This window comes from Talpa europaea (genome assembly GCF_964194135.1).
Source record: "Talpa europaea genome assembly, chromosome: 12".
In the NCBI taxonomy this organism is placed as follows: domain Eukaryota; kingdom Metazoa; phylum Chordata; class Mammalia; order Eulipotyphla; family Talpidae; genus Talpa; species Talpa europaea.
The window spans coordinates 44,397,335-44,469,423 of NC_140079.1; the positions used below are offsets into that span (position 1 = coordinate 44,397,335).

General features: G+C 41.0%; 1 pseudogene across 1 annotated transcript; it reads left to right on the plus strand.

The window, feature by feature from the left end:
* Positions 1-2,896: 2,896 nt before the first annotated feature.
* Positions 2,897-41,891, plus strand: LOC311181544 (general transcription and DNA repair factor IIH helicase/translocase subunit XPB-like; annotated as a pseudogene). The gene is made up of 14 exons: positions 2,897-2,926; positions 15,313-15,549; positions 17,912-17,961; positions 18,361-18,496; positions 18,696-18,858; positions 20,102-20,306; positions 21,468-21,782; positions 22,331-22,515; positions 26,791-26,995; positions 32,251-32,347; positions 33,584-33,701; positions 36,140-36,254; positions 39,897-40,049; positions 41,760-41,891. The product of its transcript is annotated as a general transcription and DNA repair factor IIH helicase/translocase subunit XPB-like (transcript).
* Positions 41,892-72,089: the final 30,198 nt, after the last annotated feature.

The window sequence follows — 72,089 nt, forward strand, 5'->3', positions numbered from 1 at the left end:
GGCGCAGTGGTTGAGCCCTGGGTTGCGAAGCTGCCTGCAGCCTCTGCAGCGCCGGTTCAATCCCAGGCTGCTCCCTGGCCACCGGAGGAGGGTCCCACATGGCGCGCAGACCTCTCCTGCCGCCCACTGCTCCCCTCAGCAGTGTACTTCGGTCCTTCTGCCTGCTCTGCTCCCCGCTCTGGCTCTGGTGAATTCTCTCACCCTCCCGCGCTTCTGACTGTACCCAATGCTTGTATAAGTAAATAAAAATAAATCTTTAAAAAAAAAACTTGTTATTGAATTGTACCATACTTGCAAAAGACCACACAAGTTTTTAAGAAAGAAAGAAAAAAAAATTAAAAAATTAAAAACAATAGCCCTGGACAAGACGGCTTCATAAATGAATTTTACCAAACATTCAGAAATGAACTAGTGCCTATCCTACACAAATTGTTTCAAAGAATTGAGAAGGAAGGCATTCTACCAAGTACATTTTAGAAGCCAGTATTACGTTAATACCAACACTGAATAAGGACAACACCAAAACAGAAAACTACAGGCCAATCTTTCTAATGAACACTGATGCAAAAATCCTAGCCAACAGTTCCATCAATGCATCAAAAAGATGATTGACCATGACCAGCTGGGAGTTATTGCAGGGGCACAAGGATGGTTCAACATTGGAAATTCAATTAATGCAATCCAGCACATCAACAAAAAGAACAATAAAAAACATATGATCATATCAATAGATACTGAGAAAACATTCGACAAAGTTTAACACCCATTTATGATGAAGACCCTCGAAATTCTTGGGATTCAAGGAACATACCTTAACATGATAAAAATCATATATTGTGGCAGCTCCTGCCTCCATGGTTGGCAATGCCACTGTTGCCACCATTGCTCGCCAGTAATTGGATGAAATAAAGAGTGGCTGTACTGTGGATGCTCACAAATAGAGTACGTAAGACCCTCTTCCCCTGTGCGCTGGACTGGACAGTCAATGATGGGTAAGATCGGGGGCAGACTAAAGAAGGCACTGGCCAGCCTCATGTCTGTGACTCCTGATGACCTAAGACAGGCGCAGTCCCCAAGGGGCTTCATCATAATAAACTTTGGTGTTCAGATCAAACAAGGCCTACAAGCCTGTAAGCCCAATCTAGGCAATAATCCTGCAGTAAAAAACCCCTTCTTTGCTTGAAAACAAGGCTGCTAAGAGCATTGCCTACAAACAAGCCTGATGGAATTACCTACAAAGCAGTTTAACCATTAACCAGTTAATCATTGTTTCTGAATAAGCAGTAACTTAGCAACTTGTCCATAATTAATTTTTTTTAATTTATTTATTTGTTTATTTGTTTGTTTTGTTTACACATGCACTGGGTACAGTCAGAAGCGCGGGAGGGTGAGAGAATTCACCAGAGCCAGAGCGGGGAGCAGAGCAGGCAGAAGGACCGAAGTACACTGCTGAGGGGAGCAGCGGGCCGCAGGAGAGGTCTGCGCGCCATGTGGGACCCTCCTCCGGTGGCCGGGGAGCAGCCGGGGATCCAGCCGGGGATCGAACCGTCACCGCAGAGGCCGCGGGCAGCTTCGCAACCCAGCGCTCAACCGCTGCGCCACCGGGGAGGCCCCATAATTAATTTTCTTACCTGACTTTTTCTATATATGTAAAAATCAGTTTCAGGAAATGTAACCACATATGCTTAGCAACTTGTAAACTATTAGCTAGAAAATTGTATTCTATGCCTAGGTAACAAGAAACATTGTTATGCTGGGAAAATAGATTTTGTGTGACCTAATGCCTTTTGAAAATGTATAAATATGCGTAATGATTTGAGCAAATTACACTCAGATTTTCACTCTCCCTTGAGTGTGTCTGTGTGTCATTCTTTCTTGTCCCCTGCCCTAATTCCTTCGATTACCTTTTGCTTGTTCTCACTCAACCATGAGACTGTCTCGATCTCCCGCCGCCGCTGAGCTGGTCTGCGGCAGGTGGCACCCGAACGTGGGGCTCGAGTCCCAAACAGTGGGGCTCAGTGAAGCTGGAAGAATCGACTTTCTCTGCTTTGTGAGACTGTGTGTAAGTTTGTGTGAGTAATTGTGTTTGAGTTCCAAGGCTCCCTTGAGCCGCGGAGCCTGTGTGGGCTCGTAGCTGCAGTTCTGCGAAAGGCGTAAGGTTTAGTGGGGTCTCCTTGTGGAGTCCAAGACCGGAGCTTGTACGGTCACCCCTATACCAAGGCTTTCTGATACTCCGCGAGGAGTATGGTCAGCCGAGCATCGCTGAGTGTTTTTAGTTTCGCCTTTTAGGCGAAAAACTCTCTAGGCATTTCCTTAAGAAGAAGACGTGTTTGGAAGAACGAGCATGAGGTAAGCTATCTCTCCACCTTTTTTTTCTAAAAATTTAGTCGAAGGATAGGGAATCTCGTCGGGGCGCTGCGGGCCCACTGGTAAAGGATGACCAGTTAAAGAGGACGAGCAATCTATAAAAATGGGACATTCTCACTCTAGAGATAGATGACTTTTCCTTTCTGTTTTAAGTCACATGTTAAAAAGCCGAGGGATGACAATAAGTAACAGGTCCCTCAGTGAATTTTATGAGTTTATTTTAAGAATCTGCCCCTGGTTTCCTGAAGAGGGCAGTTTGTCTTTGACAAATTGGATACATGTAGGAAAAGAAATTCAAAAATTTTATATTCAAAACGGCCCTACACAGGTGCCCGTTCAGGCTTTTCCTCTATGGGTACAAATTAGAAATTTATTAGTTGATACTACGGAAGCAGATCTATGGAAAGGAGAAATCTCAGAAAAAAGTAGTGATCAGGAAGCTTTCCTTTTGCCAATAAATCTAAAACATATCCGGGTGCTGTGTTCCCTACTGCACCTATTGCAGAAGGAGAACTTGTAGATTGTCACCATGGAGATCCTGAACATGCAGAAGTTATGGGTGATGAGGATGATAGTGACTTTGAAGAAGCATTTGCTGATCTTTGTAGGCCAACAGAACCAAAACAAAACCCAGTGCCACAAAATACTCTTATGGCTCCAAATTATTTTAGCAAGAAAAAACAATGTAAATGCTCTAAACCAAAGAGGCTGCACGCCCCTCCTCCAGGAACAGTAAGTGGCATAAGGATGGACATAAATTAAAACAAATAGAAGAGAATCAAAAAAAAAAAAAACAAAAAACAACTCTCAGAGGGGCGAGCCCTCAGCCCCATCAATAAAGGAGGGTATACTCCGGCGCAAATAAGCTCTGAGGAAACACCTGCGCCTGCTACGAATGTAGCTGTACATGATTTGCCAAGAGCCTCTCCTGGAAGTGCAGGATTAGATCTTGCAGCCATGGCTGATGTTTTCATGTCAGCCACGGATGGAGTTCATTTAGTTGACACTTACTTAAAGGGACCGCTTCCACAAGGAACGGTTGGACTTATAATTGGCCGTAGTTCAAATTATAAAAAAAAAAAAAAAAAAAATTTTGAAGTTCTAAATAATTGACTCAGATTTTGAATAATTGACTCAGATTTTGAATAATTGACTCAGATTTTGAAGGGAAAGTTAAAGTCATGGTTCGACCTTTAAAAGAAACAATACAAATTCACAAAGATCAATGTATTGCACAAATTCTTGTGCTATCTTATGTTAAATTGCCTAATCCAATTTTAAAAGAAAAAAGAGGTGATGAAGACTTTGGATCCACAGATGTAAATTGCATGGACCCAGAGCATTACAAAAGAATGGCCATTGAAAAAATTGTTTGTTAATGGACATCCAATCATGGGGTTGCTAGACACAGGAGCAAATAGATCATGTATAGCAGGGAAGGACTGGCCTGCTGCGCGGCCAGTTTCAAATTCCTCCTCCACGTTGATTGGATTGGGTATGGCAAATAATGTGGCTCAAAGTTCACAAATATTATCCTGGCAATTAGGGACTCAGAAAGGTTTGTTTCAGCCTTATGTAATTCCTGCATTGCCGTTCTCCTTATGGGGACATGACATCATGGAATCTCTGCAATTGTCTCTAGTTACTCCAGATGTGATTGATGAACAGGCTTTTTTATAGGGGCCATTGAAAATCAAAAATATGCTGATAAGATCAGTTGGAAATACGAAACTCCTGTCTGGATCGATCAATGGCCCCTGACAGCAGAAAAGATCCAGGCTATCCAAACTATAGTTCAGGAACAATTACTTAAGGGGCATTTAAAACCTTCTATAAGTCCATGGAATACTCCTGTTTTTTGTATTAAGAAAAAATATGGCAAGTGGCGACTTTTGCAAGATTTGAGAGCAGTAAATGCCACTATGCAGGATATGGGTGCCCTACAGCCAGGATTGCCTTCTCCTGTAGCAGTTCCAAAAGACAATTATGTTATTATTATTGATTTACAAGACTGCTTTTTTACAATAAAATTACATCCAGATGATTGTCAAAAATTTGCTTTTAGTATTCCATCTAACAATTTTCAACAACCATGGCAAAGATATCAGTAGAAAGTTTTGCCCCAAGGAATGAAAAATTCTCCTACTTTGTGTCAAAAATTTGTTGATCAGTCCTTGCAGGTTACTAGAATTAAATTCCCAGAGGCATATATTATTCATTATATGGATGATATTCTTTTAAGTCATCCTTTAAAGGGTGTTGCAGACTCAATTTTAACCCATTTGATAGAACAATTGACAGCTTATGGTCTGGTAGTAACACCAAATACAATTCAAAAGGATCGGCCTTTAAATTATTTAGAAAAAATCATTTATGATGATCACATTATGACTCAAAATTTACAAATTCGTATTGATAAATTGCAAACTCTAAATAACTTTCAAAAGTTACTAGGTAATATCAATTGGGTCAGGCCTTATTTGAAAATTACTACAGGAGATTTACATCCACTTTTTGCAATTCTACAAGGCGATTCAAATCCTAGATCTCCTCGTGCCTTGACTCCGGAGGCATTACAAAGCCTTCGTTTAGTTGAACAGAAAATTTCAGAAGCAAGAGTTACTCAAATTGATTATTCTAAAACATGGGATTTGTTGATCATGCAAACTGCCTATACTCCTACAGCCTGCTTATGGCAGGAGGGCATTTTGGAATGGTTGCATCTCTCCCATGTATAAACACGTGTGGTGATGGCATATCCATCCATGTGTGCATTTTTAATAATGAAAGGCATCATCAGATCTCGTGAACTTTTTGGACGGAATCCTGCAAATATTACAATTCCTTATAATAAACTCCAATTTGAATTTTTATTGCAAAATGATAATAATTGGGGAGTTGCCATGCAAAATTTTTCAGGACAAGTTAAATTTAATTTGCCTCAACATCCATTATTGAAATTTGCAAAAAAAAACTAAACTTATTTTTCCAAAAATTATTAATTCTGAACCTGTACCCAATACAAAGGTCATTTTCACTGATGGCTCTTTGTCTGGAGTCTCTTCAGTTTATAGTCTTGGAGATGGACCTTTACAAAAAGTCTCTAAAAATGTCTCTGCTTAGCAGGCTGAAATAATTACAGTCATTATGACACTTGAGCATTTTGCTCAGCCTTTAACTTTGTTTTCTGATTCTAAGTATGTGGTTAGGCCATTTATTCTTTTAAAATAAATAAATAAAAAATTTCTAAATAATAGTATTTAAAGTTCATTTACTATTGCTAAGGTAATAAAAAATGGTTAAATATAACTATATAATATAACTAAAGGTTTTTATAATAATATTATAAACCCACTGCAACGAATGGGTGGGGGCTGCCCCTGGTCTCAACAAGCAGCTGCCTGGACTTTTTCTCCAGTGTTAGGATCACTGGCAAGTCTCTACTGCCTTCCTGCTGTAGGGGACTAAACTGTTTTGGTTCATTCTAGGAAAAAAGTTTTATTTCCCTATGTTTTTTTCTGAATTTTAAAGTCCAAATTGTCTAAGGAAAAAACTGCTGAGTTATTTTGAATTTGCTAACAAGCTATACAAAATGCTTATTTGTTGAATAAAAGTTTTTAGATTTACTTATTGAACCTGTAAAAGGTTAAATTTCTTGTTAAAATTAATTAACCTAAAAAATTAAATAATAATACAAACATATTTGAGCTAAATTCAAACCTCAAATTTTAATAAAAGCCTAAAAACAAACAAACTGTAAAAATTTCCCTCTTCTTCTGTTATCAAAATAACAATATTCTTTTTTGTTTTAATATATACTTGCTCTCAGTATAATAAAGCATTGAAAACCTAAAGCCAAAAAATCACTTTTTAAAAATATAAACTCAAAAAATATTCTCTTATCTAAAAAAGTTAATAAAACTGCCTGATTGTTGTGGTCTCGAGCCCAAAGCCTTTGGTAATAATTAAAATTAGATACTTATTTTCTGCACAGTTTTAGCTTTTAACTCATTAAAAAACCTCAGTGACGTCACAAAAATCAATAAAATAACTATTTCTTAAAATATATACATATGGCCAAAATTTTAAATATATATCAAGAGATCTCTGTATCTGTTTGTCTGTCTTTGTGTTTTGTTTTGTGTTGTTTTATTTTGTTTTGTTTTTTCTCTCTGGAGGATTAATTATAAATGGCGCCTATATAAATTCTCATAAAAACAAATCTTACAATCACCATCAAATTTTTTTTTTATTTTTGGTAAACAAAAACTAGTTCAAATTTTATAATATAATTCAAGGCATATATGCCTTAAAATTATGTTAAATATTAATAATTTACTTTGTTTAAATGTGTTTATTTAAAAAAATAAAAAGTCTGGTATAAAAGGTATTTTTGTCTTTCCTATTGAGTCACCTCTATGTAAAAAATGTACAAAGTATCTATCTGGTACTCTAATTTTTTTGTTCCTTTTTATTAATTTATCTAATATTTGTTTAATGATGCTAATGCACCCATCTGGTCCCTGCTAAATTAAACCAACACCTTGGTTCCTCCTCTTCACTGACTGAAACCTGAAAAGTCACAGATCACCTACTTCTTCACCACTTCCAATGGGACTCGTGCTTACTTAAACTTTTTTGTCTTTTTGCTGCTGTGAATACTATCAAACTTTTTAGTGCCAGACAAGATATCTATGCCGTATGGAATTTCAATCTTCATGCCTGCATTGGATACCCCTATACATTGCTTTTTGGATCTTCCAACACAATGAACATTTCCCGCCACGGGAATTCCTATTCTGTCACCTGTTCTAAATGTGTGTTGTCTAATTGCCTAACTCCTAATATTGTTCATATTTTTTCTACTATGGTTATGTTAAATAGACCTTCTTATGTTATATTACCTGTTGATTTACAAGATACCCCATGGTTTGACAATACTGCTTTACAAATTATTCAGGAAGTCAATGCTTTAATTCATTCTAAACATTTTGTTGCTACGCTTATTTTACATATTGCTGCCTTAATTGCTATTGTGACTTCTCTTACAGTTTCATCTGTTGCCCTGGTTCAGGAAATGCATACTGCTCATTTTGTTAATGATCTCACAAAAAAATGTTACTTTGCCTTTAGCTCTGCAACATGACATTGATCAAAAGCTAGAACAGAAACTGAATGCTTTGGAGAAGACAGTGTTGGCACTTGGTGAAGAAGTTCGACAAATTAAATGGCTTCTCTCTACCCGGTGCCATGCTCAATTCAGATTTATTTGTGTTATGCCCAAACCTTATAATTCTTCCTATGATTGGGATTTCATTAAAAATCATTTACTTGGCATATGGCGCAAAAGTGATACTAGCCACGATCTGACTTCTCTCTAGGCTGAGATTTCAGCCATGAGTCAAGCCCACCTGTCTGAACCTGCCTTGTCTGATTTTGCCTCTACGTTTTCAGAGTCTTTACATTCCTTAGCACCATCCAATTGGCTACATTTTCTCATTTCCTTTGGAGTAATTATGCTTGTTCTCTTGGTGTGTTGCCTCCCGATGCCGGTGTTTCTGAAACTCCTCAGTAAGTCCATTACATCACTGCGTTGTGATGTATATTTACTGCAGCTTAAATTTAAAAATAAAGGGGGAACTGTGGCAGCTCCTGCCTCCATGGTTGGCAATGCCACTGTTGCCACCATTTCTCGCCAGTAATTGGATGAAATAAAGAGTGGCTGTACTGTGGATGCTCACAAGTAGAGTACGTAAGACCCTCTTCCCCTGTGCGCTGGACTGGACAGTCAATGATGGGTAAGATCGGGGGCAGACTAAAGAAGGCACTGGCCAGCCTCATGTCTGTGACTCCTGATGACCTAAGACAGGCGCAGTCCCCAAGGGGCTTCATCATAATAAACTTTGGTGTTCAGATCAAACAAGGCCTACAAGCCTGTAAGCCCAATCTAGGCAATAATCCTGCAGTAAAAAACCCCTTCTTTGCTTGAAAACAAGGCTGCTAAGAGCATTGCCTACAAACAAGCCTGATGGAATTACCTACAAAGCAGTTTAACCATTAACCAGTTAATCATTGTTTCTGAATAAGCAGTAACTTAGCAACTTGTCCATAATTAATTTTCTTACCTGACTTTTTCTATATATGTAAAAATCAGTTTCAGGAAATGTAACCACATATGCTTAGCAACTTGTAAACTATTAGCTAGAAAATTGTATTCTATGCCTAGGTAACAAGAAACATTGTTATGCTGGGAAAATAGATTTTGTGTGACCTAATGCCTTTTGAAAATGTATAAATATGCGTAATGATTTGAGCAAATTACACTCAGATTTTCACTCTCCCTTGAGTGTGTCTGTGTGTCATTCTTTCTTGTCCCCTGCCCTAATTCCTTCGACCACCTTTTGCTCGTTCTCACTCAACCATGAGACTGTCTCGATCTCCCGCCACCGCTGAGCTGGTCTGCGGCAATATATGACAAACCCATAGCTGATATCATTCTCAATGGTGAAGAGCTGAAATTTTTCCCTTAAGATCTGGACTAATACAAGGATGTCCACTCTCACCACTGCTTTTCAGTATAATACTAGAAGTCCTAGCCAGAGCAATAAAACAAGCAAAAGACATACAAGGAATCAAAATAGGGAAAGAAGAGGTTTTTAAAACTATCACTATTTGCAGATGATATGATAATATACTTGTAGAATGCTAAAATAATGCCACAGAAAATGAATCAAAATAATCAACCATTTTAGTAAAGTAGCAACATGCAAAATTAACACACAAAAATCAGTAGCCTTCCTATATCCTACAATCAATCTGAAGAAGAAATCAAGAAAACCATCCCTTTTGTAATTGAAACAAAAAAAAAGCAAATACTTGGGAATAAACCTAACAAAAGAGGTGAAAGACTTATGTAAAGTAAATATAAAACATTGTTAAAGGAAATGGAAGAAGACAGAAAGAAATGGAAAGACATTCTCTGCTCATGGATTGGAAGAATTAACATTATATAAATGTCCATCCTACCAAAAGCAATATACAGATTCAATGCTTTTCCAATAAAAATGTCAACAACATTCTTCAAAGAAATAGAACAAATATTGATGAAATTCACATGGAATCACAAAAAAACTCGAATAGCCAAAGCATTCCTGACTAAAAAAAAAAAAAAAAGGAGAATGGAGGTAACATATGTCCAGACTTCAAACTGTACTACCAAACCATAATAATTAAAACAGTATGGTACTGGAACAAAAACATACAAACTGACACACAGCCAATGGAATTGAATAGAAAACCTAGGAATAAGCCCACATATTTATGGACAACTAATCTTTAATGAAGGATCAAATAATATGCAATGGAAAAAAGGCAGTTTTTTCAATAAATGGTGCTGGGAAAACTGGACTACTACAGGCAAAATAACAAAGCTAGATTACTACCTCACACTATGCACAAAAAACAACTCAAACTGGATAAAAGAATTGGACATAAGATCTGAAACTATAAAATATATAGAGCAAAATACAGGTAAAACACTACATGGCATACATCTCAGTAACATTTTTATTTTTTTAATTAAAATCTTTTTTTATATATTTTTTTCATTTTTCATTTTTCCACAATGTATGCATTTTCATCTTGGTGATAGTCCCCATACAGTTCCCACCCCCTTTATTTTGACCGTAATCCTCCTATCCCTTCCCCCATAGTGTGTCTCTGGTTTATAGTTGCTTGTTGATTTTGATTTTTACTTTATTGTAATTAGTCTTTTTCCTGGTCCCTTATTTAGGTTTTCTAAATTCCTGCTATGAGTGAGACCATCTGGTATTTTTCTTTTTCTTTCTGGCTTATTTTGCTGAACATGATCCCTTCCAGCTCCATCCATGTTGCTGCAAATGGCATGAATTTATCTTTTTTGATTGTTGAGTAATATTCCACTGTGTATATGCACCACATCTTCTTGATCCAGTCATCTATTTTTGGGCATTTGGGTTGTTTCCATAGCTTGGCTATTATAAATAGTGCTGCTATAAACATAGGGGTGCAGGTGCCCTTTTGAATTAATGTTTCTGTGTCCATTGGGTAAATTACCAAGGAGTGGAATTGCCAGGTCCTATGGTAGCTCCATTTTTAATAGACTGAGGAACCTCCAGACAGCTTTCCATAGTGGTTGGACCAGTTTGCACTCCCACCAACAGTGCAGGAGAGTTCCTTTCTCTCCACATCCTTGCCAACATTTGTTGTTGCAAGTTTTTTTTTTTATATGTGCCATTCTCAGTGGTGTAAGATGATATCTCACTGTAGTTATGAGAGAACACCGGAGAGCCCAGAAAGAGTGAAGAATTCTGGGGGGCTGCTCTCTGTCACTCTCTTGTGGCCTCTACTTCTCTTTGGTTCTCTTTCTGGCACCTTGCCTGTCATATTCCTGGTAAATCCCAATAAGAGCCTGCAAAAGGCACTGAGGGCTCCAGGACTCTTCTTTTACCCCGTCTGCTCGAGTCATAGAAAACCTGCCCTATGGCCTCCTGCCCGTATATGCTGTCTTTGTTACAGGGCAGGGAGAGTGGCACCCCAGACCCCGCAAACCTGCCTGCTGTAAATGGGTTCTGCCATCCACCACGTCAACACAAAACATATGAGACTTTAATAGGAAGGAACTTTAATACAACTAGGAAACAATACAGGAAAAACAAAGAATCTAGGTTCTAAACCAGGCACCCAAAGTTACCTGTCCCCTCGTGGATAAAAGTCCATCCAAACAGGACTGGCCCAGAGCAAAGCCCCAAAGCCTGCCCCAAGTCCAAAGCACCTTCCAGTGGGGACCCACAGAAAAGGGTCAGAAACAACCAGACAAGTCCGGAAGGAAAAGAGCAAAATCAAAATCAAGATAAAAGCTGCCATTGTCCCCTCCCCACACGTCTCTCACCCACATCTGTGTCACCCCGTCCATGAACAAAAGCCAAGCACAGTTTCTCCATGTGCCTCCTCCAGGTCTCTGGCTCCATCCTGCTCCTTCCTTCTCAGTCTCCTCTGCAGCTTCTTCTTGCCCTGCTCAGCTCCACCCACCCTTGGATGGGGCAGGAAACTTGGAAGCTCCCCCTTTCCAGGAGCCCACCCTGTTGCATATTCATGAGTTGGATCCTGGCCTATAGTCTGGCTGCCATGTGCTCTGTCTCCTGTGGCGGGTCAATGCAATGTTGGAAGCATTTGTATTTAGGACTTTAAAACTCTCGACACTGCTTCAGGTGAGGTAAGCGACCATTTTTGGCCTCAATAACTCTATTTTTTCCTGGTTTGTTAAATCAGTCTTGGAATTGTGCATGTGAGGGTGGAGAACTCAAGACGGTGACCGGTGAGCTATTTGGGCACCATCCTTGGCCAATTTCAGTGCCCCCTGCTGCCCTGTATCTGTAACACCTACAAAACTGTATCTTCTCCATAGTACATCATTTTGGCAGTTGCTCTAGAAAATATTGGAGTTAGCCTTCATAATTCTTTTTCACTTTCCATATCCAGTCAGCCAGTAAACCCTGCTCTTCCAAACTATATTCAGTGTGGAAATACTCTTCATTGCTTTACCCCTACCAGTTATTTCTTTCAATGAGTGCTGCATAGTTGCTTTGCCTTTGCAAAATCTGTCTTCAACTTGGTGTAGAACTTGGCTGGTTCTTTAATATGAAGTCAGCTGTCATTTCTCTGCTATAATGCAAGCATGCACAGGGCAGCATCACTGTCAATTCGGACAGATGGAAAGGAGAACCCTGGAGCCCTCGATAGACTTTTCAGGCCTTTAATGTGCTCAGGTACACAGGCACACCAGGCAGGGAGTCTGGCATGGAAGGAGGCAAGCACAGGCTGGGCAGGGGGCTGGGAGGCAGGAAACTGAGTTTCCCCACTCCCCCAGCTCTTTCTCTGGCCCTCTGTGGTGTTCTTAGTTTGAGCTGCCTCATGGTTTCGCCTCAGAGTGGTCCTCCTGCTGGGCTGCTGCTGTTACTTTATCCCCTTCCTGTAGACACAGACATTTAAACATGCATTTACACATGTGCACTTGCTCTTTGGGTCCAGGTGTCCATAATTACAGGTGTGTGCATCCCATCCTCACTCTCCCAAGCACTTTTTGCATAGGCTGCAGCTGGTGGCTGTAGCCGTTAGCCATGGGAAGTGAAAAATAGCCTGACGCTTCCATTTACCCTACATCTGCTCAAAACTCTCCAGTAGTTTTTCATTTTGTAATAAAATCCAAAGTTCCTTATAAATCCAAAGTTCCTTACATCATTGGTTCTCAAACTTAGGCATCCTCTAGAGGGCAAGATTACTGGGCCCATGTCGAGTTTTATGATTCAGTAGGTCTGAGGTGGGGCTGGATACTTTGTATCTGTGCCTTTCTAATCAGTTTTAACCAGTTTCCATATGATGTGGATGCACAGGGAACCCCATTTGGAGAATCACACCTCTCCATGTAACAGGAACAGTGAGTAGCAAACTCTGAGCTAGTGGGTGGAGTTAGCAATTTCTTGACTTGAAGGAAGGTAGAGCATTCTGGACCACACTCCCTATGTGGGGGCTGATGGGAAACCGGGGTGGAGCTGAGTTAAGGTAGTTAAGGCTACTTGGGCTTTTGCAGTTGAGCTGCTGGTCTTCTGACAGTTGAACCACAGGTGAGGGGGGCTATCTGTGGAGAAACTTCCAGCTTGCCGCATACAGCTTCAGTTTGGACCTTAGTCTCTGTGAAACTGCAAAGCTGGGGAGGTATTATGTCATGGTTGGTGGGTCCTCACCTGTGTGCTTACAATGGCAATTGCAGGCTATGACTCATGCTTAGGGTACAACAACAGGGTATACTTACAAAGGGAAAAAAAAAGAAATTTGGAAAAAGGAGGGCCTCCCTGGTGGCACAAGGGGTTAAGATGTAACCTATGAAACTATCCACAGCCACTGCAGCACGAGTTTGATCCCTGGCCAGGGAGCTACCCACATGGCACAGCAGAACTCTCCTGACTCGCCCGCTGCACCCCTCAGCAGTGTATTTCAGTTGATATGCCTGTTCTGCTCCCCACTCTGTCTCTGGTGAATCCTGTCACCCCCCACACCTCTGGCCTGTACCCCAGTTCTTATATGCATAAATAAATCTTTTTTTTTTTACTATTTCTTTTTTTTTCTATTTATTTATTTATACAAGCAATGGGTACAGTCAGAAGCACGGGAGGGTAAGAGAATTCACCAGAGCCAGAGCAGGGAGCAGAGCAGGCAGAATGACTGAAGTACACTGCTGAGGGGAGCAGCGGGTGGCTGGAGAGGTCTCCACGCCATGTGGGACCCTCCTCCAGTGGCTGGGGAGCAGCCGGGGATCGAACCAGCGCTGCAGAGGCTGCGGGCAGCTTTGCAACCCAGCGCTCAACGGCTGCGCCACTGGGGAGGTCCCTGCATAAAATAAATCTTCAAAAAATATTTGGAGAAAGAGTTAGAGGCAGCGGCAATAGTCAGACAGCAATTTGAAGCAGAGATCAGACACAAAAGTCTTAAAGATCAAAGTTCTGTAAAGGTCTCTGAGAAGGTCTACAGTGGTCTACAATAGGTGGTACCACAGCAGTCAGTAGCAGGAATCCAAAGCCAGGCTGGGCAGCACTGGATGCTGGACTGGTCAGTGCCAGAGGCAACAGTACCAAATGGGTGGTGCCAGACATTTCAGAGACAGGGACCAATGTTTCAGCTCTTAGAGAGGCTGGGCATAAGCCAATAGTAAACAGTTCTTTAGAGTCACCAAACACATGGCTAATGGTGTCATTCAGCAGGCTATGTTGGAGGCAGAGTAGGAGGTCATATCTTCAAAGGAATGCTGCTAGGGACAGGGGCCAGTATTATAGCTCTAGGAAGGTCTTTCCAAGAGAGAGGCCAGATGAATCTGAATGACTGTTGAAGCTGGCTGGAGACTGACTTATACACCCCATCAGGGTTCACAACTTTCCAACCTGATTGGTCCATATTGATTAGCACCCTCGGGAACTCCATTGGATTGGTCTTTTTACGATCCCAGTTTTTTGATGTCGTTCATTTTCAATCCCATGCTGGTTCCGTAATTGCCTGAAACTGCACCAGTGTCAAATCTGTCTATACTGAGGTTGGGCTTCAAAATTAAACAGGAGGAGTAGTGAAGGCAATGAGCTTGAGATAAGAAAATTGATGTTCAGATGTGATATTGGGGTACAGAGAGTGGGGTCCTTGAATTACCTCCTTGATAATTTTCCACAGATTCCCTTTCAGTGGCACATAGTGAGTTTACTAAGGAAAAGACATTTGCAGAGACTCAAGCAAAATACATGTTTATTAGAAAAAAGGACAAACAAGCCTTGCATAGGCACAGGTGGGCAGAGAGCTGCTGTTGCTGCTGCGGTTTTTGAACGGAACAAATTTGTTAAAAGAGACATCCATGTAGACACAGGTGGGCAGTCTTAGGAAAAGAACAGTAATTTGCCAGGGCACACAGATTTTGTATAGTGTTCTTTTGGGGAGCTCATTCCTTTGTGGACTGACCTAATTTCTATAGCCGTCTGCACCTGGTATTGGTAGCTTAAAGATCACTTTTGCGACAACTTGTCCTTTTTTTGTTTTAATTTTTTCATAGAAGATGTGGGATATAGGCCAGAGGTGTGGGGTGAGAGGGTTCACCAAAGACAAGAGTGGGGAGCAAGAAGGCAGATTGCTGACATACACTGCCAAGGGGGAGCAGCATGCCAAACAGGAGAGGTCTGCTGTGCTTTATGTGGGATAGCTCCCTGGCGGGGCATTGAACTCAGGCTATAGTGTTGATAGCACTGAGACTTAAACCCTAGACCACCAGAGAGGCCCAGTTTGCCTTTCTTAATAATGATATGGCACACAACCCAATCATTTGTGCAGCTCAGTAGTTTCCTTGTCTGTTGTGTCTACTTGATGTTTTTGCAGGCTCTTGATGGCCACATTTTCTTAGAAGCCTTCTATCCAGTTTATAAATATGCTCAAGACTTCCTCGTGGCTATTGCTGAGCCAGTGTGCTGACCAACCCATGTGCATGAATACAAACTAAATGCCTACTCCCTGTAGGCAGCTGTGAGCGTTGGGCTGCAAACTAGTGGCATCACTGAGTACCTCAGGAAACTCAGCAAGACAGGAGTCCCTGATGGAATTATGCAGTTTATTAAGGTAAGAGGGATTAAACCCAGGTCTTTTACCCTCCTTGTTAATGTGGTAATAGAGGGGAACAGGTGTTATGTGTTGTTAACCTGTGGCAGTCCTAAAAGTGCCATTTAGATCTAGTATAGGGAGCATAACTGATTACTCCAACTGCAGCTCCTCTGTATTCCAGCATTGTGTTCTTGCTGAGCACATACCTCTGTCACCTTCTGTTAACCAGTGGTTGCTAACACAGTGGGGGTTCCTAATTCAGGCCTTCTCTGGTCAGGGTTATTTGGGAATGTAGCCCAAAGTGAATGGTGCTGTGAACTGAATTGTGTTCCTTTAAAAATCCAGGTGTTGTAGCTCTTGCCCCTTTTGTGATTGTATTTGGCATAAGGAAGTTATTAGGGCAGTTGAGAGTGGGACCCTGATCATGTGGGATTGGTTTTCTTATAAGAAGACATACCAGAAAGTGCATGCATGCACTCTTTCTTAGCACATGCACAAGGAAGAGGTCCTGTGATGATACAACAAGAAGGTAGCTTATAAAACTACCTTTATGGGACACCCCCTGGTGGTGCAGTGGTTGAGCACTGGGCTGTGAAGCTGCCCGCAGCCTCTGCAGCGCCGGTTCGATCTCTGGCCACCGGTGAGGGTCCCACATGGCGCGCTGACCTCTCCTGTTGCGCCCACTGCTCCCCTCAGCAGTGCATTATTTCATCAGTCTGCCTGTTCTGTTCCCCACTCTGGCTCTGGTGAATCCTCTCACCCTCCCGTGCTTCTGACTGTACCCAGTGCTTGTATAAATAAATAAATAAATAAATCTTTAAAAACAAAAAAACAAAAAAAAACTACCTTTATGGACTTCTAGAAATGTTTCTAGTAAACCACCCAGTTTCTGGGCCTCCCTGGTGGCGCAGCGGTTGAGCGCTGGGTTGCGAAGCTGCCTGCGGCCTCTGCGGTGCCAGTTCGATCCCCGGCTGCTCCCCAGCCACCGGAGGAGGGTCCCACATGGCGCGCAGACCTCTCCTGCTGCCCGCTGCTCCCCTCAGCAGTGTACTTCGGTCCTTCTGCCTGCTCTGCTCCCAACTCTAGCTCTGGTGAATTCTCTCACCCTCCCGCGCTTCTGACTGTACCCAGTGCATGTATAAACAAAACAAACAAACAAACAAACAAACAAATAAAACATGCCTCTATTAAAAATAATTAAAAAAAAAAAAAAACCACCCAGTTTCTGATGTGTTTTATGGCTGCTTCAGCAGATTAATGTAGACTAAGTATACTTAACTGAGACCATTAGTCAACAATTTGCATTAGGAACAATCAAAAAGAACTTCAAGTGTTGAAGTGGATGGGGTTCCATATGAAGAGCAGTTGGATATGCTTGTGGTTGTTCTGAGGTAGGTGGATGCCATCCCAAAGAGATGGCAGTTGCTTTCATTGGCCTTAGGTGATGGAAAGGGAGTTAGATTCAAACCCCCAAATTTGGAGTGGCAGAAGATGAGTGTCACAGGGATCTAATACAGTAATGCATCCGGTCTCAGAGGAGCTGGTAAGAGCTCTGGGGAGAGTTTTCTTGTGATCTGGAAGGTGGCCTATAGAGAAAAACCTGGCCCTCACTGGAATGAACCTGCATCATACCTGCAGCTCCTTCTTGTCCAGGAGCTGCCTGCAGGGATGAAGGCAGTTTTGCATAGTACAGTGATGGATCTGAAGGGCAGCACTGGGAGTAGACAACAACCAAGAGTTGAGTAGCACATTTTTGTGGCCAGCATACAACCTGTGTTGCCTTCTACTCCCAAGATTCTTGGGAACCTGACAGGATTTAAACTGTACTTCTGAGCTCAGAGCCTTGCTTTTGTGACTTAAAAGTGGGGCTTTGTCAACAATCCTCACGTTACGTCATATGCCCAACATTCAGGTCAAGAAGCTTATATCAAAGGGGAGTAAGGAACATTGGTGAGGATGCTAGGAAGCTGTGCATTTTAATATGCAGCAAACAATTACTGAAAACTCTGCCATCTTTGTGCTGGGATCTTTAGTAATGCTGATGTGGCAGGATGAACCTCTGGATCAGGAAGGGGCCTGTGGGAATGGCAGAGAAAGAGAGAGAAAAAATTACAAAGTTTTTAAAGCAACATTTTAGAAATTAAGTGGTAATACATCAGAATTAACCCGGCAGGAGGTAGGTTTTGCCCTCAAAGGATAGAAGCTAATAGCGACAACTCAATTTAGGCAGATCTAACCCTTTTAGGATTGCACACTGGGTTTTCCTAAAGTAAAATGAACACCTAGCTGGGTGGGTAAGTAGTCAGTGTCCCTGCTAACAGATGTGTCCTGAGTGAGCTGTGTATTGCTGATTTTGCCTTTTTGTTGTCACTTCTTGCAGTTGTGTACTGTCAGCTATGGAAAAGTCAAGCTGGTCTTGAAGCATAACAGGTAAGGGATTCTGTGACAGGTCCATCCAAGGTACTTTGCCTCCTCTGCACACCAGGTTAGCAAGGATTATGCTCTGCAATAACACCTCCTGAGGGGATGAAAGAAGAAGTGAAGGGAGATAACTAAAACTGGAAATTCCTTCACTGGCCAGTGTTCTGCTGGTGGTGGAGCTGGGGTTCAGTGGCCTGCTTATGTGACTTAAAAGTGGGACTTTGCCCATAATCCTCATGTGTTATGTCATGGCCAGTAGCTCAACACTCAGGTTTTGCAAAGGGTTATGAAGAGAGAATGAGGATAGGCATGCAGCCACAATTTCCAGACCTCTAACTGAATGAGTGATGGAACCTTTTGGAAATGATGTACTGCTCTGTATGCACCTCCTTCCTCCCCTGCTTGTAGGTACTTCGCTGAAAGCTCCCATCCTGATGTCATCTAGCACCTTCTCCAGGATCCTGTGATCCGGGAGTGCTGCCTGAGGAACTCTGAAGGGAAGGCAACTGAGCTTATCACAGAGACTTTCACGAGCAGGTCTGCTGTATGTGGGCTCCTGGTCATTCTGGGGGTAGGATAATTTAGACTTTCAGTTCTCTCAGGTACTGTTAGTCCAGCATTTGCAACCTAGTGGCCCTGCACCTATCTTACAACACTAAATTCCCCCTTGCACTTTGGAGACTGCTTGGTAATAGTAGGGTAATATGTTGCCTGCAGGTCCAGACCCTGCCTTTCTCTTATAGATTGCTAAGACTGCTGAAGGCAGTGGTGGCCCCTCCACTTCCCAGGTAGCAGACACACAGGGTAAATCTGACATCCCCACCCACCTTTTTGACATTTATGAGCAAATGGACAAGGATGAGGAAAAAGAGGAAGAGACACAGAGTATCTTTTGAAGTCAAGCAGGTTAGTGAATGTACCCCCTCCTGGTTTCTTCTCTGAGTTGGTATCAAAACTATTCCAGCCTTTCATCAGTTAACTATCAACAGTGTGAAAAGATGGAATCCTTCTTTTTCTGGTTGGGGGGTGGGGAAGTGGGAACATCAGTTCTCTTAATGGAGTTAACCTGAGTGTCCTATTCCCCAGATTCACAAGTCCCTGGGAAAACAGAGGAAATGGGACCTGAAGGGCATTTTTGGTGGCTGACTGAATTTAATTTTGTCTCCGCCTCTTGGGTTACTTTTCTAACCGTTAACCTAGCTGTTAACAAGCAAGATCTGAAATTGCAAACATCTAGATAAATGGCTATATTTTTGGGGGGGGGCATCATGCCCTGTGGTGGCTCCTGAGAGCAATGTGACTATTGCCACAATTTCTCATTAAAACAGAGTGGCTGTGCTGTTATGGTACATAAGTCCCTCTTCCCCTGTGTGCTGGACTGGACAGTCAATGACGGGTAAGATCAGAAAGGAGTTTCTGACAACCTAAGACAGACGCAGTCCCCAAGGGGATTTTAATGGTTCCCACCTTTCACTTATGGAAAATAACTAGGAAAACAGGCCTGGAAGATGTTGAGGCACAACCAAGTCATGTTGCTAATCATTACTAGGCAGTAGTTTCACAATAAAGGAATGCAATCATGGCCAAGGAAACTGGTTCTATTGTTTTCAGTAAACGTGTAACCAAGTAGAATTATAGGAATAATAAGTAGAAATGGGAGCTATAAAAGTAAGATTATGATAGGTATATATAATCATAACAGTGAATCGCAAGACCTAGAACAGACCTCCACTGAGGGGGGTAATATATGAAATGTTCTTGATTTGTTCCTGATTTCTTGGTAAATAATAAACAAGATGTTATGTTGTTCATGTTTCACTGCATTTACGAACAATCTGATAAATGATTAACCACATACTGTGAAAAACATAATGAAGTAATCACTGTGAAAATGTATAAATGGAGATGGCTGATCCTAATAAATTGCACTCAGATTTTCACTCTCCCTTGAGTGTGTCTGTGTGTCATTCTTGTCCCTCGCCCTAATTCCTTCGACCACCCTTTGCTCATTCTCGCTCAAACCCTGAGATTGTCTCAATCTCCCGCCGCTGGGCTGGTCCGCGGCAATGCCCCTTAGAATATATACTGTTTTTTTTTTAGCACATTATGGAGGTAATGAGATTCTGAAATCCTCATGCTCATTTCTCAGGAAATGATTGAGGAACTCCAGAAATGTTGCATCCACCTGGAGTACCCTCTGTTGGCAGAATATGACTTCTGGAATGATTCTGTTAACCCTAATATCAACAGTGACCTGAAACCCACAGCTGTGCTTAGACCTTATCAGGAGAAGAGCTTGTGAAAGATGTTTGGGAATGGGCGTGCACGCTCTGGAGTCATTGTTCTTCCTTGTGGTAAGTACCGCTTGATGGAGATAGCCAGGCTCTTCTGTCTGGGTCTGCCAGCTGCTTGCCACTTGTCCTGTGCACCCTTCTCTAACTCACACCTTGCTGAGGGACTGCCAGTCAGATGACTCCTGATTCATAATTTGACAAATATTTGTGTGCTTGCTGTTGGCAGGGCCCTGGCGTAGGCACTGGGGATCTACTGTGAACTGAGCAACATCATGGGCATGTTTTGGTGGGGTAGGTAGAGACAGTAAACAAATCAATAACATTGGGCAATGAAGAAAAATAGGATGGGAAGTTAGGCAGTGATGTAGGGAGGGGTCTGTTTTATATGCTAAGGTTAGGTTCTTGTTCTTTGCAGTCTTGTGAGTTAGGTATTTTGGGAGGTTCCCCAGTGCAGAAACAGCTTGTTTCTGGAAGGCTTATTATAGAGAGCATGTCCCAAGAATGCCCCATTGATGCATGTCTGATAGATTTGTCTCTATATCATGTCAGGTTTTGGTCTAGGACAGACCAGAGGTCACAGAAGACTCACCGAGACCCTGCTCCATACTTCAGGAGGCAGTCTCCAGGGGAATGGCCTGTAACCTTGGGTTCTTGTTATTACGTTGAGGCACATCTCTTGTTGAGGAAGAATTGCTCTTGAAAGGAATGGCTTGATTTTTAATTTTGATCTTCAGATAGCAGATGGTAGTAAAGAGATGCTCTGGGAGTTTCACTTCTGTCTTTGCCAGTGGTACACGCGCATGTGTGCCCAGGTTCTCAGGCTGCTTTGTGGGTGTGATAATAACAGGCATCTTGTACCGAGCCCCTCTCTGCAGGCTGTGCCACCAGTCCTCTGCCCCAGCAACTCCACTTTCCTCTGGTCTTTGGCAAATTACGTGTGGGCTTTGGTTTTCCCATCTTTAAAATAGTGCTGAAAGGAGTGTCTCTGGTCTCTGGTTTGTTTTGCAGTCTCAGCATGGATAGGAGAGGCTGGCATGTGAAGTGGGCATGTCTCCTTTTTATAAGTAAAAGAGCCTCAGAGCAACGAGTGCCTCAAATGTCATTTGGGAGAATTAGTAAAATTAATCTGCCTAGACTCATGTGCTAATGAGTCATTTCTGTTAATCCTTGTCCTTTATTTCAACCTGGCCTTGGATAATATCTCCTTTTAGTTTCTTGTAGGCACTGAGAAGTCCCTGGTTGGCGTGACGGCAACATGCAAAGTCAGAAAACGCTGTCTGATACGGGGCAACTCAGCAGTGTCTGTGGAGCAGTGGAAAGCCCAGTTCAAGATGTGGTCTACCATAGATGACAGCCAGATCTGCTGCTTTACCTCTGATACCAAGGACAAGACCATTGGCTGCTCCATTCCCTTTAGCACCTATTCCATGTTGGGCCATACCACCAGAAGGTCCTGGAAGGCTGAACGAGTCATGGAGTGGCTCAAAACTCAGGAATGTGGCCTCATGATTCTAGATGAAGTTCACACCATCCCAGGTAAACAGACTGAGAGCTGAGCTGCTCACTCATTGTACACACAGGATTGTCTTCCAGCTGTTGTGCTGAGGGAGGAATTACTGTGTGGTCTATCCATCTTGCTAGAAAGGCATGTTGGGTGGACCTTTTAGATCATTAGTACCTGTGGGGTGAGGGTGACTAGTAGAAGGGTGTCCATATTCACAGCCTCCTTAGCCACTGACTGATAGTCATTTAGGAAATGATATTTAATTCCTTTCTCCAGCTTGCTTCTTATTACAGGTCAAACTAACCCTCAGTCCATTTTTTGATGACCCTGTGAAAACTGGGCTAGGAGCACTGAAAAGTCTTTGAAATACAAATCATTTCTACCTCTTGTTCTTTTCATCCTTCTGTATGGGTCTAAAGCAGTAGTTAAGCATTGTAATCTAGTCAGCCTTATCTAGAGCCAGGTTTCTGTGGGCCAGAAACTTGGGGCTTAGTCCATGTGCTGTGAAGCGAGAGTGAAGTTCCAAGACTATATGTGTTACTCGAGCATTTAAAATGTAATAGTGTGATTATTTGCCCAGCCAAGATGTTCCGGCAAGTGCTCACCATTGTTCAGGCCCACTGCAAGCTGGGTTTGACTGCAACCCTCGTCCGGGAAGATGACAAAATTGTGGATTTAAATTTTCTGATTGGGCCCAAGCTCTATGAGGCCAACTGGATGGAACTACAAAACAACTGCTACGTCGCCAAAGTCCTTTGTGCTGAGGTAACTGTCCCCTTCCAAGCACAGTCTCTAAGGGTTAAGGGGAAATGGACCAGGTCACTTCCTCTGGGACAGGTACACTGCTCAGGGCCAGAGCAGACTGCTGCCCCTTCAAGCAATTCCCAGGGGCCTCCCCACCTCACAGACTTGTGAGCCAGAGTTGCTTGTCCAGGGGCACCAGTCAGTGAGTGCAAGTCAGTATGCTAATCCAGGCTGGCCCAACTGCAAAGTGCATTTGTCTCCTCATCCTCTTCTCCTGGAGTGAGTGCCTCAGAGTATTCTCGCCCACCCTCTCTGCTGTGAGGTTCTTGGTTGGTCTTGTGTGGGTGACCATCCAAGCTATCTCTAGTGTCAAAGCCTGTTGGTTTTGATGCCCCTCAGTGATTACTTGCGGGTGTCAAGAATAGGTTACTTCTAAGAATACATTTTCCCAATTTTGTTCTGTAATGATTGCCTGTACAGGTATATGTTAAAAATATATGTTCAAAGGTAAGTCTTCTCAGAAGGAACAATTAAAACCATTTCTAGGGCCTCCCCGGTGGCGCAGTGGTTGAGCGCTGGGTTGCGAAGCTGCCCGCAGCCTCTGCAGCGCCGGTTCGATTCCCGGCTGCTCCCCGGCCACCAGAGGAGGGTCCCACATGGTGCGCAGACCTCTCCTGCCACCCGCTGCTCCCCTCAGCAGTGTACTTCGGTCCTTCTGCCTGCTCTGCTCCCTGCTCTGGCTCTGGTGAATTCTCTCACCCTCCCGCGCTTCTGACTGTACCCAGTGCATGTATAAACGAAACAAACGAACAAACAAACAAATAAATAAAACATGCCTCTATAAAAGAAAAAAAAAATTTAAAAAAATAAAAAATAAAAATAAAACCATTTCTAGAGGCTGAAGTAGGTTGGCCTCTGTTTTGAATGGATGGAAAGGAGCCTGTTGGTGAAATATAAACTTTCTTTGTTGAAAAAAATTCCTTAGCCTTCAGTTCCGGCTTTGTAAACAGCGTGCATCTTATGAAACAGCCTGTCAGAATCATTGAGGCTCCTTTTCCATCTAGAACACCTTCCCTCCCACCCCTCCAACCACTGTCTTAGAACTTAGTTTGTCATTCTATTGCCTTTTTGCTATTTTGCCTCCTTTGTGTATTTCCTGACCTAACATTGTTTCACGTTAGCTGTTTTTTTAGAATCTTTACATATATGTAAATAGAATCAGATTTTATACGTTCTTGTATGACTTCTGTCTTTTGTGCAATATTTTTATTTTTTGCATAGTATATTGTTTTTTTACTGATGCATGTAGCTGCAGTCTATTCCTTTGATTTGCTCTGCATTGTCCCATTGTACAAATACACCAGTTTAAATTACAATGGAATATTATACAACAGTTAAAAACACCATTTCTAATGGTAGACATTTGGGTTGCAGTGTTGTTCTGTTAACACTTTTATCAACATTTAGTTTAAATTTCATAATATTCCCCTGTTGTAAGTGAATTTTCTGCTTTCAGTTAATAGAAACAGTCGTGCAGCTGCCCTGCAATCAAGTTTTAGAGCATTCCCACCCCTTTTCCTTATGTTCATTTACAATGAATCAAATTTCTGACTCCCAGCCGTTGGCAGTCACTAATTCTGTCCCTGAACTTAGATCTTGTTTTGCTTTTACTATCATGATAATGTTGCTACAAATATTTTTGTATCTGTTTTTTTGTGTCAGAGTTTTTGTAAAGTCCTGTTGTTCACTGTGAACTGTGACCCCATAGTAGTGTGTCATGAACAGGACAGAGAATCTGCCAGCATGCATATATATTATTAAGGGAATAGTGTTTCAGAAAAATTGGTAAGTGTCATATTGTATTCCTTTTGTCTTAATTGGTATCTTTTTGTTTACTAATGTTAAGTATTTTTCCTATATTTGGGCCATTTATGTTTTGGATCTATGAGATACAAGATTTTAAATATTGTGAAAAAATTGCTTTTGTTATGAAGAATTAAAAACTATAGTCATATGATATACAGGAAACTAGAAAATATAACAACAGCAAAACCTGTGGATTTCAGCTCAGCATAGGTTATGTGTAGGGTCAGGAATGGCCACGGAGCAGGTTTTCTGATCCAGCAGATCGGGTAAAGGAGGAGTCAGAGTCCTCTGTGGCTTTTGCAGGTCTTTTATTTACATTTATCAGGCACATGGCAGGCAGGTGTGCTGGGGGGCTTGGAGGCGTGCCAGCAAGTCTTCACTCCATCTGGGCTCTCAGGCGTTCTCTGCTTCTCTCTCAGCTTCCATTCATTCTTGGTTTCTCAGCTTCTGCTGGCCTCCCCATGACGCCACCTTATAAGCCCAGTCTTAGCCCAGGTGAATCCCATTTACCTGTGCCCGCACCCTATTCCTGGTGCCCACCATCAGGCATACATTCAGGACTGCAAGGATCCATCATCTATCCTGATGGTGGGAGGGCAGAAAAGCCTGACTTTTTCCTTAACTTACATTATGGTATTAGGTGTCACTAATAACTTAAGCTAATTCCACATTGAAGAAATGGTCTGGGATGATGTAAGGAGCAGGAATGACCACTGAGCAGGTTTTCTAGGATCCCATGCAGACCGGTTAAAGAGAAGTCAGAGTCCTCAGTGGTTTTTGCAGGTATTTTATTGGGATTTACCTGGTACACAGCAGGCAAGTGTGCTGGGGGGGCGGGAGGCTGGCAGTCCTCCCAGCCCCCAGCAAATCTTTACTCTATCTGGGCTCTCTGTTGATCTCTACTTCTGCTTCTTTGCTTCTCTCTCGGCTTCTCTTTTGGCTTCTACTGCTTCTCGGCTTCTACTGGCGTCCCCGTGACACTGCCCTTGAAAGCACAGTATTAACCCAGGTGAATTATCCACCCATGCCCACATCCCATTCCAGGTGCCCGCCATCAGGCATGCATTCAGGACTGCAAGGATCCATCATCTATCCCAATGGCGGGAGGGCAGAAAAGCCTGACACTTTTCCTCACCCTACAGATGATCACACAGAAATTGCACTGGTCACAATCAAAACCCAGAGCCTGTCAGGGTAGATTTTTATGGCCTGTTTTAGTCCTTTCTGGATCCTTTTTGTTTGTCCACAGCAATGAGACTTTTATAACTCATGGCACTTTTATATATTTACCCAAAAATTCTTCAACTTCTCAGCAACCCTGGCACAGAGAAAGTCCTATGGAGTGTTACTGTCACTCTTTTATGTATGCTCAGATAGTCTCAGATGTGACCAGTGGGATCACCTCAAGCTGGCTTCTCTGTTCATTGGGCATTTCCCCATCATTTCTTGAGTACTTCCTTGCTTTCTGGCACAGCAATATATTTCTGGCTCACCTGGTACTTTTTCTGGCCCTGGAATTAGCCATTTCTCCACAGAGCTCTTTTAATTGAGAATGGAATTTAAAAACCAACACCTGGGTATTATGTGAGTTCATCACAACTAAGATGGCATTGCAAGACTGACTCAACAGGCAGTTGGGCAGTGTGTGCACGTGCATGTGCACAGAAGTTCTCTGCAGCAGTGCTGTGTATGTACTTAGGTGTGCAGATGTGATCTACACACATGGGATTGCTTGCATGACTGGTTGAGAATGTGATATTCTTCACTTGGAACTTATGTGAAAATAATTCCCTGAACATTAGTGAATTAAATCTTTATTAAGTGAATAATATGTAAGAGTGTCTGTAGGGTAAAGAAAATGTCAGGCTTTTCTGCCCTCCCGCCATCAGGATAGATGATGGATCCTTGAGGTCCTGAATGCATGCCTGATGGCGGGCACCTGGAGTAGGGTGTGGGCATAGGTAGATGAGATTCACCTGGGCTGAGACTGTGCTTTTAAGGGCGGCGTCACGGGAACACCAGGAGCAGCAGAAGCCAAGAAGCAGAAGCAGAGTATGCCAGAGCCCAGAGAGAGTGCGGATTTGCTGGGGGCTGGGAGAACTGCCAGCCTCCCGGCCCCCCAGTACCCCTGCCTGCCACGTACCCGCTGAACCCCAATAAAAACCTGCAAAACCACTGAGGACTCTGACTCCTCCTTTACCCGGTCTGCATGGGATCAGAAAACCTGCACTGTGTCCGTTCCTGACCCTACAGTGTCTGAGTTCAACATTAGGGTTGTGGTGTTTGTGTCTACAGTTTTATTGAGATATAGTTCACATGCATTTGTTTGGATTTTTTTAAGGCTAATTCTGTTAAATAATAGTCTTCAGAAGTTTCTAATAGTGTCATGTTTAAACTTGCAGGCTGACTCCTGACTTTTATTGATCACATGTCTGGTGTCCTATGTCTCCTGAGTTTTACCGGGAGTAGGTAGCAATCAAAACTAAGAAGCGAATCTTGCTGTACACCATGAACCCCAACAAATTTAGAGCTTGCCAGTTCCTGATCAAGTTTCATGAAAGAAGGAATGACAAGATTGTTGTCTTAGCTGATAATGTGGGTTTGCCCTGAAGGAATAAGCCATTCGGCTGAACAAGTAAGTAATTGACAAGTTGCACATGTTTTCCAGCTGATTTATTGATCCCACGTGAGTGCAGAGGGTGCCTCTTTATCAAACCTCTCTGGACCTTCTTAGGATCTAAAGGCCTGATTTCCTAAAATCTAAAGGCGAGTGAGTGTCCTCACTCGCAGGAACCAGGCAAGACAGGCATAGGTGGTTGGATTCAGAGATTAGCACATACAGAAAAGGGAGCCTGGTCAATCCAGTCCTGGGGACCAGGGGCTGGAGTTGTGCTGTTCTGGTGGGGAGCTGTAGAGGCAGGAATGGACACAGGGCAGGTTTTCTATGACCCAGCAGGCTGGGTAAAGGAGGAGTCCTGGAACCCTCAGTACAGGCTCTTATTGGAATTTACCAGGCACATGGCAGGCAGGAGTGCTGGGGGGCCGGGAGGCTGGCTCTCCCAGCCCCCAGCAAATCCTCACTCTATCTGGGCTCTCTGGTTGTAGGGTAAGGAATGTCAGGCTTTTCTGCCCTCCCGCCATCAGGATAGATGAGGGAACCCTGTGATCCTGAATGCATGCCTGATGGCGGGCACCTGAAGTGGGTACACCTGAGCTAAGACTGTGCTTTTTAAGGGTGGCATCACGGGGAGGCCAGCACCAGCAGCAGAAGCCGAAAGAGAAGAAGCCTGAAACAGAAGCAGAGAACGCCAGAGAGCCCAGATAGAGTGAGGGTTTGCTGGGGCCTGGGAGGACTGCCAGCCTCCCAGCCCCCCAGCACCCCTGCCTGCCATATGCCTGGTGAACCCCAATAAAAGACCTGCAAAAAACAACTGAGGACTCTGACTCCTCCTTTACCTGGTCTGCATGGGATCAGAAAACCTGCCCTGTGTCCAGTCCTGCCTTTATACTGGTGTTCTCTCTGCTTCTCTTCTTCTCTCGGCTTCTGTTCATTCTTGGCTTCTGCTGGTGTCCCATGACGCCGCCCCTAAAAGCCCAGTTTTAGCCCAGGTGAATCCCGTCTACATATGCCCACACTCTACTCCAGGTGCAGCCATCAGGCATGCAGTCAGGACAGCAGGGTTCGGTCATCTATCCTAATAGTGGGAGGACAGAAAAGCCTGATAATTTTTACCTTACCCTACAGGAACCAAGGTGGATATGAGAGGGTGTTTGAAGTTTTAGGCTGAGTGAATGCTTCAGGTTAAGTTGGGGTTAGACTGTATTGGTCAAGGACTAGGAAGGCAAGTAAGAAGCCTGTGTTTACTCCTGATAATGCAGGGCTGTAGGTACTGTGAGTTAGCAGATGGTAAGGACCTTTTTTTTTTTTAAAGATTTATTTATTTATGCATACAAGAGCTAGGGAACAGGCCAGAGATGCGGAGGGTGAGAGGATCCACCAGAGACAGAGGGGGAACAGAACAGGCAGACTGACTGAAATACACTGCTGAGGGGAGCAGCAGGCGAGAAAGGAGAGGTCTGCCATGCCATGTGGGTTGCTACTTGGCCAGCCGGGGATTGAACTTATGCTGCAGAGGCTGCGGACTGCTTCATAGTGCAGTGCTTAACCCCTTGCACCACTAGGGAGGCCCTAAAGACAGACACTTTTGATTATTTTCTATATTTACTTTCATATTTCTAAGTAGTAATAGTAATTTATATAGTAATTTATATAGTAATTTCTTGGTTAATAATTGGAGAAATTGCCTATTAACTTTCTACTATGGGAATCGAGGATTTAGGTCTCTTGTGTATGCTGTCCCCACCCCCTTCCCCATCTTATTTTGAATCTATATGTATATGTAGATTCACACCACATAGTGTACACATAATGTATGCTTAGTTTTTTTTGTTTTTTTTTTTTTTTTGTAAACAGCTTTTTTTGCTGGTGCTAATCATTGCCTTCTTGCTGCTATTGCTGAGTTTTCAGTACACTTACTTACTCCTCTCCACAGTTGTGCCACTGTAGTCTCCCTCTCAGTTGCCTCGGCCCTGTCAGGTAATTTTTCAGTTCTCTTTTTTCTTACTTTTCCTAGTGGGATCCCTACCAGTACCTCATCCTCCTGCTCTGGCCTGCATGCTCTCGAGGATGAGAGCTACCCAGTTGTCATCTTTGGGCTTCCCTCTGATATCATCCCGTGTATTCCCTGTGCCTCTCCCCGGAATTACAGCCCATTCCATATTTCAAGTTTCCGTTTCTTTGTTACTCCTTTCAGTGGTACATATCCTTTTCCTGCGAGAACATAAGTGGGAGGAACATTTTGTAAGACTTTGCTTACAGATGTCTTTATTAAACTTACTCTTGATACTCTTCACATCATATACATCTTCTACCCTTTACAAACTCACCCTTGACTAGTACTTTGCACCTGAGAACATTTGAGGAGTCAGTTCGGGACTTCCAGCGCAGCTGTTGGAGACTAGTGCCCTCCTGAGTCCTCTTGCTGTGATCTGTTGTGGTGGTGATCTGTTTTCTTTCTCTCAGGAAGCTTTTAGGATCCTTTTTTTGAAATTTCAAAACAGTATGTTTAGTGTGATCTTTTTTCTTTCATTATGTTGGGCACTTTATAAACCCTTTTCATCTAGAAATTCATGTCCTTCATTTTTGAGAACTTTCATATTTCCTGTTACTCAGCTTTTGTTTTCTCTGTTCTCTTTTGCATCCTTGCTGGGCAGGTGTTAGATCTTCTGCACAGCATTCTGATTTTCTTTCTTCCCCCCTTTTTTGTTCCTTTGTCTTCCGATCTGTCTGTTAAAGCTTTTGCTACTTTCCAAGAGTTCTTTGTTGATAGTTATACTTATTTCATGAGTACATTGTCTTCTCTGAGGCTAATAAAGCTTTTGATGCTTCTTTGGTTCCTGAAGAGTTTCTCTTTTCAAGTTTTTCTGTATTGATTGTTTCTCCTCTGTAGTCAGAGCACTTCTTCTGATGTTCAGTATTAGCTGTATCTTCTTGTTCAAAAGTCTGTCACTAAAAAAACTGATTAGGTTCTCTGAATAGCTTGATGGGTTTGCTGACCTCTGGACCTCACCATAGCATGACTGGGCGGGTGCCCAGCTACTTTGTTAGAGGTGACTGAATGCCTGATATTTCTAGGTCTTTTCTCTTGAGCTTGACAGTTTCTCTAGAGAGGAACCTTCTGGTATCCTGGCTACCAGTATGTAGTACAGGAGGGAGAAGTGAATCTCCTTCACCCTTCACTTGTAGCATTAGCTTTTGCTCTCAGCTAAAATCTAGAGTCTTATGACAGGTGGGAGGAGAGACTGCCTGGTCATCTTGCAACTCCTATTGTCTTCACTCTTGTGAGTTTGTGTCCTTTGTCACATTAGTGTCTAGTTGAGAGGGGCAGCAAAACAATGCATGTATTTACTCTGCTAGTTTAACAGCCATCTTCCCTCTCTGTTCATCTGCCCATTCTAGTACTCCTTCCAGATTCTCCCTGGTGCCTGCCTTGAGTGGCCTCATTGACACCTACATGCAAACACACTTGGGGCTTGTGGTTGTGGCTTTCTGAGCATCTGCCTGTTTTGGACTTTGATGTTCTGGCTCAGTAGGGGGGCAAGGTTGTGTTTCCTCGTGGATGATAGAATTATGGCTATAACTTTTAATTATTAGTACTTCTGGCCTCTAAATGCTCAAAGTGCTTTTGTCTGTCTTGATTTCTTGTTGTAAAATGTGTCTCCGGCATTGCTCTATTCCATAACTTGGGACTGTTGCAGGAAGTCTTTGAGTCTGCATGAGGAGAGTAGGCGTCACTAAGCACTTTGCAGGAGATACTATGAGTAATTTGTTAGTCCATCAGACTTGGAGCCAGACACACTGTATTTGAGTCCCAGTTCCTCTCTTTTGCTGTGTGGCCCAGAGAAAGTTGTTTACTTCTCTGGACCTCATTTTGTTGTTCTATCGCTTGAAGCTCTTACCACCTCAGAGAATTCTTGTGTCTGGCATCTGGTAGGTGTTCATCAGATACTAGGTTCTCTTTCTGAAGGATGGTTATACTTCTATTTTGTTTTCTGCATGTGGGGAGCTTCATAAACAGAGAGCTTACCATTGCATGAGGACTTTTTCTTGTTGTTGGGGGAGGCGGGAAGGACCCACCTAAGACCTGGGTGTTGGAAGAAAGGCTGCTCTGGGCCTTCCCGGCCATTTTTACAGCATGATGCACAGAAAGGGTCACACTCGTGCTGTGCCCTGGATGGCTAGATGACAAGTAAGGCAGCTGGTGGTTGGTGTGACCAGAAACCTTCAGTATGGGGTGTCCAACTGACCCAGGCTTCACTCCCCCATAGGCAGGGGCTTTGCTTTCTCTGGCACACCCATCACCATTCCGTAGTTACTTGCTGGCAGCGCTGTGTTGCAAAGTGCCATGTGGAGTGTCCAGAGTGGTGCTTCCTGATTCCCCTGGGCATGGCCTTGGGGCAGCTTGGGACAGTCACACTCAGGGGCAGCCTCCTCGGGTTCCTGACCCGCAGCTCCCTGTGCATTAAATGGGAACAAGAAACTACCTTTTACCCTTCTAAGGAACATTGACGGGAATGGGTGTTTTTTTTTTTTTTAAACCCCCAATGTAATATCAGCTCGTTATTTCATGTGGGTGGTTTCTGTGTACCTGGGAGCTGTCCTCATTCTTATTCTTGTCACTTATACTACTGATCCTTGGGAAGACATGGAAACCGCTCACCAGATCACTTGAGAAGAGTAGAGGAGTGACATGGCCAGATGCCAACAGCTTACAATCAGTGAGATAGATAGGGTGGTGCTCCTTGGCAGAGAAGCGCAAGTTAAAGAGAAGTTTTTGGAGCATAGTGTGACAGTAGGTCAGTGGAAAAAGACTGAAAGGGGCTCTTCTCCTTCCTGCCCTTTTCTTCGAGAATGCCTTTGTCATTAGGAAATAATTGCTTCTGAACTTCTGTTCGCATATAGCATTGTTTGCTTCACCATTACCAAGGGGCTTCAAGGAATCCTTGAAGGGGGTCCTCCTTATGTGCAGACTAAGCTTTGAGCAGGAGATCTTGAGGCAGAAATGAGTTAGGTTCAGAAACAAAGACAAAAGTAGAGGAGGAAGCCCGAAGGGACTACTCACCTGAAGTTGATCCTGGGAAAGTGGTGGCATGTGTGTTTTGGCAGGGGCTGGGGGAGAGTCTGTAGCCACTCATTTTTACAGGTCTCCTCCTGATATTCTTGCCTGACAGAGAAAAATCTTGCAGGAGCTCTCTTCCCCTCTGACATGATTTCTGGATATTTACAGAGTAACACTGTGGTTTTCCTATCACTGCTTTGTTCCTTTCTAGACCCTCTATCTATGGCCCTACATCTCAGGGAGAAAGGATGCATATTCTCCAGAATTTTAAGCACAATCCCAAAATCAACACCATCTTCATATCCAAGGTACGTGTGGCATGCAGGGTATGGTGAGGCCCTCGGAAGCCCATGGCCTGGGGCACACTGCATGATTCTGGACAGTGAGTTGGTATTTTGTTGTAGGAATGCCACACATCAGTTTTTATTCCCACATCTTATGTCTGGGGGCACAGGGAAGCTGCCTATTGGGTGGTAGAAGCAGCAGATACTGGTTTTTAATGTCTTATGGGTAATATATAAAGTCTGCTTTTGGAATTTAGGAATTTTAAGTTGTGAGTCTTTATACAGTGGGAAAAAAATCCATTACCTACTCTGGCAAGGTGCTCTTTGTGGGCTTGGAGAATCCTTTGGTCACAGGCAGCCTTTGTTCTGCTCCTGGTGTGCTTAGTGGTGGGTGGTGTGAGCAAAGTGTAAACTCCTGTAGGTCACTCAGTGAAGATTTTTTAAAATTTATTTTATTTATACAAGAACTGGGGTACAGGCCCGATGTGCAGGGGGGTTAGAGGATTCACCAGAGACAGAGTGGGGAACATATCAGGCAGAATGACCAAAAAACACTGCTGAGGGTAGCAGCGGGTGCGACAGGAGAGGCCTAACGCGCCATGTGGGTTGCTCTGCGGCCGGCGGGGATCCAACCAGCACTGCAGAAGCTGCGGGCAGCTTCACAGCGCTGTGCTCAACCACCTGTGCCACCCGGGAGGCCCACTTAGTGATGATTTTGATCTGCACTTAGAAGCGATGGCCCAGCAATTGAGAACATTCATATTTGTATAAACCCAAAGTCCAGAAGAAGATTTACCTATGCCGTGACTTAAAGCACTAAATTTGGTGTCTGTGACTGGGAACCTTGATGGTAGGAACTCACCAGGCCAAACTGGCTTTTCTGAGGCAGAATCCAGCGCCAGGCAGTCTCTCCACCAGACCATGTGTCCCTCATGTGCCGCTGTTCTTAGTAACCACCACTTAAGAGTATGGGTGATTTTGTACAGACCTATATCTGTAACAAGAAATGAGAATCTCTCATAAAGAGGCTCTGTTGATAGGATCACTGGCTGTGGGTTGCTGACCTGGGGTCCTAGGGCTTCCTTAGGACAGCTCTCAGGAGAGGTCATTACAGGTTCTGCAGGCCTCCCTGCATCCAAAGTACCCAAAGAGAGGAGGGTAGTCATTGTTTTCCTGTATTATTTATTTAAACTTGAGGCCCGCTGATTTTTTTTCCATATATGAAAACCTTCCCATACTCACAATGCTGTATTTATGTAGGTGGGTGACACGTTGTTTGATCTACCAGAAGCAAATATACTCATTCAGATATCATCTCATGATGGCTCCAAGCGGCAGGAGGCTCAGAGGCATGGGCGAGTGCACCGAGCCAAAAAAGGTAATGGTGGTCATCTCCCTTCGGCCTGGGAGGTCTCCTTTCAGACAGGCTGCTTGTGTTCTTATGATGAGCTTGTGTTCCTGGGTGAGGTGGACTGCAAGGAGCAAGGTCTTCCTGCACCTGTTTACTTCTCATGCCCTCCGGGTGACTCTATGAGTGGTTATTCTGGCAGCTGTTTGGAATTCACACAGATGTCCTTTAACCTGAACAGTTGTGTCGGTCGACAGGAGGAGCCAGGAATCAGTGCTTAATGTTGTAGAAATAGAAGGGTGGACAAAACTGTCTCCTGGCCTCGACTCAGGAGTAAGAGATGGTTTTGGTATGCATAGCGTAGGGAGCCAGCACACTTACACCTCACTTGGAACCTTGCAGAATGCTGCCCTGGATGGTGGCCTGCAGCAGTATGAGCTCAGTGATTGAGAACACAACAGGGAAGGCATCTGCTTGTCACCTGTGGTAAAAGGGCTTGAGCCCCTATCATGGGGATGTGGTAGGAACTGGCATTGTTGCTGAGATGGCCATGGCTCTTTTGAACCCCTCAGGTCCTATGACAGGGACACAGGCCCTGTCCTCAAGGAATTCGCTTACCTTAGCACATGGATTACTAGGGTGTTTGAAGAGGACAAGGTTAGTGAACATCTGTTGGACTTATGCTATATTCAAATATGCTTAAGAGGCAACTGATTGGTTGTTAGAGACCAGGCATTTTGATAGAAATAGCATGGACTTGGGCACCAGATCAACCATGCCACCTTGGGCACTTGAATCTCCCTGCTGAACATTTGCTTTGCCATCCAGAGTAGGAACAACAGTACTATCTTGCAGGAAAAAGACTTACACAACAGAATATAGTAGGCTGTTGGGGAAATTGTAGCTTTTCTAAACTGACAAGAATATAATCTGATAAGCGTATGTGATGCTATTCATTACTTATTCTTTACTCTTCATCATAAGAAAAAAACCTAATTTGAAAGCTTCTTTGGATTTAATTAAAGTTTTGTCTTTATTATAAACTTTTTTATTGCTTTCTTTGCATCTCTGAGATCCTATAAGACTAAGAAACAGTTGGATCCAGAGGTAGTACACAGATACTTAACCTACTAACATTTGAACTGTGAAACAGAACTATTCAGATTTTCCAGAAGGATTAGGTTTTACAGGTATATTTCCTGTCCTAGTTTCTGTGATAATGCTCTTCTAGAATTCTCTTATTCTACAATTTCTTGGGGATTTTTTTTCTGTAAGCCCCTTTATTGAGATATAATTCACATACCATACAACTGATCCATTTAAAGTATATAATTCAGTAGTTTTTAGTATATTCACTAATTTGTATAACCATAACCAAATCTGTGTTTAGAATATTGTCATTACCCCAATAAAGAAAACCTTATCCATTAACAGTAACTCATTTTTCTGTTGCCTCCCAATCTGCAACTCCAGGTGGACACAAATCTACTTTTGTTGTTATAAACATGACTGTTTTAGACATTTCATAGGTATCAAATTATGTAATTTGGGCATTTTATGAGTGGCTTTTTTCACTTAGTGTACATGTTTTCAAAAGGATTATACAAAAGGATTGTTGTTCTTTTTTAATGATGAATAATAATTCTACTGCATGGACATAACACTTTATCCATTCATGTGTTGATGGACATTTAATTATTTCCATTTTTAGGGCTCTTGGGATAATGCTGTTATGAAAATTTTGTATGGATATATGCTTTCAGTTCTCTTGGGTATGTGTCTAGGAGTGGAATTGTTAGCTCACATGGTAACTTTACATTTTTCATTTAGAGAATCTGCCAGACTGTTTTTAAAGCTGCTGCACCATTTCACATGCTCACCAGTAATGTATTATGAGGCTTCCAATTTTTCCACATTCCTGACACTTATAGTAATCTGTCTTTATTCTAGCCATCCTAGTGCATGCCAAGTGGTGTCTTGTCGTGGTTTTGGTTTATATTTCCCTGGTTATTGATGTTGAACTCTTTGTTCTTATTGTTGATTTTTATATTTTCTTTGGAGAAACATCTGCTCAGATCCTTTGGTCATTTTATGTTTGTGTTATTTGTCTTCATTAGTTGAAATATACAGGTTTATTAAGCTGCAGGGCTAGGATTTAAACCCAAATTTCCTGGATGTCAGAGCTAGTGACCATTTTGTTCCATTTTCCCTGGGACTGTAATATTTTTTTTTGCAAATACACATCCCTTATCAGAAGTATGCTTTGTATATTTTTCTCCAATCTATGGTCTTTTCATTTTCATGATGGTGTCCTTTGAAGCACTGAAGTCCTTAATTTTGATGATGTCCTCATGAAGGATTAGAATGATCACTCCCTGACACAAAACTCTCCAACTGCAAGACTTGTCTTTTGCCTTTACTTTCTACCTTAACAATAGCTGATACCCTGTTTCCTGCATCTTCTCCAGGGATGGTTGCAGAGGAATACAATGCTTTTACTCACTGGTGTCCCAGGATACACAGGATATGACTTACTCAACTAAGCGTCAGAGATTCTTGGTAGATCAGGGGTATAGCTTTAAGGTATGTATCCATTTTGGTCTCTTGTCAGAGTGGAGCCAAGGCTTATTTTGTACTCAGGCCTCCAGAAGTGGGGGCCACCGGCATGGGACAGAGCTCAGGCAGGCACTGGAGACTTTGCAAAAACTGATGTGTGGTGGTGCCGGTAGCGGGGAGGTTTGAGGGACAGTATCATGCAGGACCCCTGCCTGCCCCCAGCTTCTCAGAGTGAATAGTCAGAGAATGGGACCTTAGAAACACAAGGCATGGAATTTCTGCTAATTGACTTTTTACCTTTGTGAAAAGATGGTTGGTTAGATGTTGGTGGAAAGTGTGCCTGCCTTAAGCAAAATAATTTAGGAGAAATACAAACACCACTTGATTCTACTCATATGTGAAAGAAACAAAGCAAAGGAACAAGCCAAGCTGAACCGAAACAAACACTTGGATTCTGATTGTAGAATTGATTCTTAGATTTTGACCTCATAACTGAGGTTTCTAGAGGGGACCTGGGAGGTAAAAGCAAAGGAGGGAGGGAGTTAAATGGCCTGCAGTGGAAGGTTTTTGCGACTTTGGTGGTGGGTGAGGTTTGATTACACACAGAGGAGGAAAGAATTTGTATTGGTAAAACATACACGTAAGCCTATGTTACCTCAATTTAAATTTAAATAAAGGTGCTTGCCTCAGAGGGCTTGAAATGATAAGGAGCTGTGGCTGTCACTATACTTTTTTAGGGCCATTCCAGGTGCATCAAGAGTTGGTGTTAGTGGGCCTCTAATAACACCAGATCCTCCATATCCAAGTCAGGTGTTTGTATATTTTGGGAGATTCTAAAGTTTTCAACCGACTTTCATTTTCTTTCACATTTGATTTATTTCCTGTTGACTCATATAGTAAGTTTGTGTCAGGCTTTAGTGTCCCAAAGGGTTTTTGATTGTGAAACTGGGTGGAGGGTGCCAGAAGCAGGAAACTGATTTTAGCCAGAAACAGTAACACTTTTCATACTTTTTGTGGTAGGATGGATTTATGAAAGATTTGCATTGTGACCTTTTTATCTCTTTATGAAAGGCACATGCTGACAGCAGCATCAGAGCTCAGGCAGGCACTGGAGCTCTGATGCTGACCTCCTGATTCCTGGGACAGTCAGTGCAAGAGAAACACTGAGTTAGCAATAGCTCTGGATTCTCCAAAATGTGTACTTGACATAAACAGCACCCAGGCATGTACTCTCCTTTTTCTTCCATGCCTCCAGTGCTGATTGCTGAAAGTGGCAGGACTGGAGTTCCCAGAATCATCATCCTGGCATTCCAGGGGGTGATCAAGCCAAGACAGCAGTGTCCTATATTTGTCCTTCTGAATGTGGCCACCTGGAGAACTCTGCCCAGTTCCATACTGCTAGAAGCTTTCTTTAATAAAAATTATGAGGGGAGGCTGGTAAGAGGGTGGCAGAGTGAATGTGTTGGGCTTGTCTTCCTCAAATGAGGACAGCAAAACTGATGTAAAACAAACCCAGAAGACCTCTGAGAGAAAAACTGACTAGCATCATACACAATAAGAGCATCGGCCCAACGACAAGGGGTAGGAGAAACCTCACGTGACCCCTGTTTAGAGTAATAACAGGGCGGGACAATCCCCAAGAGACAGAAGTAGCTCCTGTGCAGCACCCTACAATTGTTGATTCAGACACTTGCCAACATCGGGGCTCCTAATGTCTGGTACTGCATTGAATAAGGGTGTGTGTGAATGGCAGTCAGGATGGATGGTGCATTGCAGGAGAGCTGGGGATGAGGGAACAGAGTGAGGACTCCTGACTTGAGTCTAAGGCTCATACAGAGCACTGTAGCCTGACTCAGGTCAGAGCACCTGCATTCCCTATGAAGAGGCTAATGAAGCCCGTTCTGTGATATCTAGATCACCTGTGGCCCCCACAAAGGAACGTATCACCCCTGGAGGTGATCATTTGATGCCTGTTGCCCCACTGCTCTTCTGTACCTACTGCCCCTCACTGGTGCCAGTCTCCTGACTACCCCAGCAGTTGGAAAACAGCAGCGGGAAGTTTGTTCCTACTGAAACCCATACACAATCAAAAATAAGGAGGAAGAAGAAAACAGTACAAATGCCAGAACGAATGATCCCTGACAAGAGCCTTGATTCAGCGGAGTTGCACAGCATGACGGAAAGAGAATTCAAGGTAAGAGTCCTGGCAATGCCGATGGGACTTTAAAAACAAACAAACAAACAAACAAACAAAAACCCAGAGTACAAAACAACAACAGAATAAAGATAATGAAAATAGGAGGCAGCTCCATTCAGAAGTAATGGAATTAAGAAACACAATAGCTGATTTTAAAAATACAGAACTGGAAGGGATCATGCTTAGCAAAATAAGCCAGAAAGAAAAAGAAAAATACCGGATGGTCTCACTCATAGCAGGAATCTAGAAAACTTAAATAAGGGACCAGGAAAATGAATAACTATAAGAAAGAAAATATCAAAATCAACAAACAACTATTAACCGGAGACACTCTATGGGGGTTGGGGGGCAGGGAAAGGAGGGTGTGGGGTCAAAATAAGGGGTTGTAATTGTATGGGGAATATAAAAATAAAATTTAAATTAAAAATACAATGCAAGGCCTCACCAGCCAACAGAAGGAACAGAAAGAATTGATGAGCTTGAAAACACAGTGTTGGAGGATACAAGAACTCGATAGAGTAAAAAAAAGAGTGAGGAAATGAAAACAGTGTAAGCTTCCTGGGACAACTTAAAAAGAAATATCATCTGTGTGGCAGGGTTCCCTGAAGGAGAAGTGAAAGAGAAAGGCATAGAAAACCTGTCCCGAGGAGATGTGGTGCACACACCACGCAGCAGTGCATTGCCGTAAGAAAGGATGGAGGGAATTTGAGAGAGTTCTGTGCAGCATAGTAAATCATAAGGGTAAAAACAAATTATTAGACATTCACAAAACAAAGTTCAACTGTGAAATACTTAAAGAAATAATCGACATCAGTAATCAACTTCTCTGAAGTTGAGAAGGAGGGAAAGGGACAAGAGGACACAAGGGACGGGGGGAGGGGGTGGTGGTAAAATCTTGAGGAAAAACTAGAGGGAAAAGAAGTCCACCTTAAGCATTCCATTCCAGTTTTCTGCAGGGATAGGTAGGCTTTCTTCTAAATTGTCTCCAGAGAAGCCTCTGTTGTGTTGTATCTTGCTCTTGTGACTCCATTCTTGACAGCTTGTCCTGTGCGAGTGCTCCCTGCTGCTTGAAGCTCTGGGCACCAAACTCAGGAGGTTGAAAGTCCTCAGAGAGCGGAAACTGCCCTTGAGTATTTGCTCCCTTCCTTTACCTAATACAAGATGGGGGACTACCAGGATGGGTGTTTTAAAATTGCTAATATTTTTCTTTGTCTTCTGTAAGTGATTATTTGGCTGCTCTGTGTTGGAAGCCAATTTCTCTCTATTTGCTTTGCAGTTACCACTTAAGCTCCCTGTTAATGGAAATTGCTGGAGCTGGTCTCTGGAATGCCCAGTCAGAGCTCTCCCTTGCTAGCCATCTGTCCAGGTTTGTCTATAGGAAGGAAGTGATCCTAGCATGCCAACCCAGGAGAAGGCTGAGCTAAAAGAGTGCAAACAAAAGTGGACTCAGCCTGCTGGTTTTAACTTTGTAGGTGATCACAAAGCTTGCTGGCATGGAGGAGGAAGAACTAGCATTTTCAACAAAAGAAGAGCAACAGCAGCTTTTACAAAAAGTCTTGGCAGCCACAGACCTGGATGCTGAGGAAGAGGTGGTGGCAGGAGAATTTAGTTCCAGATCCAGCCAGGTGAGTGAGTGGGTGAGGCGCCTGTGTCTGACTCCTAAGGGACAGAATTCTTAGACATACACACACAGGCACATTACCTTGTATGTGCTTGTGCAGTCTTTTGAATAGCAAATAATGAGAGCAAATATGACCCCAGGCTTTCATAAGGGTGGCTTTGGGTTGGAATATGATGGGACTGAGGCCTTCAGCAAGTTGGTTCGTTGAACTCTGATTTTGTCCTCAGTAATAGAACTGAAATTTCCAACTTGTAATGGAGATCTGAGGCTCAAGTCATATTGCAGATTCAACACTTTTGGGGGAAAATTTAGAGTTCTCACTAAGTATTCTTTAGATACTTAGTGAATGCCTACTGTGTGCTGGTGTTAGGTCACAACCTTGGGAGAATTCCAGGCATGATGTGAAACCAGCCACTGTACAAGGAGGGTAGGGAGAGACTGATGAAAAGGGCCAGCCTCTCCAGAGTGTTAGTGGTAGTTTTCATAACCAAGGAAACTGACTTAAGTGATTTGTTTTGGATGGCTGCAAAACACGTTTTCCACCCCCACCTCCCAAATCTTCAAGGCTTACATAGAGACTTTAACTGGGTTTAGTCAAGTACAACACCTGGATGGTCTCAGCATCACTACCTCGAGGCTGTGTCCTGGGAGGAGTTTCTTGGAGAGGGGAAGGCAAATGAATGTGCATTGTAAAGACAGTGGGGACAAAGGAGACTCCACTTGCCTGCTTCTAGCTCCTGGTCAAAGACATTCCATTCTCTCAATTGCCTTTTCCAACGTACCGGCAAATACAACATGTAACATGTAATAATTAAAACTCATAGGCAGTTATCATCAGATCCATTCAGAGAGACAAGCACAGTTTAGGCAGGTCCTTTTGAAACTAAATCGATGTTCGAGCCAAAAAGGGGGCAATGACTGTAACAGGGAGAGAAGGAAGGCGTGTCACCAGGACAGGTCCTCTCTCTCCAGCTGGAGGCTTTTCTTCCCCTGAGTGGGTGGGCCGCTGGATCACCCTCTGGACAATCTTCAAAGAAATCCCAGGGAAACTTTCTGTCTCTTACTGACTTCTGGTCAATCCCTCTGCTGGGGCCAAGCTATTAAAGTCCTTTCCCAGTGCCTGCTCCATCCTTCCTTGTAACCAGTGCACTGTAATGCCTGGCTCCAAGTCAGAACCTGATGTGTGCACTGTGGGCAACCTATGTTGGGGGATAACCCTTTTACAGATGAGTTCATTAAGGTACAGGCAGACCGTATTTACCAAGGTCACCCAGTGAGAGGCAGGGTCAAGATCCACATCCAGGACTTTCTGCTCTCCAGTTGATTCAAAGCCTTATGATAGAGTTCAGGGACATTTTGAGAGACTATTAAAAATGCTGCTCAGAAATTGTGGAGAGGCCGGTAGTTAAAAATGGAATCTGAAACCCTACTGCCTGGGTTCAAGGCCCAGCTCTTTAAGAGCTTTGTGCTCTTGCATTAGTTACTTAATCTTTCTGTGCCTCAGTTTCCTCCTCTTTAAGATGAGAATTATTGTGAGGATTAGAAGAGTCAATATGTGTAGACTGCTTAACGTGATACCTGGAACATAGTGAAAGGTCAGTAAATGTTCTTAAAATGTAGTTCATTAAACTTGTAAATGTTATAAAACTTATAAATATTATAAAAAGAGTTTCTTTCCTCTTGGAAACTAACAGTGGGCTGGGTCCTCCCACAGGTGTCTCGGCGCTTTGGCACCATGAGCTCCATGTCGGGGGCTGATGACACAGTGTACGTGGAGTACCACTCATCACAGAACAAGGCTTCCACTAAGCATGTGCACCCACTTTTCAAGAGCTTCAGGAAATGAAACACATGAGGCCAGGTAGGTGAAGGCATGGTTGTGGGCACCAACTTGGGATAGGGATTTTCAATTCCCACATCCAAGTTCTTCCTTTGAGCACTGCCTAGACAGGCCTAGATTCAGTATCTGGTGTCTGTAGTGAAGAAAGTACATCCAGAGTTTGAGTCTGTCTTTATGGGTAATCTAGATTTAAAAAAGGTAAGGGGGTAAGGGACTATTTTTTCTGGTCTTTTCACATTTGTTGAAGAAGGGGTTATTTCTGTATATAAAAATTTATAGTATTTGTATATAAATGTTCTCCTGAATAAATAGAAATAGAACATTGAACTGCTCTGCATTTTGTTTTATTTTTTTTAACTTTTTTTTAGATTTATTTATTTATTTATACAAGCACTGGGTACAGTCAGAAGCACGGGAGGGTGAGAGAATTCACCAGAGCCAGAGCAGGGAGCAGAGCAGGCAGAAGGACCAAAGTACACTGCTGAAGATAGCAGAGGGCTGCAGGAGAGGTCTGCACACCATGAGGGACACTCACCCGGCAGCCGGGGATTGAACCGGTGCTGCAGAGGCTGTGGGCAGCTTCACAATGCAGTGCTCAACCACTGCACCACCGGGAGGGCCTGCTCTGCATTTTAGATCTTAGGTCTTGTCATTGGCATGAGTTAGGTGTAGATGACAAAGCTTCATCAAGGCCCCACTTTGTAGCAGGCACAAAAAGTGTAAGATGGGGCCACACACTCAGATTAGAGAAAATGTGCCCAATGGTAATCCAGTGTTGTGGTAACGGCTGGGAGCTTAGGGAGGGTGGCCCAGCTCTGGGGAAGAGCCTGTGCAGTTTGTAGAGCTGCGTAGTCACTGTTTAGTGCAGGTGGATTCCATTGCAGCACCCACAGCATAGAAGTCCTCTAGGTCACCTATAGGCTGTCACCTGCTTAGGAAGCCATGGTACATGCAGCTACTTGATAGTTCATCTGCTCTGAGAGAACATGGTCCCTTATTTATCTTTGAAAGTACATTTTAGATATTGCTGATAGACGAGATTCCCCTTCTACGAACAGCATAGAGGTCTTGGGTCATTTGTAACTAGTTCTTTTATTCTAAAAATGCCCTTGGGCTTCTTTTTCTCTTGTTGCTTGTATGAAAGGAAGAGAGTTAAGCAGGTAGGATTTCTCCATATAAGAAAAGCATACACAGGCAGAGGTCATGAATAAGACCTTGCTCTCTGGGTAGGCGGCTTTATTCTAAAAGGCAGCAGTGTTCACACTTGGGGAGTGTTAAAAGCCTGTGCTAACTCAGGTCTCTAAATCTGGACTCCCAACTAGCCCCCCCAACCCCAGCAGCTCAGAATCAGCATTCCATATTATAATATCATTGTACCTATGTGGCTGATCCATGCGACAGCCACAAACCAGTCCTGGGGAGAAGACTGTCCCTTTTGTTAGGGGTGCTTAGAAGCAAGAGCCACCTTCCCTAACCTTCTGATCAGTGATTGGTACAGATAGGCAGCTCACTGCATTGTCCCTATAAACCCTGCAGATGTACCTGAGAACCCAAACCCGAGGCCTGTGCTTAGACACACATGTCCTAAAGTCTGCAGACCTGCCTAACACTTACCCTAATGGGCTGGCACCCAGATATCTCAAAATTGGTTATGGCCATTATTTCCAGATTCACATCTCATGTACTTTATGCTTAAGATTCTCAAACAACACCAAAGGTTATTTGTGTTTTCACATTTCTGTCTCTGGTGCTCACTGTTTTCTTGTTCCCTAACCTGTTGAACAGTGTTGAATTTTACCCAACCCCGGTGATCCTGGAAAACTTGGACTATTTAAGAAATTCCCTATTCGCTGTGTTCAGGAAAACAGCTTACTGCAGTGATCCCCCTTATACACATGGCTGAGCTAAGACTCATAGCCCTTTGTTTACCTCTGATAAGGCCAGACAAAAACATTCCAAATTCACATTTTTCCCTGAAAGGATTAGCAGGATTGCTTTTCCTCACTGATCAGTTAGAACAAAGTAATTGTTAACCAAATCCTGAACTTTGATCTACTCTCTTATTTCATAACTCCTCTTGAGAACAGGCTAGGCTCAGGGTAGAAATATTTTCTAATGGCCACACTGACCATGTCACGTCCTTCTGTAGAATGTCCTGATACCCTCTTTCCACTTGCTTCTTCCTCCCTATAAAAGGAAAACTTGCCTAACCCTTTAGACATCATTGGTAAAGATTTAGGGCACCATTGTCCCACAGACCTACTGGGTAAGAGCCCAGAACCAGCATGGAGGGCAGAGCAAGCCCCAATTGAAGCTGCACCCACAGCGGTGTAGCCCTGAAAACAAAGAATGGGGAGACAGAAAAACTCCAGATGGCCACATGATTCCTCAGGGGGACACTACACTACAGAAAGGGAAGAAATATCCAAAACCCAATCACAAAGGCATGGAAGACTTGTCATCCCTTCAGATACATAGCTCAAAATTACCATAATAAAGAAATTGAAATAAATGGAAGAAAACACAGTGTATGAAAGACAGAAAATTCTGAAAAGTGAATGTCCTGAGAAATAAAATGAACAGATCAAAGTTGAAGCCTTAAATAAGAAACAGGATGTAAAATCAATAGAGAAGATTAAAGTTTAGAGAAAATCTATGGAAATAGAATAGACCAAATGGAAGAATGAATCAGTGAACTTGAAGACGCTAATGCACAATGAATCAAGATAGAAGATGAAAAATTGAGATGAAGTTTAAAAAAAAAAAGACAGAATTATCCAACTCCATGAGAAAAGGTTAAAAAAACCACAAAAAAACAAACTGCCAGCCAAAACCTGTAAGGCTCTCATTAGATATGTGGGAGAAATAAATTTCTGTTTTCAAACAGAAACTGAAGGTGTTTGCAAAATCTAGAATCTTCCCTCTACCCCAAGAAATATTAAAAGGAGTCTCATCTCTAAACTGAAGAGAGGCACATGCATAAATAAATATAACCATAAAATTAAGGTCAAAATGGCAGCAACAGACTTTCACATACCAATAATTATTCTAAATGTAAGTGTACTGAACTCAGCCATTAAAAGACACTGTATATCTGGTTGTATTAGGAAACAGAATCCAACTTCTTCTGTCCCCAGGAGACACCTGAGCTCCAAAGATAAAGTAAAGGTTGGAAAGCAAACCTATAAGGGAATAGGACCCAAAGGAAGGCAGGCCCAGACACCTATATCAGACAAAATAGACTTTCATCTAAAAACAGCTAATGAGACAGGAATAAACACTATGTAATGATTAAAGAAAAAATACACCATCAATATGTACTCATCTAATGAAGGCATACCAAAATATATTAGGCAACTACTATTAACTGAAAACAAACGTTGATAGAAACATCTGTGGTAGGGGACCAAAGTACCTCACTCTCACCAATGAACAGATCAATGGCACAGAAGATGAATAGGAACACAACAGTCCAAAACATAAGTAGACCACATGGATCTAATATAAATCTGTAGGGCACTGCACCTCCCCCAGATGCAGAATACATATTTTTCTAAAATGCATATGGAACATTCTCCAGGATTGACCACACAGGGGGTCACAAGACAATTATCAAAAAATTAATGAAGAGCAGAAACGTCATCAACCTGGCAGCAAGGAAATGCTGCCAGTAAGACCTCCCATTAAAAAAAAAAAAAGTTAATAGGGAGGAAAAGCAGCAGGTCCCTGAGAGAACTGGGACATGGAAGATAAACGGGCAACTCTGGCAAACTGCCTGAAGAAGAAAGTTGCCATGAAAGGGGACTAGAAGGGAAGAAAGCTCAGAACCCTGCTACCCTCGCCCACCCACAAAGTCGGCACTCTCCGACCAACAGAAAGGAGGGAAAAAAAAAAAAACGGAGGGGAGGGATTGGGGTCAGAATGGGGGGGCTGCAATTGTATGGGGAATATAACAATAAAATTTATTATTTAAAAAAAAAACAACCAACAAGAATAAATTATGCAAGTGGGACTGTGATTGGAAAGGAAATATTTCAGTCACCACACCCTGGGAACTGGAACTGTGGAGAACCCTGCAGGATTCGCCATGGGGGTGAGCAAACTGCTCCGGGCACCATTGGAGAAAAATAAAGACTCTCAGGAGACACACAAATAGCCCAAGGCCAGCTGGTAAGCTTGTGCGGAAAAGCCAATTGCTTGAAAAGCATACCCAGATTGGGGCTGCCCTGGCCCGCTCGCCTACAACCTAGGCTTGTGGGGAGACACAAGGGGGCCCTCATTGAGGTGAATGTCCTTCACTGAGTAATCAGAAACCAGGCACCCGGATATGGGAGCAGGGTGCAAAAGGCACCATTTCTGCAGACACTGAACTGGGCTACAGCCCACATCCTGGACCTGAGGGCTTTGGGAACTGGGACGCGGTGCACAAAATTCGGAGTGTGGGATCCACACGATGGTGGGGCATAAGGCAGACACAGCACCCTCACGCCCTTGGGGCTCTCCACACCACTCTCACTCTGTTCCCCTGGACCCACAGGCTTAAAAACAGTTCCCAGAGGACACTAGGAAAGATCTCTGGCGCCAACCAGAAAAAAAAAAAAATCACCAACACCCTATAGGGAAACCAGGGATCACAAAATCACTCTCAGGCACTGAGAGAGGGTGGGCCACAAAAACGGGGGTAAGGAGGGAAATAAGGCGTGGAGCAAGACCCCATCCTGGAACTGAGAGCTAGGCACAGGATCTGGGGTGTGGGACATGCCCTGGCAGCGGGCACTGCACAGGGTGACAACCAGTTTTAGATCTGATAGCCCTGGAACTGAGACCTAGAGTACAGATTTCAGGGTGTGGGATCCACACAGCTGCGGGCACAACACCTGGTGAACACAGGATAGACACAGCACTTGGCTGGAATAAGAGCCCCTGTGTTGAGGTGCACCCCTCAGCACCCCCTCCGCTACTCGGAGGACCACTGGGAAATAGCACAGGTCAGCAAGTATGGGTCTCTGGCGCCACCTCGTGACCAGAACTAAACCACCAACTAGCTGATTCCCTGTTGGAAGTGAGTAAATACAGAGGGAGGGAACTATAAGGGACAGAGCCCAGCAACACAGCATCAACACCCTGGTGGAGTTTTGGCTTACCAGTGCTGGTCTCAGTCTGGTAAACAGTTTCCAACACCCCTAAAGGAGCACTCCAAAGAGATGCCCACCAACACCAGTGGCACAACGTCCCAACGCATAGAACTAATTAGAAAGCAAACAACAGGGAGAAGCAAAAATATAAATAACCAAGCGAGCTAGCAGGAGGACACACCACAAAAAGAAACACAGTCACCAGAGCTCAACGATGACATGGAAGAACTTCTCGGTCTATCAGATAGAGAATTAATAATCATACTGATTAAAGAGCAGAAAGAAAATGAAAAGGAAAAAAAAATGATTTGAGACAAATAATCACTGAACTGAAGAATGAAATTGAGACCTTAAGAAAGGAAAGAAAAGAAACGCAGGAGATAAGATTACTAGAAGAGATAAAGAACTCTGGGGAAAGCAATGAAAACAGGATTGATGAAATGGAAGAATGGATCAGTACTATAGAAGATACGGAAATAAAAAGAGCCAAAAGAGAAAAGGAGAGAGAAGTGCAAATGAAGCAATATGAGGAGACTCTCAGACAATTATCAGACTCCATGAAGAGAGGAAATGTGAGTTATAGGCATTCCGGAAGGTGAGGAGAGAGACAAATGCACTGAGAAATTATTCAAGGAGATAATTGAAGAAAACTTCTCAAGCATGATAAAGGAGATGAATATAGACCACAGGAAGCAAGAAGAACTCCCAATTACCATAATGAAAAGAAAACTATGGCAAGACACCTAATATTAAAGCTTGCAAGAGTCCAAGACAAGGAAAAATAATGAATCTGGCAAGGGGGAAGAAACAGATAACTTAAAAGAGAAAACCAATCAGGTTAACTTCTGATTTCTCTGAAGAAACATTACAGGCAAGAAGAGAATGGAGTAACATATTCAGCAAACTTCAAGACAACAAATGCGAACCAAGAATTTTTTACCTTCAAAGCTCTCCTTCCTCTACGAAGAAAAAATATGGACCTTCTCAGACAAACAGAAACTCCAGAAATTCATTACAACTAAACCCCCATTCCAAAAAATTCTACAAGAAGTCCTAAAGCCAAAACCAACAGAGGAATGAACAGGAAGAACAGAATAAAGCAAGGAATAAAATCACAAAAAAAGACAAACAAAATGGCAAACACAGATGCCAACATATCAATATTAACTCTAAATGTAAATGGATTAAACTCATCAGTAAAAAGACACAGATTAGCAGGCTGGATTAAAAAACAAAATACAAACTTCTGCTGTCTCCAGGAAACACATTTAACCACAAAAGAGAAACACAGACTGAAAGTAAAAGGGTTGAAAATAATCCTACAAGCAAATGGACCAAAAAAAAAAAAAAAGGCAGGAACAGCCATACTTTATATCAGATGAAATAGACTTCAAATTAAAAAAGTAAAAAGAGACATAGATGGACACTACATTATGATCAAGGGGACAATACATCAGGCAGATATAATGCTCAACAACATATACTCACCAAATGAAGGGACACCAAAATATATTAGAAAATTACTATCAACTCTGAAAACAGATATTAAAGAAAATACATATATAGCGGGAGACTTCAACACCCCACTCTCACCAATGGACAGATCAACGAAACAAAAAAGAAGACACTAGAGTCTTAAATAAAGACATAGAGCTCATGGCTTCACAGACATCTGTAGGACACTGAACCCCAAAAAATCTGAGTACACATTTTTCTCAAATGTGCATGGATCATTTTCCAGAATCGATCCCATACTGGGCCACAAGACAAACATCAACAAGTACATGAAATTCAGAATCATTCCAACTATCTTCTCCAATCATAAATGCATTAAGCTAGAAATAAATCATAAAAAGAAAACAAGGAAACTTCCCACTTCATGGATATTGAAATCCACACCACTGGAAGACCACTGGACTAATGAGGAGATCAAAGAAGAAATTAAAAAATACTTTGAGTTGAATGACAAGGAGGACACCACTTTCCAGAATGTATGGGATGCAGCAAAAGCAGTAATAGGAGGAAAATATATAGCAATACAGGCTCACATCAACAAGCAAGAAAGAACTCAAAGAACCTAACCTCACATCTCAGAGAACTAGAAAAAGAACAACAATAAACCCTAAAGTCAGTAGAAGAAAGTAAATAATAAAAATCAAAGCAGAACTAAAAGAGTTAGAAAATTAAAAAGCAATGCAAAAGATCAATGAAACCAAAAGTTGGTTCTTTGAAAAAATAAACAAAATAGACTAACCTCTAGCAAGGCTCACAAAGAAAAAATGGGAGAAAACATGCATAAATAGGATTATAAATGAAAGAGGATAAATCACAACAGACTCAGTAGAAATCCAAAGAATAATAAGAGATTACTATGAACACTTATACGCAAACAAGTTTAACAACCTAGAAGAGATGGACAAATTCCTAGAATGATATAATCATCTGAAGCTGGACAAAGAAGAACTATAACAACTAAACAGACCAATTACAAGCAGGGAAATTGAAGCAGTAATCAAAGCACTCCCCAAAAACAAAAGCCCAGGCCCAAACGGCTTCACAAATGAATTCTACCAAACGTTCAGCAGTGAATCAGTGCCTATCCACACAAACTCTTTCAAAAAATTGAAAAAGAAGGAATACTACCAAATGTGTTCTACAAAGCCAACATTAACACTAATACCAAAACTCAACAAAGACAGCACAAAAAAAGAAAATTACAAGCCAATCTCCTTAATGAACACTGATGCAAAAATCCTCAACAAAATCCTTGCCAAGAGAATCCAACAATGCATCCACAAGATAATTCACCACGACCAAGTAGGATTTATTTCAGGGACACAAGGACGGTTCAACATCTGAAAATCAATCAATGTAATCCTACACATCAACAAAAAGAAATATAAAAATCATACGATAATAACTATAGACGCTGAGAAACATTCGACAAAGTACAACACCCATTTGTGATAAAGGCCCTTGAAAATCTCGGGATACAAGGAACATACCTCAACATCATAAAGGCCATCTATGACAAGCCAACAGCCAGTATCATTCTCAATGGTGAAAAGCTGAAAGCAATTCCATTAAGATCTGGAACAAGACAAGGATGTCCACTCTCACCACTGCTTTTCAACATAATACTGGAAGTCCTAGCCAGAGCAATAAGACAAGACAAAGATATACAAGGGACCCAAATAGGCAAGGAAGAAGTCAAACTAACACTATTTGTGGATGATATGATAATATACATAGAGAACCCCAAAAACTCCACAGAAAAACTAATTCAACTCATCAGTTTAGTAAAGTGGCAGGATACAAAATCAACACACAAAAACCAGTAGCCTTCCAATACACAAACAATAAATCTGAAGAAGAATAAATCAAGAAAACCATCCCTTTTATTATTGAAACAAAATCAAATACTTGGGAATAAACCTAGCAAAATAAGTAAAGGACCTATACAAAGAAAACTATAAAACACTGTTAAAAGAAATAGAAGACACAAAGAAATGGAAAGACATCCCCTGCTCATCGATAGGAAGAATTAACATTATCAAAATGGCCATCCTACCAAAAGCAATTTACAGATTCAGTGCTATTCCAATTAAAATTTCAATGTCATTCTTCAAAGAAATAGAAAAAATATTGATGAAATTCATATGGAGCCACCAAAAACCCCGAATATCTAAAACCCTCCTGAAAAAAAAGAAGGGAATGGAAGTATCACTCTCCCAGATTTCAAACTATACTACAAAGCCATAATAATCAAAACTGCATGGTACTGGAACAAGAACAGACACACAGACCACACAGACCAATGGAATCGAATAGAAAATCCAGAAATAAACCCACAGATTTATGGCCACCTAATCTTTGACAAAGGAGCAAATAATATCATTGGAGCAAAGAAAGATTGTTCAATAAATGGTGCTGGGAAAACTGGGTCGCTACATGCAAAAGAATGAAGCGTGACCACTACCTCACCCCATACACAAAAATCAACTCAAAATGGATTAAAGAACTAGACATAAGACCTGAAACCATAAAATGCATAGAAGGAAATATAGGTAAAACACTATGTGATTTGCACATCAAAGACATCTTTACAGACACATCACCCAAAGCAGTTATAGTGAAGGCAAAGATAAACAGCTGGGACTAAATAAAATTAATTAATTAAAATTAAAAAAAGAATGCACTTCAAACATAAAAAAAGAGCTTCTGCACAGCAAAAGAGACAATAACAAAAACAAAGAGAAACCCCACCAACTGGGAGAACATTTTTGCACCCAACACTAATGATAAAGGACTGATCACAAAAATCTGCAAAGAGCTGATGAGACTCAACAACAACAAAGAAAATAATCCTGTCCAAAAATGGGCAGAAGAGCTAAAAAGAAACTTCTCTGAAGAAGAAATGCAAATGGCCAACAGGCATATGAAAAAATGTTCAACATCACTTGTAATCAGGGAAATGCAAATCAAAACTACCATGAGATACCATCTTACACCAGTGAGAATGGCACATATTAAAAAAACTAGCAACAACAAATGTTGGCGAGGGTGTGGAGAAAAAGGAACTCTCTGCACTGTTGGTGGGAGTGCAAACTGGTCCAACCACTATGGAGAGCTGTGTGGAGATTTCTGGACCTACTAAACATAGAGCTTCCATATGATCCAGCAATTCCACTCCTAGGTATTTACCCAAAGGACACAGAAACATCAATTCCAAAGAACACCTGCACCCCTATGTTTATAGCAGCACTGTTTACAATAGCTAAGCTTTGGAAACAACCCAAATGCCCAAAAATAGATGACTGGTTCAAGAAGATGTGGTCCATATACACCATGGAATATTACTCAGCATTCAAAAAAGATAAACACATGCAATTTGCAGCAACATGGATGGTGCTGGAAGAGATCATGCTCAGCGAAATAAGCCAAAAAGAAAAAGAAAAATACCGGATGGTCTCACTCATAGCAGGAATCTAGAAAACTTAAATAAGGGACCAGGAAAATGAATAACTATAAGAAAGTGAAAATCAGAATCAACAAAAAACTATGAAACAGAGACACCTTTGGGGCGGTGGGGGGCGGGAGGGGAGGGATTGGGATCAGAATGGGGGGTTTGCAATTGTATGGGGAATATAAAAATAAAATTTATTATTTAAAAATAAATAAATAAATAAATAATAAGAAGTCCTGTCACATTGGGGAAAGTGTACTGAGTGATAAGTGAATTCAATACAGAATACTTGATGCTAAGAAACCAGAGTCACTGCAGTTCACTGATGGGAAGGAAATAAGCAAATACCAAGAGCATATACATTATCTAATGTTGACAGGTGCTGATGGTGCATGGGTGCATTGGTGAAGGAAACTCTATGGAGATTACACCTGAGTGGGTGGGGGAAAGTTAACATTGTTTAAAAATGAACAAGGATGTAAAAAACAAATAAAAATAGAAATCATATCTAAAGAAGAGAGTGGATGGTGATCTTATTTTATACTGAGTGTTCAGGTGATCAGCAAATATTTGAACAAATAATTTAATGAAGAGAATGCAGGAAAGGGCCTCTCTGGTGGCTCAGCAGTTAAAATCTCAACATCATCAAGTTATCTCCAGCCACTGAGACATGAGTTAATCCCTGCCCAGGGAGTTAACACACATGGTGCAGCTGACCTCTTCTGTATTTTCCTCTGCTCCCCTCAACAGTTTATTTCAGTAGATCCACCTGACCTGCTCCCTGCTCTGTCTCTGGTGAATCTCTCACCTCCTGCACCTCTGGACTAGACCCCATTATGAAATAAATCTTTAAAAAAAAGAGAAGTGGTCTCCCCTGTGGTGCAGCGGTTGAGCGCTGGGTTGCAAAGCTGCCTGCAGCCTTTGCAGCGCCTGGTCAGTCCCCAGCCACTGGCGAGGGTCCCACATGGCAAAACAGACCTCTCCTGCCGCCCGCTGCTCCCCTCAGCAGTGTATTTCATCAGTCTGCCTGCTCTGCTCTCCCCTCTGGCTCTGGTGAATTCTCTCACCCTCCCGTGCTTCTGACTGTACCCAGTGCTTGTATAAATAAATAAATCTTTTTAAAAATAAGAAAAAATATATAAAAAAAAAGGAGGCAGGAAACCTGAGTTGTGGTGAGTAATATACTGGATAGAGGGAAAAGCTATGGAAATGGCCCTGAGAAAGGTACGTGTCTCAGAAATTCAGGGGTCAATAGGAAGCCAAAGTGATGGGAATGAGTAAGAGGGAGAGTTATGAAGGATGTAGTGAGAAAATGTGGAGGAATGAGGTGCCCTCCTTACTGCTGCATAAATGTCAAATCACATGGAGTCCGTAACTTGTGTTTTTTCTACATATTATTTCATTTCCAAGGAATCTTGTAATTGGAAATGGTTTCCACCCCCTTTTTATCACATAAATCATATGTGATTTAATATTATGGCACCTTTATATTAAAGTTCATATTTTGGGGTATCAGAAATCAGATACCCCTGTCCAAATAACTGATCATGTCCTGTATAGTGTGCATTTACACACAAACACACAGAAACACACACACTAAGAGGCTTAGGACCACCTGGGGCCATGTTGCTACCAGACTCTTTTCACCCTCGGTCATAATAACTAGGAATACCATATCTGAGCCATGCTATCAATAGCAGATCATCATCCCCATAGAGTGTAGCAAGGACATCCAGTTTTGAGACACTGCCTATAGAAATGCAAAACCAGGATTCTGTTTTAATATGACATCTTGTGTCTTGTATTTTAAAAACCTAAAGAGCAACAAACAATAAAACAACAACAACAAAACTGAGAAGATATAAATGGATAGACGGGGAAAGGAAACTAATAGCCACAGGTGGCCCCTGTAAACTCTGATAAGAATCATCCTTGGTTTTGGAAATATTCCAATACCAGCTATAGCCCCTCGATGCCCAGAAAAACTAATAAAGCTGTATAAAGCTACTTATCTAAAAATCAGTGCTATCTTTATAATATCCCAAAGATTATACATGCCACTAGAATATGAACAAAGGGAGTAAACCCAATCTATGAAGGGAACAAAGATGCAACTAAAGGGAGAAAAGTGTTTTTTTTTTTTTAATTTGTTTTTGGGTTTTGTTTTTGTTTTGTTGGATTGTTTTGCTTATTTTTATTGACACATCATTGGTTTACATTGTTGTTTGTAATTTGGATGTACAGCATGTCCCCCTTACAGTGCCATTACGATATCGCTCCTACCACCAAAGCACCAACAGTCCACTGTGCTCCTTCCCCACTTTGTTGTGCCCCTACCTCTTACTCTCCCCCTCTGAATGACTCAGTTCTAAGATGTGATTTCAAGTCCTAGTTTTCAAGTTTGTCTTCATGTGATCCTTTGTCTGGTTTTGCTACATTCCACATACAAGTGACACCATCTTGTATGTGTCTTTCTCCTTTTAACTTATTTTGTTTAGCATAAACCCTTTCAGCTCCATTCATGTTGCCACAAATGCCATGAGTTTGTCTTTCACTCACTATGTAGTATTCCATTGTGTATATATACCATATCTTGGTGCATTCAACTGTTTTTGGGCACTTAGGTTGTTTCCATAGTGGGGCTATTGGAAATAAAGGGGCAATGAACTTAAGGTGCAAGTTTAATTTCTATTAGTGTATTTGTGTTCTTGCGTTGATATCTAGGAGTGGAATTGCTAGGTTGTATACATTATAATCTTTTGAGATTTAGCCATACTGCTGTCCATAAGAGCTGGACCAGTTCACATTTCAACCAAGAGTATAAAAGGGTTCCCCCTTTTTAAGATTTATTTATTTATTTATACAAGAACTGGGGAACACGCCAGATGCATGAGAGGGTGAGAGGAATCAACAGAGACAGAGTGGGGAGCAGAACAGGCAGGATGATGAAATACACTGCTGAGGGGAACAGTGGGCAAGACAGGAGAGGCCTGCCCTCCCATGTGGGACCCTCGCCACCTGGCTAGGATCAAATCAGCCCTGCAGAGGCTACAGACAGCTTCACAGTGCTGCGCTCAACTGCCTGTGCCCACAGGGGAGGCCCTAAAAGGATTCCTTTTTATCCACATCCTCACCAACACTTCTTGTTTTGGTCTTTTTGATATGGGCCATTCTCAAAGTGGTGAGATGTTACCTCATTGAGGCATTGATTTGCATTCCTCGGATAACAAGTAATGATGAACATATTTTCATGTGCCTGTATTATGTTCAGAATTACTTATTTAGCTAATCTGTCCAATTTGTCATTGTGTTATTTGTTCCTTTCTGTTGAGTTGAATATGTTTTTGAGGATCTTGGATATTAGCCCCTTGTCAGATGCATGAGGGATGTGCAAATATTTTCACACAGCTAGCAGGGTATGTTTTGACTTAAGTTATAGTTTCTTGTGCTTGGCAGAAGCTTTATAGTTTGATTTTTGCCCTACTTGTTTATGTTTTTCTTTTTGTTTTCCTTGTTGTTGGAATTGTGTCCCTGAAGACACTACTGAAGTCAATGTTATGGAATATTTTGACCCTTTTCTTCTATGAATTTTATGGTTCCAGAGCTGACATCCTAGTCTTGGCCCCACTACCAATAATTTTTGTGTATGGTTGAGGCAGTGGTCTGGTTTCATTCTTTTGCATATGGTAGACCAATTTCCCCAACATCATTTGTTGAAGAGATTGCTCAGAACCCATTGTGCATTCTTGGCCCCTTTGTGATTAATGAACTGTCAATATGAGTGTGGGGTTATTTCTCAGACTTTAATTCCATTCTATTGATTTGTAAGGCTATTTTTATTCAATACCACACTATTTCAATTGTTATAGTTTGGAACATATTTTGATGTCTGGGAGTGCAATATCCCCATCTTTGTTTTAGTTTTTACTTTCTAAAAGTGTTTTTCATATTTGTGGTCTTTTGTGGTTCCACATGAATTTCAGTAGCATGTATCTATTCTTTGAAGAATATTATTGAAACTTTTTTAAGGATTGTATTGAACCTATTTGTTTCATTGTGTGAGGTGGTCATTTTAACAATGTTGGTTCTTTCAATTCATGGATTTGGACATATTTCCATTTCTTTTTGCTTCCATTTTCTTTTAATGATGTCTTAGGATTTTCATTATAAGGGTCCTTTAATGCCACCAATTTTTTATACCAAAACTGATTATTATGTTATCTGTGGGTTTGTCATATATGATCTTTATTTTGTTGAGGTAACTTCCTTCTACCCCCCCATTTTATTTTATTTTATTCATTTATTTTTTAAAGATTTATTTATTTATTTATACATACAAACACTGGGTACAGTCAGAAGCATGGAAGGGTGAGAGAATTCACCAGAGCCAGAGCAGGGAGCAGAGCAGGTAGAAGGACCGAAATACACTGCTGAGGGGAGCAGCGGGCGGCAGAAGAGGTCTGCGCGCCATGTGGGACCCTCCTCCGGTGGCTGGGGAGCAGCCGGGGATCGAACCGGTGCTGCAGAGGCTGTGGGCAGCTTCGCAACCCAGTGCTCAACCGCTGCACCACTGGGGAGGCCCCTTCTATCCCCATTTTAAAAGAATTTTTATTATGGAAATTTAATCTTGGTAAATAATTTCTGTTTCTATCATATGATCTTGTTATTTTTACCTTTCCTTTTATTGATGTGGTGAAGTAAATTGATCAATTTGCAGATGTTGACCCATCCTGTATCCATAGAATTAATCCCTCTTGTCAAAATGGATGAGTTTCTCAATGTATTGTTGAATTTCTTTTGCTAATATTTTGTTAAGGATTTCTGTATCAATGTTCATCCAAGTGATTGGTTTGAGTTTTCTCTTTTTGTGACATCTCTTTTGCATTTGGTATCAGGGTAATCTTGGCATTTTGGAAAAGTCCTTCTTTTTCAGTTTTATTTTGCTATAGTTTGGGAAGGATAAATAATCATCTTTGAAGGTTTGATAAAACTCAATAATGAAACCATCTGTGCCTGAATATATGTTCTTTGGGAGACATTTGATAACTGTTTTATTTTGTTGCAATTGGTCTGTTAATATTTTCTTTTGCTTCCCAGTTCAGTCTTGGTAGATTTCATTCTTCTAAGGAATTTCCCATCTATTCCATGTTGTCCATCATTGTTGTATAGATGTTCATAGCAGTCTCTTAGGATAGTCTGCATTCTGAGATATCTGTTATAAATTATTTTTCATTACTTATTCTATTTATTCAAGTTGTCTCCCTTTTTTTCTTAGTTAAAGTAGGAACTTGTATGTTTTCTTTATTTTTTTCAAAGAATCAACTTCATGTCATACTTTCTTTCTATTTTTCACTCCAGCTTAATTTTCTTATTTACTTTTCTGGTGGTTTTGGTTTTGGTTGCTATTTTTGTTTTTCCTTTTGGAATATGTAAGATTATTTATCTGAGATATTTCTTGCTTCTTGATGTGGATCTATATTGTTACATATGTGTTGTTTAGTACTGCTTTTGCTGCATCCAACAGATTCTGGTAGCTCTTTATTCATTATTGTCTTTCTCAAGGCATTTAATTTTTTTTTTCCTTTGACTTCCTCACTAAACAAAAAAAGTTATTTTTTAGTATGTTTTTCAGGCTTCACAGGTTGGATGTTTTCCTGTTTTCTTTTTGTTGTTGATGTCTACTTTAATACCATTGTTTTTAGAGAAGGTATTGGTATGATTTTACTCTATTTCTTTGATTGGTGAGTTCAATTCATTTACAATTAGGTGATTATTAAAAAAAACAGGATTTGCTACTGCCATTTTGTTCTTAGTTTCCACTTCTATCTATTTCATTGTTCAATTTTTAGTGGGTCTTCATCTTTTCTGTATATAGAGAAGAACTCCATTCAACATGTTCTATAGGGAGCTGTAGTGTTTATAATCTTCTTCAGTTTCTGTTTGCTGTAGAAGGTTTTTATAGCTCTCTTATCTGAAAGAAATTATTGCACAAATTAGTATTTTGGGTAGGAATTTTTTTCATTGAGTTTTTGAATATTTCATTCTATTCTCTCTTTGTTTTTAAAGTTGCCTCAGAGACATTTGATTTAAGCCTGATGGATATACATTTAGAGGTTACCTGTTTTTTATCTTAGCAACTTTCAGTATTCAGTATTTTCTTCAACTTGTGTACTTTCCTCAACAGCATTTAGGGTAGCTTTCATTACATTTGGATACCCATTGTTCTTTAACTTCTTAAACTTTTTTTTCTTTTTCTTTTTCTTTTTTAAGATTTATTTATTTATTTATTTATTTATTTATTTATTTATTTATTTATTTATTTATTTATATATACAAGCACTGGGTATAGTCAGAAGTGCGGGAGGGTGAGAGAATTCACCAAAGCCAGAGCGGGGAACAGAACAGGCAGATAGACGAAGTACAATGTTGAGGGGAGCAGCTGGTGGCAAGAGAGGTCTGTCGTGCCATGTGGGACCCTTGCAGGCGGCCGGGGATCGAACTGGCGCTGCAGAGGCTGCGGGCAGCTTCGCAACTCAGCGCTCAACTGCTGTGCCACTGGGGAGGCCCGATTCCACATTTTTTTTAATTTTATAATTATTTATCTTTTTCCACTCAGGTCCTTTGGGCATTATTATCAATGATGTCACTGATTTGATATTCCATTTTGTCCATTCTGTTCCATAAATTTCTAGAATTTTCATTTTCATCCTTTGAGCATTTTATATGCTTAATCTTTGTTATTTTATTATTTACAGTTTTCATTCCTGTTTGTTGATTTTGTTTCTCAGGTCATTAAAGTGTTTTTCTGAGTTTTCTTGTGTCATTTTGATCAACTTTCCTGACATTTCATCCATCAATTTATTCACCACATTAAGATAATTTTGAACTCTATCTGATAGGAAGAGGAAATCATCTATGTCTTTGCACTCCCAAGAGTCATTCTGTCCTGGTGAATCCATACTACCTTGACATATCATATTGGAATGTGTTGTGTTAGCTGCCCATTTTGAAGTTTTATATTTCCCTATTTTTAAAAGCATCTGAAGCAGTAACTTAGAGTTTGAATTACTCCTTTCCCCCTGTTTTTTGGCCTTTCTCAGTCTCCATAAATACAGGATACTTGATCTTGCAGCTGCTACATCAGGAGATGTGAGAAGTGCATGTGTCAGTTCAGGTGCTTTTTTGAATTCTCCGAGGGGGTACTGGGCCCCATTATGGAACCACCAATATTGCTCCTCTCTATGGTTCCAGAACTAAGTATTTGCATTCTGCTTATTGTCAGTGAGTTTCATAAGTTCCATACCAGCCATGAGGAGCAGGAGAGAGTAAGAACTGGCCAGTTACTATACTTGTTCCTTTTACTGGAGACCCATCCTCCTTGTTATACTCCTAGCTTCTCTTCATGTATTTTTCCTCAATCAAGCGTGTGTGCCTCCACAGCACTCATCTCACCCCTTCAAAGATAAACAGCCAAATGACAACATCAAGTTTGCTTAGCATCCTCCCCATCCCAGACCACAGTCTTTGGTCCTTTTTCTCCACCTTTCTCTTGTTCACTGAAATATGACTCCTTTCTGTCCCATCTGGCACTGTGTTGGTTTCTGATATGCATTAGACATTCCAATCTCCTCCAAAATGCTGGGTTTCTCTGGGTGTGGTATCCAAAGTGTTAACTTAGGTAATACTTTCAGGAGCAACAAACCTATCCTGAATCTATATTGGTCTGTCATTTTATTATCACAATTTTGAGTTCTCTATCCAGAAGGGAAATATAATTTTCCACATCTCTGTGGCTTGATTCTGCAGAGTTGATTTCTTTTTGCCATATAATTTTCCTTGAGGGCTCAAGAAGCCATGTGTTATATTATTTTTGTTTTCTTGTTCTTTAAGTTTTCTCTTTTAAACATAATCTGTAGCATACATCTCATTAGCAGTTTTAAATACTCATCCCCAAAACAAACTGAAGGAAAAAAGAAATAGCTGGGATTACATCAAACGAAAAATCTTTTGTACATCAAAAAAGACATTAATCAAAACGAAGAGACACCCTACTGATTGGGAGAAAAAATTTGCACTCCATACAACTTATAAGAGTTTGATCACAAAGATATACAAGCAACTTACACTACTCAATGAAAACAAAATAATTCAATTAAAAAAAAATGGGCAGGGCCTTCCCTGGTTGTGCAGAGGTTAAGCACTGGACTGCAAATCTGCCCGCAGCTTCTGCAGTGCCTATTCGATCCCTGGCTGCCAGTGTTGGTCCCACATGGCACGACAGACCTCTCCTGCCATGCCCACTTCTCCCCCCAGCAGTGTATTTCATCAGTCTGCATGTTCTGTTCCCCGCTCTGGCTCTGGTGAATTCTCTCACCCTTCCGCTCTTCTGACTGTACCCAGTGCTTATATAAATAAATAAATAAATCTTTAAAAAAAATGGCAGAAGAACTTAAGATACTTCTCCAAAGAGGAAATGCAAATGCACAACAGGCATATTAAAAAAAAAATGTTTGACATCCCTCATAATCAGGGAAGTACAAATCAAATCCACAATGAGATACTCCCTTATGTGGTTAAGATTGGCACATATTAGAAAAAAAAAAAACTAGGAACAAAAAATGTTGGTGAGGATGTGGTGAAAAAGGAACTCTCCCACACTGGGTTTGATTTCCAGCTGGCCAGGGAGATTCCCACATGGCACTGCAGACTGCTCCAGCCTTGCCTGCTGCTCCCCTCAGCAGTGCATTTCAGTCCTTCTGCCTGTTCTGCTCCCTGCTCTGTCTCTGGTGAATTCTCTCACCCTCCCATACCTCTGGCCTACACCCCAGTGTTTATGTAAATAAATAAATCTTTAAAAAAAAATGAGGGCCAGAAAAGCACAAAGGACTGTGGTGATGATGGTGCACAGGTGAATTGGTGGTGGAAATTCTATGGGGACTACACCTGAGAAAAGAAAGCAAACATTGTCAAAAAATATACAATGATGTATATATATATATATATATATATATATATATATATATATATATACACAAATTATCTGTAACAGTAACATGAGTTGAATTACTTATAATTTTCTAGAAGACTCTATTGTGATTTTATTTATAATTTTGAACTCTGTTAGTTTTACAGGTACTAAGGTATTTATATTTGCAATTTGTATGCTAGGAAAAGGTTGTGTAGGGTTCTGGCATTGCCGTGAAAGTGTTGTGGGTAGGGTCCATATACTTTTGTAGCACTTCCAATATCCCTCCTCTCTGTGTTCCTCTGTCTGACTCTCAGCAATCTCTCCACTGTTAATGCATCTCATGATGTCAATAACAGTATTTTGATGTGGAAAAGGGTGAGAATAGTCTAGAACCTCCCTTTTATCATCCTTACTAGGTCCTTGCTTGTGTGGAGAACCCCATTTCCATCACACGGACTTCACCCATATCAAAGATGTATATCTGCATACCTTTCATACTACTCCCTACCCCAAATCCTTGGTTGATCCAATAGGCCTACTGTGTATCCCCTGGCTTGGACCAGAGCCTCTGAATATTTTTCTTCACCCAAAACCTGTCTAATGAGGGAGGAATCTCCTTTGCATCCCACAAATGCCATCTGCCTTGGCTTCTGAAGAATAAGGGCTGATTCAATCTTATCCTGAACTGTAGGACTTTCTTAGCTTGATATTCTCTGTTCAATTGTAAATGTTTCTCTTGGGTGCAAAGCAAAGAACACACTGTTACCATATGATTGATGCTGTGCCCTCCTAATAACTTTAAATAATATCACAAATTCCAAGATATAAAAATAAAAAAAAAACATGTTACTCTCACCATAACAAGAAAAAACAGATATTTTACAAAATCAAACTTATTTTGAGCCAATCAGATAACAGAGATCACAATGTGTCTAACTCTCCTGTAATCTAAGCTAAGGCAGAGGTTTCTAATTGGGTACAGGGATTTGAGGATTATCTTGCCTGAGGAACAACATGAGATGAAGCCAGGATCAACATGTAAAGAAAAGATATTTCAGGAAATCTCTCAATTAATTTATAAAGGATATATGTATATTTCCTACGATGAAAATAACATGTATTCATTCTGTTACTATCAGATGAACATACAAGTGGCAGAGAGTTTGGTCATATAAAGCTGTTGGTCAGTTAGCTATTACTAAAATGGTATGTCTGTATAACTTATAGCAACCCCATTGCTATGTACATAACATAGAGACATTACTGCTCATGTGTATTTAAGAATGTTTATAGCAACCTTGCTCTACACAGCTTAAAAATTGGAAAAAATTCAGATGGCTATAGGTAACAGATGAAAATAAAGAACATTAATAAAATACAGGGAAAATGACATTGATTTATCCAAGGAACATAATCTTAGCAGAGAATAAAATCATTGTGATTCAATTTCCATAATTATAAAATAGAAAAAAATATATATTCATATGTACATAAAGGTGGTGGCGCAAGGGGTAAAGACACAACCTATGAAGTTATCCACAGCCACTGCAGCATGATTTGATCCCCAGCCAGGCAGCTACCCACTTGGCACAGCAAACCTCTCCTGACCCTCCCGCTGTTCCCCTCAGCAGTGTATTTCAGTCAATCTGCCTGTTCTGTTTCCCACTCTGACTCTATTGGATCCTCTCACTGTCACACCTCTGCCCTATACCCCAGTTCTTGTATGCATACGTAAATAAATCTTTAAAAAACAAATAAGTAAAAAAATAAATAAGTAAAACTACTCTTTAAGTAGTTAGCAAAATGGTAATTACAAGGCAATGGCATATTTAGATTTTATGCAGTATAACTTAGGTTAACATTTCATAAGGATTCATAAGGATATTTAGTGTTTATGAAATTTTATTCAGTGAAGTAGATATTGTGTACTACATTCTTCATTTCATAAAGAGAGTTTTAATATTTGACTCAAATGTTCAAACTGAGTGTTGCATGGAGTGTTGTTTGGAACTTTGTCAGTATCTTAAATTCTAAGGCAGTAAGGAGATGAATTTTCCCCTGGGAATATTTGAGAATGTATCAAAATTTTCTGATAAGCATCTATATTGCACAATATCATCTAACACAAAAAATTATCCTGCTTCAAATGTTAACAGGAGGCAAATGACAAATTCTATTTTTTACAGCATTTCTCTAACTTTTTGAGCATAGAAAGCACCAGGAATTCTATATCCCATAGATTCTAATTATTTTGTCTTCCACTGGGTCCTGAAAGGCTATGTTTCTCATAACTCTTGCAAGTCATTATTTATTGTAAGATACCTCCATACTGTGAGGAGCAAGTCCTGTTTTGAGGCAGCTGTAGTTAGTTTTAGGCTTTTGCATAAAAATCATCTTTGCATGTAATTTGTAGGAACAGTGGACATCACTCTAGAGGCTATGATAAATTCAGTTTTATCTTTTATATAAATGTCATTAAGTGATGCAAAATGGTGAAAAAGGGAATTCAATTATGTTCGCATCCTAGTCTAAAAAGTGTATGTACAAGTTAAATTCCAGAACAAATAGTAATTGAGGTACAAAATGGAATACAGTGGCTGACTATTGAATGTAAGAAAATTAATCTTCATTATCCAGAACTAATGTAGTCACAGTGTTTTTATAAATGTAGGAAAGTGGAAGAAGAATTGGATTCAGACTGGAATTTGAAAATACTGTGCTGCCGACTGAAAATGAAGAAGGACGATAGAAAGCAAGTTGTTGCTAGAAAATGAAGTGCAAAAGTAATTATATTGTCCTCTGAAACTTCCAAAAGGGAGTCAGTCATGCATACATCTTTTCATTCAATCAAACCCATTTCAGAATTCTGAACTCCAGAATTATCAAAGTATATATGTGTTTCTTTTAAGACACTATAAAGTAATTTTTGATAGCAAAAATGGGGATCTAATGCAGATATGTATCCAATAAAATTTTCTTCAACAGAACTGTATTAAGGGTTTACAATTCATTCCTTTAGTTTCATTGGGAGAAAGATATTTTGTTTTAAAAGCCCATTTTTTTTTAAGATTTATTTATTTATATATACAAGCACTGGGTACAGTCAGAGGCGTGGGAGGGTGAGAGAATTCACCAGAGCCAGAGCGGGGAGCAGAGCAGGCAGAAGGACCGAAGTACACTGCTGAGGGGAGCAGCGGGCGGCAGGAGAGGTCTGCGCGCCATGTGGGACCCTCCTCCGGTGTCCGGGGAGCAGCCGGGGATCGAACCGGCGCTGCAGAGGCTATGGGCAGCTTCGCAACCCAGCGCTCAACCGCTGCACCACCGGGGAGGCCCTAAAAGCCCATCTTAATAGCAAAAGGAAATTAATGAGGGTCAGAGTCATGACATGGCAGGATTGTTGACGGCAGGCTAATATCTCCCTTAAGCACAACCAAAAATCAACTGTTACCCACACATAAAACTCACCAGCACATTGCCTACATTTCTGCATTGACCCATACATTTTTCCCATCAAGCAAAAAGTGGCTAAAAAATTGAAATAGTCAGAGGGGTTCCGTTGGATGAATAAATGAGGTGGAGGAATAAACCAGGTGACAGGTGCTTTCCACAGTGAAAATGACTTCCACTTGCTGAGTGAGCTTTGGGCAGAGTACTTAGTCCCAGAGAGTTTAATGTAATAGCACATGCAAGTATTGGTGTCCCATGTCCAACCCTCTCCATATGTGAGGGATTCTAAGGTTTGCTCGAAATCCACTATGAACTGTTGAGACCTGTGATGTTGAGAAGGACACCTACAAAGAAGGCAATGGACACAGAATGGAGTTCCATTTAGTCATGGAGAATGACTGCTGCTTACTGTACAGTTCATTTTCTTAACTGGGACCAGTTCTCAAAAAAAATTTTTTTTTTTGGTTGAATCTCCACTTTTGGATTCCCACTTTCTCTTCCAACAACCTAATAAACCCAGAGGATTCCAAAACTAAAGCCACCAAATCACAGCACCTCCTACCTGGGGACAGGAGAGTAATACACACAGAGAGGAAAACAACTCAGGGAACATCTGCTAGAGATGCAAAACGAATGCTAGGTTCCATAATCAACTTAATGACACAGAATTACAGGAATTAACAGAGTTTAGAAGAGCTGTCATGAGGAAACTCAATGGATTTTGAGATTCTTAATTAACCACAGAAAGGCAAGTTCAGGATTTCAGAGAGATATTCTGGCATTCTTCATCAAAGAAATTGAAGTTATTGAAAAACAAATTATAAATACGAGCATACATTTCTATGTGAAATATCAGACTTCATTAGAAGAAGAAACGTAAGGATAATTCAGAAGGCAAGAGAGTGGAGAAAACACATACACTAGTTAATTAAGTAGTTACTGTAATTTCCTAAACCCAAGGGAAGAACTAATCATAGCTGTCCAGTAAGCTGAGAGATCATCTAAGTTTCTAAATGAAAAACAACCTACATGAGGATACAACATTGAAATTATTAAAACATCAATTTTAGGGCTTCCCTGGTGGTGAAAGGGGTTAAAGTACTGCAATATGAAATTTCCACAGTCTCACAGCATGAGTTTGATCCCCGGCCAAGGAGAAACCCACATGGTGAGGCAGACCTCTGCTGTCTCATCCACTGCTCCCCTCAGCAATGTATTTCATCAGTGTTCCTGTTCTGTTCCCCTCTCTGTCTCTGGTGAATCCTCTCACCCTCCTGCACTTCTGACCTGTACCCTGGTTCTTGTGTGAGTAAATAAATCTTAAAAAATAATCTGTGTGAAAAAGTTTCAAACTACAAGGGATCTCCTTAGAACAGCTTAGTCTCCTCCACTTGTTTCTGAAAAGACATTGAATTAAACTTGGACAAGAAGTGCCTTAATAGCATGTTGGAGTGTTTGCATTTACATGCACCCTTATTTAAAACCCTCATAAGTAACCTTTGTGACTTTTCTCTAGAAATAAAAAAAAAAAATCAGCTTGTGAATATAATTGCTCAGGTCCCAACCCTCTGGTTCTTGTGAACAGAGTGATACCTGTGTGTTGGTGTCTTCAACCTCAAGGCCCTTTCTGCCTTTCCAAGGAAAAGATAGTGGCAGAAAGGACGGTGATTGACTTTTACAAAATGATTTAGTGGCCTTCCCTGATGTAACTGTGAACTTCACCCAAGAAAATCATACTTTACTGGACTTCTCACAAAGAAATCTATGCAGAAATAAGATACTGGAAAACTGTAAGACCTTGATTCCAGTATAGTAATAGTCTTTAAGCTCAAAGTGACCTCTTGGTTGGAGCCAGAGAAAGAGTTGAGGACAGTGGAGAAAGGTGTTCCCTTAGCATGGGACATACAAGTGAAAACCAAACACACAATAACTTAGCTGAATAATTTGGGGGAAAGATCTAATAGGATAGAAATGGAATCTTTTTTTTAAGATTTATTTATTTATTTATACAAGAACTGGGGTACAGGCCAAATGCGTGGGAGGGTAGGAGGATTCACCAGAGACAGAGCGGGGAACAGAACAGTTCTGTATTTCAACAAATCTGATGAAATACACTGCTGAGGAGAGCAGTGGGCGAGACAGTAGAGGCCTGCCACAACATATGGGACCCTCCCCAGCTGGCCATTATCCAACCGGCATTGCAGAGGCTGCAGACAGCTTCACAGTGTGGCGCTCAACCACCTGTGCCACCAGGGGAAGCCCAGAAATGGAATCTTATCTGATTACAGATATTGCACATCTCCTGGTATGATTCCATCACTCAACTTGAAAGAAATCCACTGCGCAGAAAGTGTAGGAGTGTAATGGAAATGGGGTGAGATTATGATTGTGAGCAAAAGTGGAACAGAATTCAGGGAATGTTCATAGTTTAAGACACAAAAAAGAACTCAGGGAGACAACACTCATGAAGGTAGTAAGCATGAAAAAGTTTCCTTACTCTGCAGAAGAAGACCTCTAATGGGAAAGCCTTTATCTAGTTTATAAAATATCTTAAACATGTAAAAAGGCATACTGGAAGGAAGCCCATTAATTTATAGGCTGTGGAAAATACTTTAGCAGTTCATCATATTTCATGCTGACAATCAAATTCACACTTGAATAAACCCTTACGAATGTAAGGAATGCAGGAAAGGCTTTATTTTTTTTTGTCCCTTAATGTTTAAAGGTGAACCTTCACTGGAAGAAAACCCTCATTTCTCAGGCCTTACTAAACATATAAGAAGCCACAGCAGGATCTTTTAAATCTTAACTTGGTGAATGTGAGAAGGTCTTTGCTGAATCATCTCATCTTACTAGATACTTTAGAATTTGCATTGGAGAGAAGTGTCTTGAATGCATTGGAGAGAAGTGTCTTGAATATGTATGAGTATATTTACCACTCTTGCTTACTTTATTGATCACAAGCTTACTCACATGGGAAAGAAATCTTATATATGTCAGGATTAATGGATAGGATTTTTATGTTCTTCAAACCCTAACACAGGTATACACACAACAGAGAGCAACACTGTGTGTAAGAAAAGTGGGAAAAACTTTTTATTTTCTGTGTTCTGTAATGATCACATGTTACCCCAACCTAGAGAGAAACCTATGTGCATGAGGTATATGAGGAAACCTTTGCTAATTCCTTGTGTCTTACTAAATACTGATTTTTTAAATCTCACAAGAGAAGTTTGTGGAATATATGGGGGAATATACTTGCCAATTCCTTGCACATTGTAATTTGTAAGTGTATACTCATACTGGAGAGAGACCCTATAATGTAACCTTATAATGTATACTCACACTGGAGCAAAACCTTTTAAATGTGAGAAATGTGGGAAAGACATTTCTGCATTTGAAAATCTTAGATATTTTATATTGTACACATGAGGGAAGTTCTATCAATGAAAGGACTGTGAGAAAGCCTTAAATAGTCCTTTATTTTGCAGATAGCTGCCAAATAAATCACCATGTTATTAAGAAAAATATCAGAACAGGCAAGTTGGACCACCTGGCTGAGATCACAGAAAAAATGGGAGATTTCCAAGTCTTTACAGAAGGACAACCTCAATATCATTAAGTTTTATATCAAGGAATGCAGAAAATCAGGATCCAGGACACCAGAACCAGAAGTTTGCTGGACGTCTATGATGACTGAGTAGTGCAAGGGGTGTCAGATGGCCTCAAAGTGGTCATAGGCTATCATGGTCAGGAGTAAGTCATCCATTCCTTCAAAGAGTAGGAAAAACTACAGCTGGCTGATGCAACCTTCATAGGTTATAACTTTGCTCTGTTTCTGTATATTTACCAGCATCTTAGGGATGGTGGTGGAGGTGAAACAGATTTCCACAAAGGACAGGTTTCATAGGAAGAATTACATGGTGGTGTGGAGGTGGGAATCTGAGCTGATGGCCAGAATGATGAGTAGGTTGTCAAACACAGTGATCAGATAAATGGAAGAGAAAAATCCAAACATAAGGGGTTTTAATTTTGCATTCCCTGAAAATCCTAGGAGACAGAATTCTATAATACCTGTAAGTTTCCCTGTGGTGGAAGTGACCAAAACGATTGATTGAAAAAAAAGATTAATTTTCACATGAACATCCATTATTAATATGCTTAAATCTCTATTTTCAGTCAAGAGGTTAGGTTTTTATATATGTATTTGCCCTCTACAAACCACCTTGTGCGATATCTGCTTATGAAGTTTTGTCCTAATTTCAGCTTGTTCTCAAGAGCTAAACATCCTACCAATTTCATGTGAAGTTTCTTAGACATTGGAATATTAAGTGAATGCTGACAATGGGAATTATCTAGGCCGTGGGTACAAGGCTTTGGAAAAGATATATTTGTATAAGTATCTTCACAGAATTATGTGTATATGTATATGATTATTTAACATACCATATATTTATATATGTCTAATTTCAATGTCATATTAATGAACTTCTATATTAACTTTTATATTATTTAATATATAAAATATTTCATAGTCAATGTGAGAGAGAATATTAAAATACTCTCAAATGGAACCTCTTCTTTTAACTTTTGGGTTTGGAATTTGATCTCATTTTTGACAAGTCTGATGGACACACTGGGCCTGGCTGTGGTCATCAATCACCAGGCAAAGCCTTCCTTAACCCATGCTCTATACAGCCTGCTCAATGTCCACACACATTTATTTCATTTTTCTCTGACTGTGACGATATAATGGAGGTACGAAAGGAAAATTTTCTTCATTTGCTTTATTCACTTTATAATTTTCACTTAGATATCACTCTACCTTTACATACAAATTTGGATTTATATGATCAATCATTTAATCTTTCCTTTTGTTGAATGAATCATGAATTAGGTCTCAATAAATTTGGATGGTTAAGTTATGGCAAGATTACACTTTAATTAGATTAGAGGGACTGGGCCGTTGGATAACAACAGACATAAATGGCTATCCATCTGGAAGAAACCAAAGATGACCTTCTACTTTACACATTCACAAAAATTATTGATGTTGCAGCTCAGTGTAAAAGTAAATAGTACATGTTACAGAAAAAAAAAATCGAAAACTACTTATAAAATCTATAGGTGGGCAATATAATATTACATAAGGTACAAAACATGAGGAAGACAACTACATCTAAATAAGTGAAATATAAACATTTTTAGAAGCCCAAAGTCCCACCAATGAGCAACTTTTAATTCACACACAAAAAAAATTGGAAGACTGGATACTGTAAGAAAATGGGCAAGTAATATTTGGATGTATAGTAATAAGCAAATTAAAATGGTGATCAAACATATGAATTACGCTCAAGCTCATTTTACAGAGAAATCAAAAAGTTACTAAGAAATCACTTTATACCAGTAATCTTTCATGATAACATTGATTATCCTGTTGATTTGGTTGTAACTTCATTCAAACCATTAACAGTTATATTCTCTAATATTTTTGGGGGGGCAGAATTGTGAAGTGCTGCATTGCTAGGGAAACACTGCAACATCTATATATTTGTAACATCTACAAATAGTAAATATATGGATATTCTTTAAATCAGGTTTCCCTATTTTCCACCTTATTGACATGCTGGTAAAGGGATTCTCTGTGGTGTGCATCCTAGAGTGTTTACAGCATCTGGGGCCTCCATCCAGTCCTCTCCAATGTTGCAGCTAAAACATCTCTAGAAGTTACTTTGTGTCCTCTGGAGAACATGACCATTCCTTGTTGGATCACAGTGTAAACTTAACCATTTCAGTTATTTCTGTTGTGTTGTTGTATCCACCATTTTGATTAAAAAAAATGAAAGATCGTGAAAAGTATAAATGACACAGACAAACCATGACAATATGTGGAACCAAGTAACTATTAAGTCAGTATCACACTGATTAGAAGGAGGTGCATAAAGCAGTGATTAATAAGAAGGAAAGTGGGGAAATACTGGAGTGTAAGATCATCATGAAAAATGGAAAACACTTTTCATGTGTTCAAGATTCTACTCATGAATGTGAATTAAAAGTGTGGGGATATGCATATGTGCATAATATGGAAAGAAGAGTTATGAAGGAAACTAGGACTTCAGGAAGGAAGAACTACCATGAGAATGCAAATGGGTTAAGTTCAGAGGTTTCAAAATAATTTATGAAATAAAATATATTGAAACTCTGAAGAAAATCTTTATATAAAGATATAAATAGTAATAAGTTAATGAAATACACATGGCTCTCTAATTCATGATAAAATTTCCAAAGTACTAGAAATAAAAATAACATAACAAAAAGTCTTTGAAGTGTAGGAGAAGCTATCTAAGCATCATTTCATCTTATATAAAGATAACATCTGGTAGAATTTGTGAAACCATATGGACCTGGGCATTTGTTTGGAAGAGGGTTTTGATTACTGTTTCAATTTCACTGCTTATAATTGGTTTGTTTAGTTTTTCTGTTTCTGCTTTATTCAGCTTTGGATAATGATACAGTTCTAAGAATTTATCTATCTCATCTAGATTATTGAACTTGTTTCATATAAGTGTTCATAGTGATCTCTGATGACCCTCTGGATTTCTAATGTGTCTTGTAATTTCTCCTCTTTCATTTTTAATCCCGTTAATTTGAGTTTTTTCCCATTTTATTCTTTGTGAGGGTGGCTAGAGGTTTGCCTATATTGTTTATATTTTCAAATAACCAGCTTTTGGTTTCATTGATCTTTTGGACTATTATTTTTTAATTTCTCTTTCATTTAGTTCTGCTTGTATCTTATTATTTCCTTTCTTATACTGGCTTTTGGGGGTTATTTTTGTTGTTCTTTTTCTAGCTCTTCCAGATGAGAGATTAGATTATCTTTGGGGGGGTTCTCTCTTGGTTTTTGATGTGGGTCTGTATTGCTCATACTCTTATTACTGCTTTTGCTGTTTCCCATAATTCTGGAAAATTGTGTCCTCCTTGTCATCTGTCTCAATGTATTTTTAATCTCTTTTTTGATTTCCTCATTGATCCAGTGGTCTTTCAATAGTATGCTTGTCAATCTCTGTGTAAGGATGTTTTCTTGCTTTCTTTTCATAGTTGAATTCTAGTTTGATGCCTTTATGTTCAGACAAGATATTTGGTATGATTTCAATCTTTATGTATTTATTTGTTGATGATTGTCTTGTGTCCTACTATGTGATTTATCCTGGAGAAGCTCCATGTACACTTAAGAAAAATGTGATTTCTGATTTTTGGGGGATTCAGTGCCATATAGATGTCTGCTAGGCTCATGTTTTCAGGGTCTTTGTTTAGGACTATTGTGTGCTTGTTTATTTTTTTCTAGTTGATCTGTCCATTGGTGATAACAGAGTGTTGAAGTCTCTTACCATATATGTATTTTCTCCAATGTCTGTTTTCAGATTCAAGAGTAATTAATGTATTTTGGTGGTCCTATGTTTGGTGCACATATGTCGATGAGTGTTATGACTTCAGGTGTTCTGTACATTTGACCATTACATAGTGTCCATCAGTGACTCATGTCACCTTTTTTTTAGTTTGAAGTCCATTTTATTTAAGTGTTGCAACCTCTGCCTCTTTTGAAGGCCATTTGCTTGTAGAATTGTTTTCCAGACCTTTACTTTAAAAAAAAGAAAAAAAAAGATTTGTTTATTTATATAGACAAGAGC